Raw genomic sequence first — 71,390 nt, 5'->3', positions numbered from 1 at the left:
TTCAGATATAAGGATCAAACTTACAAGATCACATCGGACGCGCAGCTGACAGACTTTTTGTTCAACCATCAGGAGTTTCAGCAAGAAGAAAGTTCGAAGTCTGAAGGGGAAAGTGGGGGGGAGGAAAGAGCGGGCGCAGCTGCTCCAGCTGCGCAGAGAGAACTGAGACCAAGACGCAAGGGGGGAGGGGAGAAGTCCTGATCCTGAATATAATCTGTATTGTATAAAACCTACCAATCTGATAGCATATTAGAAAGTTAACTTTTAAGAAAAATTGCAGCAGGAAGGAAATACAAGACATGTAGCGTAGTGTTTGTTGTTTGTATGTTGATTTTCCCTTTTCCCAGTCCTCCCTTCCCTTTCCCCCCCTCCCCTTTATACTTTTGTAGTCTTTTGTAGTTTTTTATGTTAGATATTAAAAAATAATAAAAAAACTTTCAAAAAAAAACTGCAAGCATCTGTGTATGTTTGTGCATACCCATGCGCCTCAATCCGAATCAGGACTTGGGAGAACTGCTATTTCTATTTCTAAAAGAGTGGGAAGATCCAGCCAGAGATTCCCACAGATGTTGCCCAGCGATGATTCAGCTTTTACAGATAAAGACATTTCGACACTGAAAGCTGTGTTCACTGCGTATTTTCTCCAGATTGGCCCCTCATACAGTCACATTACAGATGAGTCTGCCATTTTAAACAAGCAGCATTTTTCAAGATGTTTTGCATCAGTTCAGACCTTGGCATCCAGCATGGCCGCTTCTTAACGTGTTTGTTCACCATTTACTGGCACGGTTGTCTTATACATGCCTCCGAGTCATCGTGGTAGGAACCATGAACCTCAAGTAAAGAATGAGAAATCAAGAAACGTTCTGGAGAGATGAAAACGGCTCCCCGTGGCTCCTCGCTCTGCCCTCATCCTCCGCGGGTGCCGCCTTAGAAGCTGTGCAGGGGGCCTCCCTGCCCACACTAAAAGAGCTGAGGATTCCCTGTCATCAGAAATCCACATTTTCAGGGTTCCTGATTATGTTGTGCGGTGTGTGTGGGTATATATTTGCATACAGTATAGTATCTCTGTACCCTTTTTGATGAAATGTACAGATTGAGGGTGGAGCTTCTGCTTTATTCAGTCTCCTCCAGAATATCATGGGAAAGTGTTAGTACCTTGAACACGGGGAGAGAGAAGGGGGGGGGCGTTTCCACACAGCTTACCTTTTGCCGGAACACAGCGTGTTCTCGCACGACATAGCACGATAACAGCGTGTTCTCGCACGAAATAGCACGATAACAGCATCTTCCTGGCATGATTTCGCGCATGAAGACGCTGTGTTCTGGCAAAAGGTAAGCCATGTGGAAACAGCCAGAGAGAGAGAGAGAGAGAGAGAGAGAGAGAGAGAGAGAGAGAGAGAGAGAGATCTACTCTTCCATGAGTGTGGCAATAATCAGTTGTGCATTATTACACAACATGAATGGGACCTACAGTACCTCATATTCTTGACGTATCTCAAGTCTTTGATGATTTTATATGCACTTTCCAAATGCTTGGGCTCCTTACAAAAAAAACATGCCTAAGCATGCCTACAGCCAAAACCAAAATAAAATTTAACATGTCAGTAGATAAGGTCTTTTTTGAGAAACTGTTGCCGAAAGAGAAATCCACTTAATCTATGTCAGAAACGACCTCTGTAATCTCTCTTGCCACTGAGATCTCATGTAACTATTCATCAGGATGGCACATGATTAAATTAGGAGTGAGTGGCAAGCTTTGGAACCTGCTGCCTACAGCGCAACAGCAGAATTGCCTTCCTTTCGCCAAGCATTTGGAACAATGTTGCCTGCAGCACTAACCGCGCACTTGCCTTTCCTCTTCTTTCGACATCAAGCAAACGCAGAAGGAACTTAAAACTTGCTTCAAAATTAGCTTTCTTAAAAAATATAAGAAAGGGGGAGCTGTGATCTAATTCTATTTTTTTCTATTAATTTATTTACATTATTTCGAGTCTTTCTCACCGAGGGCGAAGCTATAAGTGACGAATGACACTTGAACGGCAAGTGTATTTCTCCCTGTTCACTTGCGTTCCACTCAATCCACTTGCCGTTCAAGTGTCATTCATCACTTGTAGCTTGGCCCTGAGACTCAAGACAGATTGCAGAGTGTAAGTCAACATCATCAACGATGGGGACAGTCAGTAAACAATACAATAGGGTAAGGGTTATGGTTGCCAATTCTGCGGTGGAGGTGAGGGTCCCCTGTTCTCTGCCCTCCACCTGGCCACCTGGCCGGCAGGGGGAAAAGGCCCCGGGAAACCGCCTGGGATGCAGAAAACCTCCCGGGCCAGTGCACAGCAGGTGTGCTCCCGCTGGGTGCAATGATGTCACTTTTGGAAGTGATGTCATCACCACGCCTGCTTGGAGTGTCACAATCTTACAGGTAAGTGCCAGGTTCCCCCTCACACTGGGAGGGTAAGGGGACCTGGCAACCCTATAAAGGGTGGCAGAAATTTGAAAACAAAGCAGAAATCCAATCCAATTCCAGAGCCGGAAAAATAGCTGAAACAAAGCATAAACAGATTGACATGACATATTAATCTCCATGGGGCTACGCAGGAGCATACAGTGCACAGTCGTATACTTGCCCGTTTACCAGCGCAGATTTCTGAAACATTTCCGTGCTGCAGAGCTCTCTTACCTGTGTAAGGACGCCCTCCTGAATAATGCAGTTCGGCACAGTTTGTGGGAAACCGGGAGAGTTCGGGTTTTCCTGACCTCTTCAGGCAGGCCCTTTCCTGACGCGGGGGGGGGGGGAGGGCGTGTCACTGCGGAGAACACTCGTGTACAGACAACTGGATTGTGCCTGACTGCGGGGTGGGGCCTGCAGAAGGTTCCATTCAGATGAGCAAAGCTGCCACGGTGGAGCAAAGGGGAAGACGCAGTCCTGTCAATATGAAGGACTAAGGCCACGAAGAGCTTTGTATGTGACAGCCCAAACCTTTAACTGAGCTGGGAGTAATACGGGAGTAACACGTGTGCTTTCTCCAGCTCCTGATAATAATCTAGCTGCAGCATTCAGCACCAACTGGAGTCTCCAAGTTGACTTTGAAAGGAGACCTACGTGGAGTGCATTACAGTAGTCTAGTCTTGATGTTACTGTGGCATGGATCCAGGTAGCCAGGTTGGCTGTGTCGAGGTAGGGGCCATCTTCCCGGCTAGACTGAGGGCCAAGCTACACATGACGAATGACACTTGAACAGCAAGTGTATTTTTCCCTGTTCACTTGCCCTCCACTCAATCCACTTGCCGTTCAAGTGTCATTCGTCATGTGTAGCTTGGCCCTGAGTTTGTAGAAAGCATTTTTTTGCAGTTGCATCCTATGGGCTATGTGCTGGCTGGCCCCTGTCAAATGATACATAGACACATCTTGTTTGGTTGAAATGGCCACAACTTTATTGATTACATCCCTTTGAAGCATTGCCAAGGCATAGGGCAGCAGATCCCCAGCACTGAAAGACCATTTGCTGTCTGATGCATTGTTCCCCCAGCTGTTCTGCTGGCCACCGCGGGGTGGCAAGTGATTTTCTGCCACCAACAGTTGCTGGACAGCCCTTGCCACCCCCTTATACTGGGGTGGTGAGCCACCCATTATGCAATGTAGTGACCCCCCTTGGATCCAGCCCAATGCCTCAAAACCGCCAAACCCCCTAAAGTTGTGACCGGCCACCCCAACTGCCCAAAACTGAGGGTGGGCGGGCAGGGAAGCGTCCTGCTCCTGCCATTGCTGGTTGGAAATGGCATGTGTCTTCCTATGGAAGCAGGTCTCCTGGTAGGCGCCTCTTCTTCTGTAGCTGACCTTCGCCTAGCCCCAGCCTAGTCCATGGAGGCAACACAGCCTGTGGTGAGACTGCAAGCTTCCTTTGCATTAACTTGCTTTTCTAGCAGTATTGCTTGATCTTTTATAACCCATAGGCTCTTACCTGAGTCTGTAATGGTCAACTGAACCCCACTGAAAGTGAGTAGCACAATGTTCTTCAAGAACTCTGCCTTCTCAGCCAGCATTTCTTCCATCTTGTCTGGGTTCAGTTTCAATTTGCTTGTTTTCAGCTGAGTGAGCGCAGCTGCCAGGCAGCAACTGAGGGTCTCTACTGCATCACCAGGCGATTTGGATAGAGAGAATATCGAGTCGAGTGTCATCTGCATATTGATGATGCCCAGTTCCAAAACTACAATTGATTTTTCTTAAAGACTTTACATAGAGGTTGAATAACATAAGTGATAAGATTGCATCAGGTAGAAGCCTACAAAATAACTCTCACCTTGAAGATAGCTGGTCTCCCACAGTAACCCTTTGAGTCCATTCTACAATGAATGATTTAATCCAGTCCAAGGTACATCCCCAGATGTCCACCTGTGCCTCCAGACACATCAACAGGATGGCCTGGTCTACTGCATCAAAGGCTGCAGGTACAACCAGAAGGAGCAACGAAGAAGCATGGCCTCCGCCTACCTTCAGGTGGAGGTTGTCTGTTGAAACCAGCACAGCTGTCCCTGCTGGTCTGCTGGTGACACGAGACATCATCCTTCTGCAGTGAACTTCTCTAAACTGTTTGGGTAGGAAATGTAGGGTGACTATAAGGCAATGGTATGGGACAGGAAATTTTCCAGAACAGACACATTTCGAGAAAATTTTCCAACCTTATATTATTCCACGGGAAAATTGCTGCTTCGGGTATGTAACTATAGTCTCTGTCCCTCTATAGTTGTCAGGGCTGTTGTGCTGCATATCAATCCACGTTAGACGGACTACATTTTTTTCCAATTCAAATTTTCCTGGAAAACCCACATCACTGCTTTACACAATATCACCCATGGTGTGAAAGTATCACGCAAAATGCTGAAAGCAGAAGATCAGCTCATGAGAAACTCAAAGAAGTCCTTGTATCTACGTAGTGTCGAAGGCTGGCACTTGTCTCAGTTCAGAATCTTATAATCCAAGGCCAGGGTATAAACAAGTACTTCAGACATGCCCCAAACCTTCCTTGCCAGTCTAGTGGGGGGGTTTGACTTTTAGTTTGTTTGCAGTATCAGACTCCTATGCTATATCACAAACTCTAGTTTTGAAACGTCAGTCAGTTTCCAAAAATGGTTTGCTATGCAATGTGAGGGGTGGGGCTGATGTTTGAGCAACTGCAAATCCAAAGCCCCCCTTTGAGTATGTGGAGAAACAACGGTGCCATTCTTTGGATCCAAGCCAAACTATGTGTATCCGAAGAGAGGGAATTCATAGTCCACCATGGCCACCTTCTCATTGACCATTGAATTATAGGAGAAGGTTTATACAGAGAAGGTAAAGAAAACAGGCCTTTGCTGTCTTGGGATCTGGAAACTCTTCCTGCTTCAGGCAACAGAGCCACCGCCTGCAGTTCAGTGATAAGGAAGAAGCCGGCCGATAATAGTTCTTGTGACGTCCCTATCTCCACTAGAGCTCCATCTGTCTCAGTGGCCAATAGAAGTTCCCAGGGAACAGTAGTTGTCTAATCAGTGGATGATTAGAAAATTCAAGCATTGCCTAAAATGCCACCCATTATTATCAGCCATAGTTCCATGGGAAGATGAGCCACTGGAGAATCTCACCCAGCAGAAGTAGGCGACGCTTCCAGCATTTGGTAGCTTAAAGATCTACATCCTAGTGTAGATATGGAGAAATCAAGGCAGCATGCAAGAAACCTTTGGCTGCCTTCCTACTAAAGAGAACTTGCTATTGTGTAGAAACATATGACACAGTAAAAGTCAAGTATGTTGTTATCTGTTTGGTGAAAGAAAATAGCACCATGGTGAATTCCCACCAATCAATATATTTAATTATCAACATGGCCCCATTTGTGGATCCAGAATCACTAATGTGGACGTTAAAACAGCATTTAGTGGAATTATTTGTTCAGATGTAAAGCATTTGTCAACTGCGTTACTACCTGACAATCTGTCTCACTGAATATCTGTAGACAGAATTTTAAAAGGGACCGGCAGCCAAGCGTAGCCAACTGAAGAATAGTGCTGAAGTTTGTTTGGATGTCAGCAGAGGTGTAAGTGTGCGTCCGACCACTCGGCTCAGCAAAGTCCACAGTCTTATTTGTTTGTTTGTTTGTTTGTTTGTTTGTTTGTTTAATTCGGTTTATATCCTGCCCTCCCCACAGATGGGCCCAGGGCAGCTAACAACATTAAAAGATACATTAAAATCACAAAAACATAAAATCAATAATAATTTTTTAAAAATCATTAAAATAGTCCAGGAGCAGGCTATTTAAACATATATTGGAAGTCCGTATACAGGCACAGCAGATGGCCGAGGGCAGCCCCAGAAGAAGTGGTGGTCTTAGATGGAAGGAGGGCACCCACTGTCTTCCTCCAGCTCATTTAGCCTCTCTGTTCGCAGAAGAAATGTTGTGCTAACCTCAATGTACAAAGAAGTAGAATGGACGGGGACTTCGTAGCATGTTTTAGCTGACCCAAAACAAACCAGGAGAAGATCTGACAGTGCCATCAGGGACTTTCATTCCAGGAGGATTGTGTCTTAAAATCTTTTCTTTTAAAATGAACTTCCAGTTACAACAAGAAAAGAAAAGAAGCCAGGAAATATGGGTATACACGAGACAGGACACATGATAGGGTGCAAAGCCCCCCAAAACAAAAGATGACAAGAGGGGAACAACAGATGCAACACAACTGGACCAGGTTTTGCAACAGCAAGATGAGTGGACTGTGTGAAACGGAGCCAGAGGAAAGATGCCTTTACACCAGGATCAGCTTGACAAGCCTGAAAGGGAAGGTAACATAAACAATCAGAATCTCACTAAAGGGGTTTGGATTCCTGCCCAAAAGTTATATATAGATTTGCTTTTTGTTTTGATGTGTATCTGGGAGCCTTCGTGCTATGCTCAAAAAACAGGTTCATTTACAGACTGCAGCTCTGATCTGTAAAAACAGTCACAACTATTTCGTACTGGAGGAAAGGATGGGGTGAAGGGGAGCTTCAGAGCATTTTCGTGGTCTTTTTCAGGCCCTTTCCAAATGGACTCGGGCACCTGACTTGCCTCCAGACCTGACAAATTACGAAGCCAGTTCCTTCTTGCATTTTCCTGAGCAATCAAAATCTAGCCAGCCAGGACTGGCAGAGAAAGCATTTTAGTCAATGGCACAGTGGATTGAAAGGATGGACAACCATAAAGAATATTCAGCTTGGATTTTGATGTAAATTTGATTTAATAAACAGCTTGACGTTAGGCCATTTTATATCATATGTGATCCACGTTCACCTTCCACTGGGTTGCATGTATGACTCCCTTTAAACTCTGATTCCATGTGGAAAGTAAACACTCAGAAAGGCACCGTGAGCCAAGAAAAAAAGTGGGGAACCCAATATTTAAATAAATATATAAATAAAAATGGGCGTGGCCTTCACCAGTTAAATGGAACATCGAGGGTACAGTAGGATTTGAGTCCAGTGGCACCTTAGAGAGACCAACTAGACTTTCAGAGCATAAGCTTTGGAGAGTCAGAGCTCCCCTCTTCAGAAACAAGTAGGAACGGAGATCCCTGAGCTTTTATATCCCAGCCAAAGGTGGGCGGGGTGTTCCAAGCAAGGGCATCAGGATGTAGAAGTACAATGCAGCTTGAGAGATTGGAGAGGGGCAGCAAGGAAGGTGTCAGGATGTAAAGGCACAATGCAACTTGATTAGAGCCAAACTTACCATCTATAATGAGAGAAGAATCTCAAGTCTTTCTTTGGCCCCAGAAAGGCCCATTGCTCTGAATTTGTGAATGAACTCCATTTCACCCAACTCATGTTGTAATCTCTCCTTGAAGTTTCTCTGTTTGAACTAGACAGCCGCTTTGAGGTCAGCAATGGAATGTCCTGGAAGATTAAAATGTTCTACTGGATTTTGAGTGTAGTGATTTCTAATGTCAGATTTATGTCCATTTATTCTTTTGCATAGGGACTGACTTCTTTGTCCAATGTAGAGCGTAGAAGGGCAATTGCTGGCAGCATATATAATATTGGAAGATGAACAAGTGAATGAACCTGAAATGTTATAACTGTTGTTAGGTCCAATGGTTGTACTTTGGGAGTAAATATGGGGACAGAATTGGCATCTTGGATTGTTGCAGGCTCTGGTCCCAGAGTCCACGTCAGTGTTGGGAAGTACATTAGAGTGAGTGAGAAGTTGTTTAATGTTCTACAGTGTAAAAGGTGTACATGCTACTTCAATAACTTAACAAGCAACCTTCATTCCATTGCATCAATCATTAAATGTAAAACCATGGACGCCATGGTGTTCTCCAGTGTTTTTCCTGGCACCCCCCAACCTAAAAATGGGGGGGGGGAGGCTGCAGGGACCAGGAGGGGTAACAGCTACTTAGTTGTGTGTGTCTTCGTGGGCTGATTTTTACGGAATTGGTGCTGATGCGACTCGCTGTTTCCAGGTCGTGCTGGAAATGATACCGTTGGCTCAGCCTGCACCCCAGACCGCACCCCCATTCCCTTCTGCTCCCCCCTGCCAGCCTGGTGACCAGCCACGGGGGATGGCAGCTGTGTGGGGTGGGGTGGGGGGTGGGGGGCTGGCCATCCTGCCCAGAAAGCGTCTCTTCCTCAAAACAGAGAGCCAGTCCTGGATTTCTGTAGCTTCCTCAGTGGAGCAGAGGTTGCTGCAGAAGAATCTTGAAGGGAGAAACTATTTGTGATGCGACCCACCACCACCTCTTCTCAAAATTGAAAAAATATCACACAAGCTTGACATGGTCGGGGACCTTTGGACTATCAGCACAATCAAGTTGCGAAGCTTTCCCGTAACATACTTCCCCTGCAAGTATGTTTGAATTCTTGGGGGAGGGGGAGGGCTCTGTTATATATTCGAATGCATTGAACTGCATCTGCAGATACGTTTCGCTTAGTCGTTAGTTATGCTAAACCTGCTGTTCTGCTTTGAACGTTCCAGTTTTACTTTTGTGTATGGAATTTGCTTCATTATGGACTCAGGGCCGAGCTACACATGACGAATGACACTTGAACGGCAAGTGTATTTCTCCCTGTTCACTTGCCCTCCACTCAATCCACTTGCCGTTCAAGCGTCACTCGTCACGTGTAGCTCGGCCCTCAGTCTTGTGTGTGGATCTTCTACAGTTATGATTGACAGCAAATGCCTGAACGTTCTGTGTTGAGAAGAGTTAAGCCGAGCCTTCTTCCTGAATGTGTTGTTTTCCCTATGTCCACCCCCCCCGCCATATTTTCAAGCATTAAACCCCACCCACCCACCCACTGGCTGATATGGTGCAGTCCAGGAAAAGCGTTTTCACTTAATTCTGCGGACAGTATAAACAACAGACCCGCCTTCATGAACTCTGACGGTGGAGGTGGATATTTTGTCTGCTTTTCATAATGTGCCTTAAACATGTTAAAGTACAAGAGGGCAGCAAGGCTTGCCAACTGCAGAATGAGAAACTCCTGGCGATTGTGAGGGTGGCGTCTTGAGGGAATGATGCTTTGGGGAGGGGAGGGAGCTTAGCAGGAATGGGATGCCTTAGAGTCAGCCCCCCAAGCTGCCATTTTCTTCAGGGGAGCTGATCTTTGTGGTGTGGAGAAGATCAGCTGTGACTCCAGGAGATCCTCAGGACTAGAGGTGGGCACGATCCCCAAAAAATACCGATCAAGCTGATCGTGGATCGGCGCCAGCGACGATCCCGAATTAACGATCCACACCGATCATCTCCCGTTTCCAATCCGTGGATCGTGGATCGTGGAGGCAAAAGCGGAGGGGTGCCCCGCTGTTCCCAGTGATACAGGAACGGTGGCTGATACCGGCGGCATCTGTGTTTGTGTTTGGCTGTCTGTGTTTCGCCGTCAGAGCTGCCTATCAGGGTTTGCAGGGATGAGATTGGAGTGCCCATGGCTACAGAACACCCACTTCCCCCTCCCTCCCTTGGGTGTCTTCTCCCAGCTGGTGACTGCTTTGCTACTCTGTAGTTGGAAGGAAGCCCTGCTGATCAAGGCAAGCTGGGCTTCCATTTGCGTTTCCAGGGTGACAGAAGGAGGGCAAACACAGCTCAAGCATTCCCCTGGCTCCATTGCCAGGGCAATAGATTGCTGGCGCCTGAGTGTCTGGCTTCCCGATCCGAGCACGATCGGCCCAATCAAGCCCCAATCCAGCCCCCCTCCCGACTGCTGGATCGTTGGCCGTGCCTGAGCACGATCCGCTGGGTGGACCCACCTGTAGATCGACAACCGGTGGCCAGTCTGGTTTCTGAGGCAGCAACTGCTTTGGCTCAGCACTAAAAAAGAAAGACAAGCTCTATATCTCGCTATCCAGGTCCCCACAGGATGCAGCAGAAATCTTAGATCACTGCCTGACAGCCATAGTGAAATGGCTGAAAAATAATTGAACCCAAACAAGACCAAAGTGATGCTTGTTGGGAAGGCAGATATCTTGAAGGACATTGTACACCCCACTTTCGATGGAGTTAGTCTGACCCTTGCAGACTCAATTAAAAGCCTAGGGGTTATATTAGATCCAGCGCTACTACTAGAAAAACAAGTTAAGGCAGCTGCAAAAAATGCTTACTACAATCTCACCCTAGCCTGGAAGATGGCTTCTTATCTCAACCTGGCTGACCTGGCTGCCTGGATCCATGCTATGGTAACATCAAAACTTGACTACTGTAATGTACTATACATGGGTCTCCCATCTAAGTTAACTAGGAGGCTCCAGTTGGTGCAAAATGCTGCGGCTCGACTGTTGGCAGGAGCGAGCAGGAGCATGAACCTCACTCCCATCCTACAGTCAGTCCACTGGCTACATATCAGTAACTGTGCTCAATTCAAGGTATTGGTTATTACTTCACGGCCTTGGCCTGGCATACCTATGAGATTGCCTCACTCCTTATGTCCCTCCACGACAGCTTCGCTCTTCCAAACAGGGTCTCTTGCAGGTGCCAGGCTGCACATGGGTGAATTCAACAGCAGCCTGCACACGGGCTTTCTCTGTGGTGGCCCCTACCCTATGGAACGGTCTGCCCGAGGAGGCCAGGACTGAGCCCCCACTCGCCTGGCTTTCCACAAATGATGCAAAACCAAATTATTCAAAAAGGCTTTTTACACAGATAGGAGGGCAGTATTGTAGGGAGGGGGTCTCAAATGCTTCGCTAATGAGTTAGGGACCATAGCCTTCACCATTATGTTGCCTTGCATATTATCTTTTGCTCAAATATGTACTCCTATATACTACCTGTGCTTCATGTTATCTAATGTCATTCCTAGAACTGATTATGTTCTGTTTCAGCAGTTCTTCAACTCTGTATTGGATCTTTGCTAATGCTGTCTTTTTAAAATCCTATGACATTGTTTGAGGAAATGCCCTTAGCACTGTATGGAAATTTCCTTGATACTGTATGGAAATGTCCTCGATACTGATTGTACTAATCTCACACTATGTAATCCGCCTTGAGACTCAGTGAGAAAGGCAGACTATAAATGACATAAATAAAAAAATATAATACTAATTATTGTAGTGTCAGGTCTTACACATGAAAGAGGCCACACACTAGACTTAATATTTTGCACTGAGCCTTTAAGAGAAAACCTTGTTTCAGCATTGGCGGTTCGGCCTCAACCGTGGCCAGACCATCATCTGCTGAAGGCAAAAGTGAATATGGCCCCAACACCCCACAAAATAGGGGGTCCAGTTAAAATGATTCACCCACAAAGGCTCATAGACCCTTCCAGATTCCAAAATGCCTTGGGGGATCTTAGAATTCCAGACACATGCTCCACAGAAGTTGCGGTAGGAGCGTGGAATGCAAAGTTCTGTGAAGCTATCGACACCATTGCTCCTTGTTGACCCCTCCGGCCCTTGGGACGGAAGCCAGCACCATGGTTTACCATGGAGCTGGCTGACCTGAAGAGGGCTGGAAGACGTCTAGAAAGACGTTGGCGTAAAACACGCACAGAAACTGATAGAACTTGCTACAGAACACATTGGAGGATCTATGAAGTGGAAATGAAAGCGGCAAAGAAACGTTATTTCTCTGCAACCATTGCGTCAGCTAGTTCAGGACCTTCCCAATTGTTCAGGGTATCCAGACACCTTCTAACTTCTAAATCTGAACTTTTACAGTCCCATGAACAGAAAATTGGCTGTGAGGCCTTTGCTAATTTTTTTTGCTGATAAAATAGCACGAATACGCTCTGATCTAGATGCTAGCTGCAATACAAACAAGATAGAAGAAATGCTTAATACACCATCTGGCCTATATTTGGACTGCTTTGAAGCAATTACAATGACAGATCTTAACAGAATCCTGATGTCTATGAAAGCCACTATTTGTGCACTTGATCCTTGCCCATCCTGACTGTTAACATCAAGTAAGGACCGCATAAGTGAACCACTGAGGTCTATTGTAAATCAACTGCTCACCCAGGGCAGCTTTTCCTGGCCGCTCAAACAGGCAGTTATCCGTCCACTAATTAAAAAGCCATCTCTAGACAAAGCTGATGTGGCCAATTATCGCCCAGTCTTTAATCAGCCCTTTCTGGGCAAAGTGAATGAGAGAGCAGGAGCTGACCAATTCCAGCCCTTCTTGGGTAACTCTAGTGCTCTAGACCCTTTCCAGTCTGGATTCAGACCAGGGCATTGGACAGTGTCAGCATTAGTAGCATTAGGGGATGATTCTCGTCTGAATATAGACAAAGGCCACGCCTCCTCTTCATTGCTCCTCCTGGATCTGTCTGCAGCCTTTGACACAGTAGACCACGCCATCCTGTTGAGGCGTTTAGAAACAGAAGTGGGCATCAAAGGATGTGCCTTGGACTGGTTTAAATCGTTTCTCATGGAACGGACTCAAAGGGTTGCCGTTGGAGATTGGCTATCTCCAGAATGGGAATTATCTTGTGGGGTCACGCAGGGCGCAATCTTATCTCCCATGTTATTCAACCTGATTTTTGCTGTTGTTACCAGACTTATGGGATTGTTATCTTAATGGGTTTTTCTGGATTATGGATTTTTAAAAAAGAAAAGACTGTTGCTAACATGAAAGAACATAAAAACAGAAGAAATCCCTCCTGGATCAGACCCAAAGTCTGTCTAATCCAGCATCCTTTTTCCCACGTTGGTCAACCCAGATGTCGCCAGGAAACTGAAAAGCAGAGCAAGAAGGTTCCAGACCGCTGTTGCTATCAGTTCCTGTCCCCAAGCGACAGGAATTCAATTGCTTCTGGCTTCTGAACGTGGAGATTCCATTTAATTATCACGGCTAATTGCCATTCATAGACCTGCATTCCATGAATAGATCCCATTGCCTTTGAGCTAGTCCCTGTACGTTAGTCACGAGGATTAAACAACAAGTAAGAAGCCACTAAAGAGTACAAAACAGAGTCTCAAGACTAGGAGTTACGACTCCCCTTCCTGGAAGGGGAGTGATGTTTATTATTCCTTCTCCTCCATCTCACCTCAGGGGAGGAAGACTTCCCTCCAGAAAAGGGCTCAGAAAGATCAGGCTAGGCCTTAGCCACAGGCACTTGGGGCAGCTGCCACAGGCTGGGGAGGGCTATGGCCCACCCCTGATGGAGGGTTAAAAAAAGGAAGAGCCAGCCAGCACTCCTGCGTGCCTTGCACGGGCAAGGGCTACCCTTGGGGCGGCTCAGAATGTGCATCGGATGCCAATGGAGGCAGTGCCAGTGAGCGTGGGTCTCCATCCTGGACTTTGGCCCAAGGCCCCAGAATCTCTTAGACATTCAGGACTCAGACTTCTAATTCTGGCAGGATACAGTTCTAGCAGCACACAAAACGAGTTCAACTGACAGCTCCCCGGGGTCCCTCAGTCCCAGCAGTCCTCAGTCTTTCCCCTCCCTGATTATCCTACTGATCCTGCCACCCTGCCACCTGGGTCGGAGCTTGCAATGGCCCCACCCCGGTGCGTACCCTTCAGCTGCACCCCAGATCCCTTATGGGGACCCCTCAAAGGCAGAGTGAGCTGCCCATTCTGCACCACCCACCCCAGTGCCTCAAAAACTGCCAACTGCCTAAAGTTGGGACAAGCCACCCCCCTCACACCTGCAACCAGGAGAGGGTGGGCAGGAGAAGCATCCTGCTCCATCTGCTGCCACCTGGAAATGGTGGCGACCACGTGGGCCAACCGAAGGAGAAGCCTGCCCTGCCCGGTGCGCCTCCTCCACACTCTCCCATCTTCACCTCGCTCACCAGCCTGGCCTTCGGCTGCAGTCGTGCCCGCAGTGAGTCAGCAAGCTTCCTCCCTCCCTCCTCTTTGTTTGGGCCACACTCTACAGTCTCACTTCTGAAGAATGGCAACACTGTCAGCTGAACTGGGGAAACAGGGGCAATGATTTGCCAGGAGATGGCACCACTGGAGACCCCTTACAGAGCACTGGAATCGTCATCCCCACTCGGGCTGTGGTTGCCTGGCGCACTAAATCAATGTGCTGCTGACCCTCTGGAAATCTGCACTCAGAGGGCCAAACAACACCTTACAGTGTGAGCATGTGTAACGGTAGCCTGATGATATTGCCACTCCTGTTGCAAATAAGGTTGCCAACTTCCAGATGGGGCCCAGGGATCCCCTGGAATTACAATTTATCTCCAGACTAGTGAGATGAGGTCCCCGGAGAAAATGGCTGCTTTGGCAGGTGGACTTTATTGCATTAGACCCATCTGAGGGTTCTCCCCTTCCCCAGGCGCCACCCTCAAAGCTCTATGAATTTCTCCACGTGTGGTTGGCAACCCTCAAACCCAAGGAAGAGGGCACAAGGTTTTTCCCATGCAATAGTAAGAAGGGAGGGAGTACTACCTCGCTCTTCCCTTCTCATCGGCTTTTGCCGCCCAGTGTGCATAGCTCCAGAACACCGTGAGGGGTATAAGCAGCTGGGGAGGGGGGGGCTCCAGGGAGAAGGAGGCTGATGGGGGGGGGAGTTCAGTTCCTCACTGCAGAGCTCCTCTCCCCTGAGGGTACTTTGCAATGGGAAAAGAGCCACTGTGCCAACATTTCATGCACGTTCAGTGCAACATATAGGTTGGCCCTCAGTTGCAAACTAAAACCGGACTGTGTTGGCCAGAGTAAGATGCTCAGTTGAGTATTGCAGTACGCTGTAGCAATGTCTGTGGGAGACGGAAGCAGGTTTGTTTTAGCACGGCTTCCAAAGGAGGATCAGCAGAATCCCAAACTCAGGTTATTCTCTCCTCAGATATGAACAGAAGCCCGAGGGCTCCTCTAAAGCAAGTTGAAACAGGCAATGTGCTGCAAATACATATCTCACAGAAGCAGGCGTGTGAAGTTGCAGCCAGGATTAGCCGTGGGACTGTGCAGAAGGAAGACAGTGTAAGAGTGGGCTGTTGGGGGCAAGAATATCGAATATTTGTGACCCACAAGTTTCCCTGGAAGTGAGAGAGGGGGAGAAATGTGCACAGGGTAATTGTGGGAGGGTAAAGGAGGCTGCAGACTCCAAATCATTTGTAGGTAATAGAGCTACTCTGCAGCAAATGGATAAAAAAAAATGGGTGTCCCATCACGGGCAGCAGAAAGTGGCTATGAAGTGTCTATTCTAGGAGGAAAAGAATGCTTTAGGGAAAGGGTGGGTGGAGAAGTTCCCATGTTCTTTTCGCCTGAAGGATGTTATTTTGACCAGCCTCTCTGCATCTCCTCCTCCTTCGTGCCTTCAGCCACAACAGGAAAGGACAATTTGGCCTGTAATCTGAAATGAGCTTCCCTGTCAGACCCTGAGGAGTAGGAGAAAGAAAGGAAGAACTCAGCAGGAAACAGAAGTTTCACGAACGACAGTGTAAACATGAGAACTCCTTCACAGGTAGCTGGCTTTTGACTTTTGCTCATATACTTTCATCCAATTGCCCTCTTTTTGTGTATTTCTCCATCTGTCTCTAGGTGAGTTTTAGGTTGTGGTTTAGAACAGCCTTTGTCTGACATTTCTCAATGAGAGTACTTGCTGTGAATCTTGGAAAGAGAATTATGAATTTTTTTTCCACCCAAATTTTCCTCTTGGTCTCATGATGCGCAGGATTCTGGGCTTAATTTTGTGGGAATATTTTTTCTGTGCAAGCTCAGCTCCAGAACACATGAATTAATAATTAAGACAACAATCCATTGGGTCATGTACAGAACGGCATTTCCTAACCCCAGAGCAACAGCCAGGCTTTATGTCACTGGGGTTAGGAGGAACTATTGAGGGAGTGTCTTTCGGGTTGTAGGAGCTCACCTTTTTTAGAAATGAAGTACTGGGTTTCCCCTCCTTGCTCCAAAAGAAACACCCTGGGAGCTATTGTAAGCTGGTCTGCTAACAGGTATATTTTCTGCTACCTTCTCTTGGCAAAATTCTGTTCATTTTGCTTTTGTGGGGGGGGGGATGTTTGCAATGTTGTATACATTTTTCATTGATATGCACTAGCTTTCTACAGGTTTATGATGGCCCTTCCCCTGAATCTCTAGATGTGAAATCCTAAACAGTGCAGTGCAATCCTAAACAGAGTTCCCTGCAGGAAGTTTTAGAATTGCAGCCAATGTCAGTGACTTCTATTGCTCTCTGCCCTTTGAATTTGCTATTTATTAATACAAAGTTGTAGCCATAATAAAGTAGCCATATACGTCTTCTTGTGGTGCTAGTTTTCTTAGGATATGATTTGCAGACGTGGGGTTGGATCCAACCAGCATTTCTGCAGGTGAAAAAGAGAGGAGGAGGAGGAGGGGACCCCTTTGACCACCCAAAATAACTGCTCTGGGGATCGTGTGGTGGGGCCTGTAGTAAAGAGGAGAATTGGGAAGACTGGATTTAAAAGATGGCAGGATGCAGCCCAGGCACTGCTGCTATCCAAATGGAATATGTTTTCTGCTACTTGTCCTCTGGAAAACACTGTCCCTATTTTGCCTTTTGGGGAGGTTTCAGGATGCCATATACATTTTTCCTGTTGTGCACAAGAGTTCTCCAAGTTTCTACCCCTTCCCCTGGATCTCTAGAAGTTGATTCTTCAGCACAGTTACCCCTTCTAAACCCAGCAGACTTAGGAGGGGGTAGCCCTGTTTAGGATTGCAGTGGAAACCTCTGAAATAGGGTAGGGCGAACCGAGCCCAAATACATTTCAATGCAGGCTCGTTGCAATGCCGGTGAATTGCTCTTCGACCACACCCCCTGAACAGCTTATTCAGATAACATGTTCTCGCTTTTTTGGTTTTAACTATTCTGCAATGAGCACAACCCCAATATATTGTGAGATTCCAGCTCTACTTTTAAAAAACGATCTTGAGGCTCCTGTGCCAGGTATGCTGTGGTGGAGTACTCGAGTCTCATGAGATTCAGGGTGCTGCAGCGTTTGGAATTTTTGGGCCAGGAGCCCCAGGTTTGAGCCCTCACTCTTCCAGGGAAGTTCACTGGGCAAACCTGGACCAGTCTCAAACTCTCACCCTAACCTACCTCACAAGGTTGTTGTGAGGATAAAATGAAGGAAGGGAGGGTGATAATGTAAGCTGCTTTGGGCCCCTTTGGGGGAGAAAGGTGAGATATAAATGAAGAATTTAAAATAATAATAATAATAACCATCTACAGGCTGGAGAAAGCGTTCAGCAATGGTGTAATTGGGGAAGGGGATGAGATCGTTCAGGTGGCTGTCCTTGATGTGACAGAATGTTTCAGGCACAAAAGAATGTCCCTGTTTTCTTCTGTGAAATGTTGGGGGAAAAAAGCAGCAAACTTTAGTGCAATTTAACCTCCCAAAGAAATGGGAGTTATTTAGACCCTGGAAGTCATTGAAAAAACTGGTTTACCCAGTTAAAATTTTCTACAAACACCCAAATCCTGTTATGCCTTCACCGCAATGAATTTCAATGCCCTGAAGATCCTCTTTTCAAGTCTGAGGTTCATCAAAGTTGTGAAAGGGGTCATTCTGGCCCCAAATAGACTTGGCTTGAAAGTGAAAGTACTTTGCATAATTGTATTTTGGGGTTCTAGTGATCCCAACAAATATTGAAATATGATTTTAGCACTGTTTCCATGTATAAATAGATGGACCAGTACCTATTATCTCCATTGTATAGGAAGGTGGACCAAATAGTGAAAACATAAATTATGGAGAGAAATTTTAAACAATAGATATTTGTTGTGCAAAAATATCACACTTTTGGATCTTGGGTCTTACACAAGTTTTGGAATTGGGGATTGAAATGACCCCAAGGAAACCACTGTTTGCAACCTGAATTTTTGTGTCTATAGTAAGATCAGGTAAAAGCACTGTGTTTGAACATTCTCAAAGCTTCCCTCATGTCCATAGCCACATAGAAAAGCTCAAATTGAACTGCATTGCAGTTTTGGAAAATGGGGTCATTCTACCCCCCTGCAACCTTGGGCATGTTTGTAGGCATCCTGTGAACTTCTTCACATTTTCCAGACTTGAAAGAGCCATTCAGCCTGGAACTATATGACCCCCTAGCCATCTGTCCACAGAGCTGATTGTTTCCCTTTGTTATTCAGAGAGAGCTCTTAATTGTTAGGGTCCAACAGGTGAAGCCTGAGGACAGGTTACAAGAAGGCTAGCAGAAGGAATGCAGATATTTTCTCTTCTTTCTGTTAACCCTTTAACTGGCAGGAATGGTATGCTCCTTTCCATCGCAAGGGTCTGTTATAGGCCTACTTTTTTCCTTTTCCTCAAGAATAACTTGACAAAAATGCCCGCTACTGCCACCAGGTGTGAGTTGCCCACATGGTTGCAGTGGTGGAAAACTCACACATGGTGGTAATGGTGGGCAAGTCACACAGGGTGGCAACTACAGGCAACTTGCACGTGGCGGCAGCGGCTTGAAACTCACGCATGGCAATGGCGGGCAAGTCACACATGGTGGCAACTTGTGCCCTGGCAGTGAGGCTTCACTTGCACATCCTTTTGGAATTTTGCCTTTTGACATCAGCAGGTGACTGGCAGCCTCCCTGGGGATCCAAGCAGACTTGCCAGAACCCACCACAACTATGATTCAGAAGTGATGTCATCACACCAGGGGTGATTCGCTAGCATTTGCCCCAAGTTTTGGGCAAATGGTAGACTGTCAGCCTCCCACTGTTAGTTGTCCTTGCCCACCCCTGCTCTATATGGCAGTGGGAGAGATTTTTTAAACAAACGGTGTTCTATAAGCTCCTATGTCATTTCTGGGACGTAGAGTAGCTCTATGTTTCCCCAGAAGTGACAGAGTGGCACCCATGATGTTGCGCCCTGCCTGTGTTCCTGCCCTCAAACCTCCCATTGGCTGCTAGGCATAGCTAGGCAACCCTATGATGTGATGATGTCAGTTCTGGGTCAGCTGGAAGTAGCATCCACGTGCCTGCAATGCAGATGGCCCCTCACATTTCTCCAAGCAACTTCGTCCTGCTGCTCCCACTATACCGGGAGACCCCTCTCAGTTGTCACAGGCCTCTGGCCTTCTATGTTGTTCGTTATTCCTAGTCTCTATGATATAACATAAAATATGCCCTTCGAAGCTGCCATTTCTTCCAGAGGAACTGATATCTATAGTCTGAAGATGTCTATAATTGTGGCAGAAATCCAGGCACCACTTTAAGGATACCAACCCTAATAATCTTCCCTGTGGCTGCAATTAGAAAAAATGTCTAGGAAAATAATAACAGAACAACAAGTAATATGTAGTTCTGTCCTGAGGAGATAAGTGTTGACATATGATATCATTTCCATGTGGGCTCATTTCAACGAAATGACTTCCTATGTGAAAACTGAGGTGGTACCGGCCTGAGAGAGGATGGTACTATCTCAGCCAGTTAATGTTTGAGTCAGCCCTAAGCCTCCCAGTCATGGAACAGAAGAATATCACGTGTCAACCACAGCCAGTTATCAAGAGCAGCAGATGCTGTGGGATGTTTGAGACTGTTGCTCGCCATTCATTCACCAGATTTGAACAATATTTCTGCATAATGAATTTGATTCCTTGCCAAACATTGCTTATGTTCACAAATGGAGTACAAGAGAATATTGTGCCTAGGTAACATATTTATCTATCTATCTCTTCCTGACTGATCAGGGAAAAACTGATGTATGATACTTTCCTGGGAGTAAGCCCCATTGATTACCGTGGGCTTTATTAAGCAAGTATATACCTGCTTAGAATTGCCTCTCCACCTTGGGAAATTCATAGAATCATAGAGTTGGAAGGGGCCATACAGACCATCTAGTCCAACCCCCTGCCCAGTGCAGGATCACTGGGCAAATCCTGGGGATTTGGAGACAATGCCCAAGAAATGTGGAGTTTAGGGAGGGGAGGAAAGACAGAACGGATGTGATGCCAGAGGGCCCACTCTGCCAAGGCCCCATTTCCTGAGGGGAACTGATCTCTGCCATCTGGAAATCCGTTGTAATCCTGGAGAACTCCAGCCCCACCTGAAGCTTGACAACGTACTCTGCCCTTTTGCTCAATTATTGTGGGTATTGTAAAATCTTGACTGTTTCATTCTTGCTTCTTTAATGCAGTTCACTTTGGTTTTTTATTTTCATTTTGTTTTCATCTGTTTTTTCATTTTCATCTTTTTTTATTTCCCTACCTGTGGAAAACATGGGGCCAGTTTAGAAATACATACTTGATGATTTTTGATGGTTCTAAATGAATGTGTAAATGGCTCGACATATGCCAGATACTGGAGGCATACTGGAGTCCTTTACAGACATTCGATTCTGACACCAGCCACACACGATGGGAGCATGTACGTTTTCATGCAGTGTTGAAATATGCAAACAAAGCACCAACAGCAGCGGCGCCAGGGTTTTTGGCGCCTGTGGCCAGCCAGCGGCCAGGTGCCCGCTCACCCGTGCACGCACACGCACCGGCCCGCATGATGACATCGCATGTGCGCGCAACTGCGCCCCCCCCCCGCCAGCCCAATTGCTGTAGCGGGTGGCTGGGAAGGTGCGCGGGTGGCCTCCGAGCTCTCCTGCTTGGTTCCCCTGTGCTGCCGCAGACGCCTGCCCACGGCTGCTGAGCGCAGTTGGGGGCGTGTGCGGGTGGCGGTGGCGGCTCGAGGCGGGAGGGCTAGGAGGCTGCAGGTCGGTGGCATGTGCTCCCGCCCCCCGTGCCTCCTCCAGTGCCCCCTCCAGCACCCTGTGCCCTGAGGCCACCTCCTACCTGGCCTCAATGGGCGCCCCGGCCCTGAGCACCAATATGCATTTTCATGCACTGAAGGGATACCTGTGTGGAAAAATAGCACTGCTGCCCTCTTCACACAGAATAACAACTGTGCATATTGGGAGGATTGTGGGTGGCATGCACTCCCGTTGTGTGTGGATGGTGTGCCAAAATTTAGTATCTGGAAAGGGCTTTGATCTTGTGCAGATTATACTTAACTTGTGTCACCTGCGGCCATTTTGAAGTCTAAATATGAAGGGACAGTCTTTGATTCCCACAAGCACCTAGATTACTTCAGAAGATAAGTATACGAATCGAATACCTTTATTGGCATAACAGGACATCAGAAGATAAGTGGTTTTTTTGTTTTCATGTACTTTATCCTCTCCAGTTCCAGACCTACGAGGAGGCCTCAGGAAGGGACTTGAAGAAGAGATGCCACAGAAGAAAAATCTTGCTCCTTCTTGTCTTGCTGTTCAGTGCGGTCCTTGGACTTGTGCTTCTCATTTTCTTCATCATTTTTACGTGTGGCATAGGTACTGGGACTTTCCCTCCCGTCGACTGACACCTTTTCCTTGCCCGTTTGAGGGGTCTTCCCTGTCCCCTGTCCTCTCTCTTTCAAACGGAGGCAATCACTAATGCAGACACTTCCATGGACCAAATAGGCCCAAAGAATGTTCCTTTTCTGTTGGAAGGCGGGGCTCCTTGGTGCCTGCTGGTGATGGGCAAACTTGTCCATCTGACTCCTTGCCCGCTGATCTGCCAGCAATTGGCGGGAGGTGGCAAGCCCCCCAGAGGTCACCCGTCACTGGCAGGCACCCCTGGAGTGCTCACAGAGCATGCGCTCCTGTGTGTGTGTGTGAGAGAGAGAGACAATGTCACTTCCGGGAGTGATGTTGTCATGCTGACTGTGTGAACACTGCCACACTTTGTTTTGGGCCAATTTTGGCCCCAAATGGGCCAAATTGGCCCCATATGGAGCGCGGGAGTGCTCACGTGTCCGGCGTGATGACATTGTCACTGGAAATGATGTTATCGTGCAGCATTTGAAGGGGTTGGGAAATATTTCAGGAACCTGCAAAAAAAAACCCCCCGCTATTTTAGGGCCAAGTTTCCAAACTGGATCAGGTGGTGTGAATGTATGTGTGTGTGAGAGAGACAGTGAGACAGACGGAGAGGTGCTGGCTAGGGAGCCCAAAAATACAACTGATCTCCAGGTGACAGAGATCAGTTCTCTTAGAGAAAACAGCTTCTTTGGAGGGTGAACTCGATGGCATTATACCCCTCCCTAAACCTGCTCTCCCCAGGCTCTATCCCCAAACGTGCAGGAATTTCCCAGCCCGGAGTCGGCTGCCCTCATGCTGGCACTCGAAGTTATCTGTTATTGGAGGAATCTGTGTGTGTTTCCCCCACGCAAAGCCCCATGCAAGGACTCAGGAACCAATTACTGATGGAAGGACTCTCTGTCTTCCTTTCGGTCAGGCCAATGATAAAAAATGGGCAGATGGGCCCACTTGCTAGACAAACTAGTGGAGACGGGGAAATGGAAGTTGTAGTCAGGAAACCTTTCATATTCAGGCTGCCTTTCCCAATCCATAGATGCTTATCTATAGCAGAAGAATGTGATAATCCTCATATACTCCACAAATAAACAGCTGGTGCCAAGCTTCTGGTGTCTGAAAACAGAACAAGGGAACGTAGGGTTGCCAGCTTCCAGGTGGGCCTCGGAGTTCCCTCGGGATTACAACTGATCTCCAGGTGACAGAGATCAGTCCCCTTGGAGAAAAAGGGCTGCTTGCAGGGGCAATTCTACGGCTACATGTCCCTGGAAAGCTCCCTCCCCAGGCTCAGCCCTCAAATCTCCAGCCATTTCCTAACCCAAAGTTGGCAACCCTAAGGTTAGTTAGAACAACTTGCTTCTGAAAACAAGTCTGGGTAGGTTTTATTTAATTAATTTAATTTAATTTATATTCCACTCTACCCGCAAATGGGCTCAGAGCGGATCACAACAATATAATAAACACAATAATATAAAGATAGCAGAATAAAATATAATATCATGAGGCAATAATACAGTACTTTAAAACAGCTGTGCACATATTGTGCCGCCCATCAAGTATTAAACAAACCTTGGGTTAGGGTGGCCAGCTACCTGATGGACATAGAAATGGGGGGACACCCCCCCCACCCATGGCAGGATGCCAGCAGGATGGCCCATTCGCCTCAACCGCCATATGCCTTGTGGAACATCTCTGTCTTGTAGGCCCGACGGAAGGAGAGCAAATCCAAATGGAACCAGGTTTCCACAGACAGAGAATTGCACCGAGGGAATACATATAAACGAGGCCTTCAAGTGGGTAGTAGATGCATCACAATTCCTTTTTTGCTCTGTCGGGAATCCACTGAGACAAAAATCCACTCAGATTTGCTGTGCGGTGTTTCCCTCGATTGTTTTGAGTGCCAAAGGTCGTACACAGTTACAAACAGGTCCCAAGATTTTTGTCTTGTAGTCAGTTATAATCAGTTAATGAGTCAGCATTCTACAACAAAAACAAGATTTGTAGCATATCCTTTACTGTTCTTACTGTTCCAGTTGCAGTCGTTGTCTGTGCCCTGCTAATTGCCGTTTCCATGTTTGCTCAGAAACCTGCAACACTGCAGCGTGTTTGGCACTCCTGGCAAAGCTGCAGAAAGCTCTCAATGGCACCGTCGACCCTTGTGAGGATTTCTTCAGCCACACTTGCGGCAACTGGGGAAGCAACCACACTCAAGGGAAGGATGGGCTGCTGGGGAATGTCTTTGACGTACTCTTGAAAGAAAACCAGCTGATCATGAAGAGGCTCTTGGGTAAGGATATTGCTACGCCCAGAAACTTCTGCGGAAAAGAAGCCTTTACAGCATGACGATTAAGTTTGTTAAGACCGGCCTCTGTCATAGAGAGGAGCCCACAAGCATCAATGATATTTGCAAGCATCAATGCGACAGCTTACGCATATCCACAGAAATCATTTCAAGGCCAATGCTGATGTTCATTTCCGGTGTGTACACCAGATGACTTTTCCTTCTCATTAGGACTGCGAACCTTTCTCCTGAGTATACCTGAATGGGGGGAAAGCAAAGGACCTGCGCTTCTGGATGCCCCTGGCCCATCCCTCCTGTTCCTCCTCTTCTGCCTTCCCCTGCCCTGCCTTGGTTCCCCCCTTGCCCTGCCACCAATGTTAAATTTAGACTGTACGTTCCTTGTGGCACGGAGCTGCTGTTTTTGCTTATGCCTCATACATTGATGATGCTGTAGAAGTGAATAACCAGGAGCAGCAGCTGCAGCACTGTGTGTAGTTAGTTCTAATCAGTGTGTAAAATTCAGCCCGTTAACTGCTTCCTTGAGTAGGCAAATAGGGTTGCCAGGGGTCCAGTTTTGGCCCAGACAGTCTGGTATTTTGGGAGGTCGTCTGGAAAAACAGTCCCCCAAATACAGGACACCTGGCCCGGGCCCCTCGCCTCTGCCTGTCGATTGCCTGACCTGGCTGCCTAGTCCCCTGCAGCTGAGCTGGGCTGGGGAAGTAGCCTGCCTCCTTGGGCTCATGCGCATAGTTTTTCCGTAAGGAGACCCATAGTTAGTAGTCAAGCAAATCTAGGCAGCCGTTCTCCTTGGGCGCTCAGGCAGCCCCCCACACCTGTGCCACCCAGGAGTGGCGCCCAGAAGTGGGGAGGGTGGCTGGATGATGTCACCTTCTGTCCCCCCCAAGTCTCCCCAGGGTCCAGAATGAGGCCAGATCCTGCCTGGAAACTCTGTCGGCAGCCCTAGTCCTGACTGAACCCACAGTGCAGCAGCACTCTCCTTCCCTCCCCACACGTGCCTTTTCAAGGGCTGAAACACCAGTGGGGGGCGGGGGGGGGACCTCTCTCAGCACTTGATAAGGTTCAGGAGGAGGCAGCTTCAGCCTGTCATCTGTGGGCCTGGCCAGGACTGGGCCCCCACAGCATTTAACACTTTGGAACAGAAACAGCGTCTCCATGGTTACCCCAAGGGTGCCATTGTGCCTAGTTTGGCCCCTTGTCAGAGGGCTTCCTGCCACTTCCCTCCTTTAAGTCTCGATTTATGCTCTTTACTTTGCAATACAAAATAGATTAAGTACAATAATAAATAAACAAATATCTTTTTATCCAGGGTGATCTTTAATTCTTAGTGGATCTTTCTGAGATTGTTTATACCAGCGTCTCTCCATATTTAATTGGCCTGTTCCTGCAGCTAGTATGATTTCATGCATTGTACAGAGCCAATGACATTTTCCTGGATATCTCCACTTTTCCCTCAAGGGCTTGAATGTGATCTGGTATGCCAGACATTGTCAAGATTTCAGTAACTGCAGCATCTTCCTGAGCTACACAACAGCTCAACTTAATTTTACAATGTTAAGCGAGAAAACGCGGCCCAATATTCCCAAATATGCCCCAATTTAGTATGGGAGATCTATGCATAGATACCCGTCATGGCAGTACTCCAATTCCAAAAACCTTTATTGACATAGTATACACATCGAAAATAAGATAAAATGGCAGTACAGCGCAATTTGCTCGCTTCAGCAGCACATATACTATAATTGGAACGATACGGAGAAGATTAGTGTGGCTCCTGCGCAAGGATGACACGCAAATTCATGAAGCGTTCCGTGGCAGTACTCTCTGGACCCATTTGATGTTTCTAATGTGGGTATCCCTGTGCGGGGACTATGGAGTGCAAGAAGCCATTCCGAGATTTAGCTCAAGTTCAGAATCTAGTTATGATTCGGTCTCGAGTTCCAGATGAATGTAGATGACGCTTCACTGTGTATCTTGTCTTTTATATCCCCCAAATCATTTGGGTTGTATAGAAAGTTTTTTAACTCGTCCCAACTATTTTTGCTTTATGTTGCCTTCTTCTCCTTCTCCAGAGGAGCCACCACTTGGGGCCAGCAGTTCAGCAAAGGAGAAAGCCATACGGTTTTACAACTCATGCATGGATACAGAACGGATTGAAGCTCGAGGCGCTCAGCCCTTGAAGGAGCTCATAAACGAGGTGATCGCTGCGCACAAAAGTGCCTGCATAGCCCTGCCCGTGTCCAGACAGATGGTGTGTTAACACCTAGACTAACCCCCTTCAGAAACAAGATCGTAGCATGATCAATGATGGGGAGGAGAATGAGATAATATAAGTGTGTTAATTTTCTTCACCAGCAATGGTGCTGCATCACCCACCATTGCTGCTGACAGTTTTCTGGGCTGAACCCCAGAACACTTACCTGTTACCTACTTACCTGGAAGTGCGCAGCAGCAGGCTATTATTGTGTGGCCCTCCTGGCCTCTTGTTCCGTGGTGCAATAAGAGAAGCAAGATTCACAGGAGAAGCGGCTTCCCTAAGGAACGATGCCGAGTACAGCTGTCCATGTAGAGATTTTGTGTCAGTTGGACAAGGGAAGGATTGCATTAGGAACACATACTCCCATTAGAGTACATAATGAAAGTTGTTCTTGTAATACTGTTATGCATCTACTGAATATTGTGTGCCACTTTATTTAATATTTAATATTTATTGCCTATATATTTAACTGATATTAATTTTAGGGGTAAGCTTTATTGTTATGATATTTAGGAGTGTATATGAAATTCACTTTTGAGCACTTTGCACTTTATAAATTATAAATTGTCTAATATACAGTAATTGTTTACATTTAATTGACTGATAGCCCACAGGAGACTTGCGTCCCTTTAGTCTTCATGTCTGTACCTGCGGTGGCCTCTCTTGGTGATTAGCCTCCAGGTGGTAGCTGGAGATCTCCTGGAATTACATCTGATCTCCAGGCAACAGAGACCAGTTCCCCTGGAGAAAATGGCAGCTCTGAAGGTTGAACTCTGTGGCACTGAGGCACCTCCCCTCCCCAAATCCTGCCCACTCCCGAAATCTCCAGGAATTTCCCAACTTGCACCTGGCAACCCTACCTGCATGATGATGTCACTTCCTGGAAGTGATGTCATCGTGCAGCCTGAAAGCACACATGCTTTGCACACGAAGACATCCGCAAAGGAGCGTGCCAGGTCTCCCGTCTCCCGGCCAGAGGGTGAGGGAGCTATGCAGATTCAATCTGAGACAGTGGTTAAGGGGCATCATGAACTGCCTCTTTAAGAGGATCTCCAGTCGGCCTCAGTGCAAGGCAGAGGGTGGGAGGGACACGGTTTCCCTCTCCCTGCTCAACTCCTGCCAGGGTCTGGGGCCTCCCAAGAGGTCTCCAGAATCAGGCCAGGGCAGCCCTGGGCCTCGTGGACAAGGAACTGCCTTTAGTGAAGTATTCTGATATCTTTTCTTCCAAGCCAAGTTACCTGCCATACAGTTACGGTTAATAAAGAAACCTTCAAGTTTAAGGAACTGGGAGTTTTGTTGTCTGTTGCACTACACAAAAGGCTGCCAATTCCCCAGTGGGGGCAGGAGATGCCCGGCTCCCAGTCTCCACCTCCTACCACTGCTTATCTGGTTGGTGGGGGCTAAAGGCCCGGGGGGCAAGGCAGGCAAGTGCGTAGCGGGTGCACTCCCAGAGGGTGCAATGACATCAGTTCCTGAAGTGATGCCATCCTGTGTCGAAATCCTTGTTTTTCGCTTGGGGCAATACGGAGCAGCGAGAGGACAGTGACTTCCTTGTCCTTGGCTGAAGCTAGGCTTGAACTGGACCTTCCCAGCTCAGAGGGCACATTCTTAGCCGTGACGCTGCACCTGCTCTCCGCAACCTGGTCTCTTGTTTGCTTTATTCAGGTCGGTGGCTGGAGCATCACAGGCTCCTGGAGAAAGACAGATTTCAACCGAACTCTTCAGACCCTCATGAGAAGGTACAACACATTCCCATTCTTTAAAGCCTACGTGGGGCCCAGCGCCTCTGATCCCAGCACCAGCATTATCCAGGTAAGAACACCCCAAGGCAACACGGGTCGACGGATTAGGGAAGGCAACAGCAGTGGACCGGAGTTAAAAACTCTTATTTTAGCAGCCAGGGCCTGTTCCAGACGTTGGAGGGCTTCAGGCAGAGAGTGCCCAGGGGTCCCCTCTGCCCCCACAACCCCCCTCATGCCTTCTCCCCAGCCCACTCCCATCCCCACCTGCCCGTGTGTCCTTCCTGGCCCTGCCCGTTTGTGAGCCTCCCCACTGTCATTTTCTCAACAGTGCTGGGTAGTGTGTGCAGATGGGAAGACTACCACTATGCCTGCCAGGAGTGGTGCCATTGTGCACCACCACCAGGCACATCCCTCCCTGGCAATGTGTGGTTGCCAGTGGGCCCTGCCAGAAACCCTGGGCCCTGGCAGATGCCCCGTCTCAGGGTATGCTGGTGCCGGCCCTGAGCAGTGCACGAGACTGAAAGAGCTGTCTTAGGGAAGCTGGCAGAGTGCCCATGCAACAGTCAAGACACTGAACTGGTAAGTAAAGAGTCCAGAAGCTTCAGACTAACTCGTCTAACTCCTCTGGATCTATGAACTGGTAAGAGGAACAAAATTGTTACTAGAACCAACAAGCTGGATAGGAAATAAATCTAGCTGCCTTGAGAGTTGAGAGAGTTCTAGAAGAAGCATTCTGCAGACAGACAAGAAGAAAACCCCTTATTATGAAGGAGGGACAACCCTTACCATCCTACCAAACTAGAATTTGCCACCCCTGCCAGCTCTTCACTGTACACAAGGCGTTGCAACACTCCAACAATGAAGAGTCGGGCCAACGAACTGCTGGGTCTAGCGCCATCCCACTGTCTGCATTGGCCGGCAAGCAGCCGTTTGCGCAGATCCCTGGAAGTAGAGCATCTGGACTGAGCACTGGGGCGGACTCTGGGCAAAGGAGCAGATGCCCCAAAGAAGGCTTTGGGCACAGAGTTGCCCACACAGGACACAGGAGAGGCCACCTGGAGTCAGAGTCTATATGCTCTGTCCAAAGGAGGCTGCAAGCAGGAGGCAAGGAGAAAGGCGGAAAAGGAAAGCGCCAGGCGGGCGAGGGAGACCATCAGGGATCACAAAGTTTGGACCTGAAATCAAACAAGAACAAAACTATTCTCCTATGCCTCTGCAACATGATCTGTATATTTGTAAGAATCTGCCAAGTGACTCTCAAAAAGACTTCACTGCACGAGTTAAAGAACTTTATTGATAAGCTGCCAGTGTCAGGATCTTACTCCAGTTTCGACAGGAATGACGTTTCTCTACCAGCACAGGATGTATATCGGATGCTAAGCGCGGGGACTGAACTCCCAAATCCCCACCCCCTCAGGTAACGGTCAGCTAAGTTCAAAAGGAAGCATCTAGGCAGGAAAGAGCAGAGTTAATGTGTGCCAAGCCTCAAGGTTGGGAGTGTCCGCACAAGCACCTCTTCCCAGGCTAAGGAGAGGGGAGTCTAGGAGAGCGTACAGATAGCAGTAGAGGCAGACCCTCCCTTGCATACTTTCACAGCACCGTCAGGGAATCTCTTCAGCCTTTAGTTACACCCATAGCATTAGAGTGCAACCATGACACAGGCTCTTGTTGGGTATGACAGGTGATGCACCTGGCAATGTTATGAGTACACAGGGGCACGTGCTTGAGACCCAGCATAGTGCAGCAGTTAGAGGTCAGGTGAGGATCTGGGAGACCCGGGTTCAAATCCCCACTCTGCCGTGGAAGCTTGCTGGGTGACCTCGGGCAATTCATATCATCTTAGCCTAACAACAGGGCTGTTGTAGTAGAAAAGAGCAAGAGACCAGCAGCACCTATAGGGCTAACAAAATCTAGTGTAGGGTATGCGCTTTCATGAGGCACAGCTCACTTCTTCAGCTCGCGGGTGTGGCTCAGTTTACCTTGCTCTTCCTTTCTCAGGTTGACCATCCAGAATTTGAGTTGCCACCAGAAAGTCACTTCAAGAAAACAGTGAATTATCTCGAGGTAAGCTGAACCATCAAGCCATAGATGAATTATTGAATGAATCCACTCTTAATTAATCAATTAATTGAGAAATGTTGGATTTCCTTTGGGAATCCAAAACAGCCACCAACAGAAAGAGACTGGGTTAAGCCTGTACGTACAGAAGTTAAGCCTGTATAACTTCGGCTTAACTTTCAGTAGTAATAAACTAGAGGCAGAAAGAATACACAGCTTGTGTGAGGAATGCTCTTGCAATTCCTGTTCTGGCTTGCCTGGGAGCTCAGAAAAGGCCCACTGCAGTCCCGAGACTCTGCCCAGCTTGCCTCACCAAGGAGGGGACCCAGGACAGCAGCAGGACTTGCCCAAGCTCCTGGCCAAGCGGGAACAAGGCTTGCAAAGACTGTCCCTTCAGGTGTGGTAGCAGAAGTTTATGTAGAGGGCTGTGTTGTTGACCCCCTTGGTAGGAATGTGTGTGTGCGTGTGTGTGTGTGTGTGTGTGTGTGAGAGAGAGAATTTCAAGGGAAATGTAGGCAGGGGAGTATGTGGAAGTGACTGAATCCACAGCACTAGGTGGGAAGGATGACTAACTATTTGCTGGTGGACTGCTCTTTTGTGCACCAAATTGCCACCAGCACTTTCAGTTGCCTTCCCACTTATAAGACATGAAAAAACTCAAGCGGAAAACAACCATGCAAGATTTTGATTGCAAAAATGGCCAAGCAGGAAAGGGCGACTCAACATGGCTGCTGTGATCAACTTTGTAGCCCGCTAAAGACCACAGATCCAAAACAACAAATAAACACCAGCGATCCGTTACGGCTCTCCTGGCATCGTGTGCAGATTGAACCTGGTTGCCGTACCAAAGAGCAGTGACAGCGCTGTAGATAATTCCAAACAATAATGCATTGTGCAATGTTCACACACCACTTTAGCAGCTCCTCCCCACGGCCATACGAGGTCTTAACACGGGAACACCCTGGGCACGCTCTCATCGGACAGACAACGTTAACTGCAAAATAGAAAAGAGTCCAGTAGCACCTTTAAGACTAACCGACTTTACTGTAGCATAAGTTGGTTCGTCTTAAAGGTGCTACTGGACTTTTTTTCTATTTTGCTACTACAGACTAACACGGCTCACTCCTCTGGATGTTAACTGTGAACTTCATTACAGGGCTGTTGTAAGCTGCTCTCTCACAGCCACAACCCTCTTAACCTGTGATATGTGGACAACAACTTTGGAGTTTGCTGCATTTGCAATGGCAGGACAATTGCTTTTAAATGTACAGAAAATCTACATTATTCACATGAAATAACACCCAACATAGACAGACCATGAACTCTTTGCTTTTGTCATGTTGAGATCAGAGTAGGATGGCACTGCTGCCGAATCCCACAGTTACGCCAATATCCTGGATTTCTCCAGAGTCTCCTATAGAGTCCCCGTAGGAGATGGTGGGGAAATGCGGGCATCAAAAGTGACCAGGAAATCCCATCTCCAGTTACTGGTCTGTTAATAATAATAACATAATAATAACATTTGACTTCTATACCGCTCTTCAGGACAACTTCACGCCCACTCAGAGCGGTTTATAAAGTATGTTATTATTATCCCCACAACAAAGCACCCTGTGAGGTGGGTGGGGCTGAGAGAGCTCTAGGAGAGCTGTGACTGACCCAAGGTCACCCAGCTGGCTTCAAGCAGAGGAGTGAGAAATCAAACCCGGTTCTCCAGATTAGAGTCCTGCTGCTCTTAACCACTACACCAAACTGGCTCTTGGTAGCATAGAAGAGTCCTGGATTCTCCTTCCAGAATTCTTTTTCCAGAGCAAAGGGGCCTTGCACTAAATCACCTCCCAGTGTCTGAGCTTATGCCAGTTAATGTGGCCAAAGAAATCAACATTACATTTAACAAAGCTGATCCTTCGATATTAGTTAGGGATAAAATTTGTATAAGCACAAAGTGAAAGATCTGAGAGATATTAATGGGTGGAGGCCTCTTCAGAGATTTATATTGTTGTGAACTTCTCCCCCAAACGGTCAGAAATGTCATGGGCAGAGTGACTACCAGGTTTGATTTATTTGGGATGAGAAAGAACCCTGCTGGCTTCATAGCACTTACTTTGTTTACAACTATATCCGTAGAACCGGGGGGGGGGGGGGAGGCCTCAAAGGCAGCGGATCTCCCTGTCAGAATATGAGAGAGAGAGAGAGAGAGAGAGAGAGAGAGAGAGAGAGACTCTGCGGGCTCAGAGTGCTTCTCTTTCTGCCAAGTCACAGCTTGTTCTCCCTGTCGCCAAACTCCAAAAATGCTGTTTCTTCCCAAACGCTCCTGCCCCTCTCCCAGCACAGGAAAGGTCTGCTTCTTTGAGCTGTCCTTCAAGAATGGAGCTCATGAGACTATTTCCCAACCACTTAGTTCCCATTGAAGAAACATGTCCAGTCAGGACTGCTGAAGGCCACAGGGGGCCCCATCCGAGATTCCTGCTGGGTACACCTTACCCCACCCCGTTCATACCCAAACTTTGAATGAAAACAAACGGTCTGTCTTGCCTGCTTTCATGGGCCCCAGGGTGGCAGGGCCCCTGAAATTTTGTCCCCAGGTGTCTTTTTTTGTTTTTCAGAGTATAGAACTCTTTATTGAGGCCTTTCCTGTGTGGCTTTGGTTTCTGTCCAATAAAATCAGCTGAAGTGGCTGTGGAGGCCAGACCCCCGAAGAGCCACGGGTCACCCAGACTGCTACCTCCAGTCTGAGGAGGTGCTGCTAAAAGCAGGCAGGCTGTTTAGGGTGAATTAGGATGAGCCAAAAGAAGAGAAAGCAGAAGGGCCTTCAGAAGTTCTCTGTTTACGTTTCTCTCTCTCCTATTTAAATTGTAGTGATTATATGTGCATTTGCATCTATGAGTATAAATGAGCAGGAGCAAATATTGTCCTTTTTTGGACATTTAATTGATGGAGATATTTATGCCCTGCTTTTCTTCCCAAAGCAGATGACAAGGTCATTCTCTCCTTTCATTTATATAATCACAGTAACCCTGTAAGGTAGGTTAGGCTGAGTATGTGGGGACTGGCCCAAGGTCACCTGACAAGCTTCCATGGCAGAGTGGGCACTCATACCTGGATTGCCCAGATTCTAATCCAACATTGTAGCCCAGACCTCTCCCCACCCCCCACCCCGCTCCTGCTCCCGCTCCCCACTCTGTAGCAGTTAAGGATCATTAGTAGACATGGGCACGAACAGAAAAAACAAACAAACATGGTGTTTGTTGTTTGTTGCCATCCATGAACAACGAACAACAAACATTGACAAACATGATCCTGTTCATGAACATGTTCGTTGTTCGTGGGGGCCAGCAGGCTCTCCTCCAGCCATCAAGATCCCTACTGCACCACTCCCAGAAACCCTACCTGAGCAGGCAGCAGGAAATGCTAAATAATAAATAATAGCTTGGCCCAGAGCCTGGCAGCAGCCCTGGAACCTGAAGGGATAGATCCCTATCCAACCGCACACAAAGAAAATTCAAGCTCCAATGGACTCTCCCTGTCTCTCTCTCAAAATGCCAACAGCAACTGTCTCTCCCTCACTGTCTGCAAAACCAGAGCTGGGAGCTCCCCTCCCCCCTGCTCTTTGCTTCCTTGTAACAAATTTGGAGCTCCACACTTGAAAGGAAGACCTGCCTATCAAGCTAAATTGGGTTTAGATTGGGGTTTCCAGGGCACCAGCAGGAGTTCAGACAGAGTTCAGGCAGTCCCTGCCTCTGGTTGCCAAGGGAATTGATTGCAGGTGCCAGATTGTCTGGCTTGACGAACAGCAAGGAACAGCAACGAACGAGGCTTGCAACGACCACCTTTTTGTTTAGAATGGGGCCTCAAGAACAGCTTGTTCACGAACAGCAAATTGGGCTGTTTGTGGCTTTTTTTTAGTTGGTATTGCTGTTCGTGCCCATCTCTAATCATTCGCAATCCTTTGTCCTCTGCCTTGACTCTCATGATCAGAATCATTCTCAATCAGAGGGTCCTCTTGTTACCAGAACTGCTCTTTATTATAATGGGGAATTAGCTATAGCAGTCTGTAACTTAAAATTAGCGCGGATCTTAACCTATGTCTACGGAGGTCCCGATTCCAGACACTCTAGTGAAAAAGAGGCAGACTACAAATAGGTTCCAAACACGTGTATTTGCTAACAATGTGGCGTAAGCCTAAACTTGCACAAGCATACAAGAGAACACACAAGATCTAAGAAATACAGAGTAGGAAATACAGAGACTTTCGCATTAGCTGGTTCCCAACGATGGTGGGGAATACTCACAATCCTGGAGCGAAGCACAGACACAACAGCGAGGTGGCCCAATGCCAGCACTGGGACCACAGACGGACAGCAAGGGGTTCTGGATAGGATGGCACGAGCCACGGACAGCAAGGGGGGGGGGGTCTGGATAGGAATGGCCTAAGCCACGGACAGCAAGGGGGGGGGGGTCTGGATAGGAATGGCCTAAGCACCGTGTGGTCTGGGAGACCAGCTTAAATACCCCAAAACGTACCCTGGGGCAGGTGCTGTACTTGGTGGTTCTCACAGTTTAAAACAAAGGTTCTAATGGGTTACTGAATGGCTTGGATGGGCCACTTTGGTAATCAGATTGTGATAAGTGACACCTCAGGAAGAGGGGACAAAAGAGGGGGGGGAAATCCGAGTGGGCTGAAAGGATGTTCCAGCGGACAGGGCTTGTCCTGATGTCATCAGCTCTGGAATGCGGAGGTTTCTTTGAGATGCATTCTCTAAGTGCTTGGGATGGTCGGCACTTAGTTCCTTCTCCGGGGCGGCTCCTAAGATATGCAGAGCGGGGCGAGGTACTCTCGCTGCGGACGTGGTGTGCCCGCTTCGCCGAAATGGCTTCTCAAAGCAGTCTTCTTCCCTGGGTCTTCTGGCTGCCTGGGAACATGGATGCCGGCTGGGCATAGCTGGGGCTGGATAGCAGGCTGCCCGGTAGCGAGGGCAAGCTCGGGGACCGGCCCGCGGGAGGCTCCAGGCGGGAACTGACCAGGGAGCGCCTAGCCAGGCTCGCTGGAGGTTTCCCCGGCATGCGCCCGGCTGCTAGCAGCGGCTTGGGCCCATATGAGGCAGGCTTCCATGGAGGCAGGGGGAATAGTACTTAAAACACAGTCCAAGGCAGGGAACAGGCACGGTCCGTGGCAGATGGCAATGCAGGCACGGGGCACACTTGTAACAGAGTCCAAAGCTCACACTGGGAGATCCAGATACAGGTCAGGGCAGGGCTGCCCAGAAAGAGAGTCCTTTGTGCAGTTAACCACACATGGAGTCAGTAAACTGCACAGTCTATTGCAGCAGCAAGGCAATTGACACGCAGACAGGAAACTGGCACGTGTACTAGAGCACACATGTGCAAAGCAGTCTTTGGTGCAGCAGTGCAACAGCAACGCAGGAAACTTTAACACAGTTCATGGCAGGCCTTAAAGCAGGGGAGGGGGCCTGCTTGGCAACACTCTTACCTCAATCCTTTGGTCTGATCGAAAGATGGCTCAGAATAGCTTCAAACAGGATATGTGTTTGAACACTCCTGACAGCTGAGTTTTGTTTTACAGGTTGTACGCCTATATCTCTCATACCTGCTGAAGCTGGCAGCCCTGACAGGAGGGCACAAAAATGTGACTACCAGCTACATCTCCCCGGCACTGTCTTTCATTTCCAACCTCCAGAAGGCAGTCACCCCACTCAAGGAGAGACAAGAAAAAAGAATGCTGTTCTACCGCACCACCATCAGAGAGCTACAGGTCTCTGGAATTATAGTCACGGACAGGGTAACAAATATGCTGGGCAAACAGTTAAAGCAGACAGACCTCTTGAGGTCTGGACCAGTCAGCCTCAAAGGGAAAAGAAAATGGAGGAGAGCAAGATTGTCTGGCATCCTAAGCTCTCTGAAGGAAAGAGAGGATAAAAATTAGATAGAAAGAAGACAAAAAGCTGTTGTGAGGGAGGGGCTGAAAAGTCAATAGGATGAGGGAAACAGGTTAGTGAAGAATGGTTAGAAGAGGGGGTTGGCCAGAGAGCTCCTGTCTAAAGAGGCGGGAAACATAGACAGAAAACAGAGGCATACATGAACAGGAGTGGCACAGGTGAAAGGTGATGTTTACATATGGACCTGAAAGAAACAGTCACAGCTCAGGCTGCAAAGCTATAGTTGTACTTAATATAGGACCATTTTTTAAAAAATTGCAGGGCAGGTTAGCTGATTAGTTGGGCTCCAATCCCTAAAACTTATGCTAGAATAAAAACTCGTTAGGTCTTTATGGAATCATTATTACACTTGGTCATTTGTCCTTCCGTGTTTCCGTGATCGTGGTGGGACCTCCCCCCCCCCGACCTCTGCCCTTGACACTTCCAATGTCCAAAGCGTCCTGCTTTGAGTCCTGGTCCCGATGTGCAATTGGGGGGGGGGGTGTCTGCAGGAAAGAGCTCCCTCCCTGCCACTTCGCTAGGAAGCTTTTTCCAATACTGGACATCTCTTGGGTGATTTTTCTTGACAACCTGAAATCTGTGTTCCAGAAGCTTCTCTTTCAACTATCACATCATCTCATCTCAACAGAAGAAGTCAGGCACAGATTAGGTTAGAGAAACAGGCAACCAAAACGATTGAAGGGTTAGAGGATCTTCCCTACAAGTAATACCTATGTCCAATGTGATGTTCTTATTTTGGTTGAAAACAAAGCCCTGTCTTTCTCTTTGCCACCCTGGGAGAGAAGCAAGACTATACAAGAGAAAGGCCCATGAAAGGGAAAACTGTGTACACTTTGTTGAACTCCTTGGAAGAAGGGTAGTAAAAAAAAATCTCACAGATGAAATTAAGGATTTTCCTATATGCAGAAGTTACCTCTGAATGTATAATTCTGAATAACTCTTGATTTGGAACTTGCATTGGGGAGAAAAATGAAAACTTAATAACACAGCTATCCATCACATGCTAATTCTAACGAGATAATTTAGACAGCCATCTTTAAACAGCCATAATTAATTTATCTCCTCAACTAGAACTGCAAGCCAGTACAGATTTATAAGGTAGTAGAGCCCTTTAAACTTCCCTATGAAACCCCGATTAGGATCGGGCTGTTCCTGTTGTTGCCTGTTCCTGTGCATGCGATTTCTCAGTGATGCCCCGCCCCCCCGCCCCCCCGCAGTCACTTATGATGTGTGAGCCCCCCCCCCCGCTGCTTCTTCCTGAGAGGTATTTTGTAATTGTGGGGATTTTCCCCCCCAATGATTTCATTTTGTTTGCTTTTAATGTTAGGAGGAGGCTCCTGCTATTGACTGGCTGGCATGTCTCCAGGCAGCTTTCTATCCGGTGCAGCTGAACACGTCTCAGCCAATTGTAGTGCATGACATGAACTATTTGCGAGGCATGTCACATCTGATTGGAGAGTGGCAGAACAGGAGGTGGGTGCTGGGGGGGCATGTTAGGGTCTGTCTTCTGTGGCTAAGTATGCTGACCTGTGTGAACAGACCATGTCTGTGGAAGAAGCGTAAGACAGAGGTTAAATCATATCTCACATATCACACACATCAAATCATTCAGTGATTTCCAAACTTGTCCCAGAAAGTCCACAGAGTAAATAGAGAACAAAATTAGCTCATTGGGTTTGGTCCTGTATTGCCAGCCCTCTTCTTTTAACACCACCCCTCCCACCTTTGGCAGGGGATCTTGGAAGAAACAGGTTACGAAGCGCCAAAATATCCAACTATCTTATTATATTTCTGTTATTTACCCAGTATCAGGCAGCCCAAACCACTGAGCCAGACGTTCTTAGAATGAAGGAGGAAGGATTCCTGGCTGGGCAGATGCCACAACATACAAGGAGGGGTGGCATTCTCATATCATCCAAGAGTGCGTGTTGGGTTAAGAATAGATCACCGCTTGGGAACCCATACAATCTACATTGTTTAATTAGATAGGTCATGACAGTGACATGGACATTAAAAACAGCAGCAACAACAATGGTCACACAAAACATTTTGTTACTAAAAGCATAAAATAAAATAAAAACTTTATAAATGGGAAACATGGGGAAAAGTAACAATTGAATGTGATAGAGGCCCCCTGATGTCACGACCTCACTTCTGGTTTTCACGGGAAGTGATAGCATGTGCCAGCTCAGTTGGGGGGGGGATGCACCCACCAATTTGCTGCCGTTTTCTCCTGTTGGCTTTTCAGGTGCTGGCAGACAAAATCGAGGTTTGCTGGGAGGCCTCCCACTATAGTTATAGTTATAGCCCTATGGGAGACCTGGCAAACCTTGCACCCCCACAAAAGGGCTGCCACTGAATCTGGGTCACAAAACATTAGGAGTCCCCACAAACTGTGAAGAGGATCACCTGAGCCACGCGTGTTCCTGTGGTGGAAGCAGCTGCTTCCACGTGGCTGCTCACTACAGACATAAAGACAATTCCTCCTGGGCTGTTCTGAAGAACCTCCTGTGAGGTAGAAGTTTACTTTGGAAAAGAGATGCTTTGGAGAAGAAAGAAACTGGCAGCAAGAAACCCTTTAGAGGGTGCTGTGCTGCCCATGGGCACCACGTTGAAGAGTCACTGGCTTAAGCAAATGCAAAAACAAATATCTTCAAGGAGACTCATCGATTCTCCTTGATTATGACGAGTATATATCATGATCTGAGGACAGGGAGGGGAGGGGCAGAATTCAATGCTGCAGGATTCAAACCACGTTCTGTGGTAAAACTGAGTCCTAAAGTGTCGTGGGGTATTTGTCAGAACTGACATTATGTACGCAGCTGCGTTAGTCTGCAGTAGAAAAGGGGATTTGGGGATATAAGGCTCAGGAATGATCAACTCCTCCCTTTACCTGAAGAAAGGAGTTCTGACTCTCAAAAGCTTCTACCCTGAAAATCTTCTTCGTCTCTAAGGAGCTACTGGGCTCCAGTCATGCCGTTGGTGCAACACCATTTGGGGGCAATTTCCCCCTTGCTGCCCCAGCAAGAGGGGCAGCAAGAGGGAAGCTGAAGCAAGAGACCTGGCCTCACTAGATGTGGCGACAGAAACAGGGCCTTTATTGTCTCTATGAAACGGTGATACTTCTTTTGCGTTTGGATCAAGTCTCTTGGGGCAACCTGGGACTTGTTCTCCATAACATTTTTCTAAAAACAAACACCCGTTTCTTCTTTTTTCCTTGTTATTGCAAACTAAAAACACCGCTGTGGTGAAATTAATTCCATGTTTTATCTTTCTGGCAGGGATATCCTACAGATCTACATGATACTTTGCCTGGTTGGGAATATGTCCCCTGCCTTGGACAGACGGTTCCAAGAAACTCGTCAAGAACTGGCAGATAAGCTAAGTGGCAGGGCTGCAGAAGCCGAGATGGTGAGCCCCACTTCCCTTGAGCAACCGCATTTTACATTCCCCTTTTCATGTTGTGGGGAAGAACTCTGGGTTGAGAAAGTCCCTGAGATTTGAGGGCAGAGTTTGGGGAGGGGAGGGAGCTTAGCAGAAATGGGATGCCTTAGAGATGGCCCTTCAGAGCTGCCACCTTCTCCAGGGGAACTGATCTCTGTAGTCTGGAGATCAGCTGTGATTCCAGGAGAACTCCAGGCCTTGCCTGGAGGTTGGCAACTTTACTCACACACCTGCACTTGCTTCTTTGGGCCAAGGCATTGCAAGGTGGTGTCCTATGGGAACTGGTCTTAGCCAAGGTTGGATTGGCCAGCAAAGCTGCCACGCTCTTGGCAAGAGGTGGGAGAGGAGACTTACGGTTGGGGGGCATCCGTGTCCTCAGGGCAATGGCAGCATTCTTGATGCAACCTGGATGAGACAGTCACAGCAGGGATGCAGATTCCTACCCACCCCCCACCCCTAATTTCACCAGGGCATTTCTTCCTACTGCCCGGCTGAGTGTGAGGGGGGAGAGGGTCACACTCTCCTGGGACACCCGGCAACCCTATCGCCAGGACCAACATGGGGGCGCTGTTTGTGCCAGCATCCCAAACACTGCAATGCCCTTCTTTAGGTGGCACCATCTCTATCCAGCCTTCCAGGCTGGGTTAAAAACCTTCCCACTCCGGACACCTTCCATACAAGGTTGGGGTGGCGATGCCTCTTTGTTCAATATCCATAGGGGTTTTATGATCGTTGCAGGTCTCTGAGCGGCTTTCTTTGGTTGCTTTATGGGTTGAGATTTTATGACTTTTATATATAATGTGGAGGGGGGTGGGGTGGGTGATATGTGTACTCCACTCTGAATAGCCATTTACAGTGAAGTCCTAAGCAGAGTTACTCCAGACTAAGCCCATTGATTTCAATAGACTTAGACTGGAGTAACTCTGCTTAGGATTTCACTGTTAAGGAAAGAGTGGATAATAAATATATTCCTTCATTCAATTCGTTGATCGATTGGTCCTTGTTCAGGACAACGTCCCTCTGAATTGTGCCTGGTGTAACTTCTTTTCCTTCCTTCCTTCCTTCCTTCCCAGGTTAGACATGAACGTTGGGAAAAATGCCTGAGTGAGACCGGTACCTTCTTTGGTCCTGTTCTCGGAGAGATGATTGTGCAAGAGATTTTCCCCCAGAAGGCCAAGGATCTCGTAGGTATTCAGTGATACCAGACACAAACTCACTTCTCTTTCTCTCCCCCTTTGTCCTCCTCATTACAGATGATTTAACCGGAGGCCAAACTTTACACTGGTGCCTGCATTTGAGACTCGTTAATAAGATTATGGGCAAATCCACACTCACTCATCTTCTGCTTATCTTGCGCTGTCGTGGCAGTCGCCTTTATTCCGCTACCAGGCTGTGCATCCTCACATCCACCCTTCCGGTGTGTCTTCATGGCCCAATCAGTTCTCCACATGCCACCGAGTAAAGTGTTATCGTGGGCGGTTCCATCCTCTGCCGTCAGAATTGATGGCGCATGTCACTTCCCTTTTTTTTTTTAAAAAAAGGGGTCAATTATCCGTTATACCAATATCTTGAATTTTGAGAAGTGGCAATGTACCCTCCCCCTTATCTTTGATTGGCTCATTTTTTCTCGTCCAGAACACTTTATTACAATTGGCTGGTTTGTATCCCGGGCAAATTTCCCGCGCAAACCACTGCTCACTACGGTTGGTTTACCGGTATACCAACCATTATGCACTGTTTTAAAAAAAGGGAAGAAAATGGATTTCCGCGAATATCATGTGGTTTGGAGGGAAGGTGCAATAGTGGCGTGGTGATGGCGGGGAACACGCGGCATGGGAAAGCGTGACTAACTGCATGAATAGCGCACCAATTGTGAAAAAGCCGTGGAAACAAATAGGTAGTGTGGATTCGGCCTATGTTTTTACCAATATTTCTGCCTCACAAGTAAAAACTGCTTTTCTTGCAGTTCCTATTTATTTCTAGCAAACTGTCTTTTCATCCAAAAGTGATGGTAACCATCAGTTATAATTAATAGATTATTAAATTTTGTCTACATTTATGTAATTATTCATCTGCAACTTATTACGATGAGAAAAGAGTCCTTTTTATTATGTTATTTTTACTGACTAGTAAATCTAAGTTTGGACTCTGTTTAGAGTTCTCAGCTTCCAGGTGGGGTCTTGCGATCTCCATAGGGAATTACAATGGATCAGACAACAGAGATCAGTTCCTCTGGAGAAAATCAAAGAGTCCAGTAGCACCTTTTAAGATTAACCAACTTTATTGTAGCATAAGCTTTCGAGAATCACAGTTCTCTTCGTCAGATGCATGGAGGGCACGAAGAGAACGTGATTCTTGAAAGCTTATGCTACAATAAAGTTGGTTAGTCTTAAAGGTGCTACTGGACTCTTTTTGATTTTGCTACTACAGACTAACACGGCTCACTCCTCTGGATCTGGAGAAAATGGCTCCTCGGAAGAGCGTACTCGATGGCATTATTCTTTACTGAGGTCCCTCCCTTCCCCAAACCCCTCCCTCCACAGACTCCACCTCCAAATCTCCAAGAATTTCTCAAGCCAGAGTTGGCAACCCTAGCCGTATCACTTCTGGCTAAAATTAGGGTCTGACGTGATAGGATATGCCTCTATTCTAGAATATGCGATCACATGGCGGGAGGGCATGGCTGCCCAGAGCTTTCCCTGCCGGGAGAGACAACATAGCTTTGATTCTAGATTATTGCTTCCTGAGTAGAAAACAAGGCTGTTCTTTAGGATTTGAGTCCAGCGGCACCTTAGAGACCAACAAAACAAGAAGAAGGGAGCTCTGACTCTCAAAAGCTTACACTTTGACAATCTTGTTGGTCTCTGAGGCACCACTGGACTCAAAATCCTGCTGTTCTACTGCAGACCAACATGGCTACCCACTTTGGATCTTGGATCTTTAACCCAGGCCTTGTGTTTTGTGGTCCTGAATGAGCCAGGCCAGCAGATCTACGACTAGCCCAGGATTGTTCATTTGTTTGTTTATTAACATTGTATTTTTTTTTTGTCAGCTAGTTTGGGTTCCTACTGTGAAAAAAGCAGGGCAAAAATACTCAAATAAACAGAACCCATTAGACCAACAAAATTATCTTTCTATGAGGATATCTGGTTGGACTAAATTTTCCGCTAACGGAAGGGGTTGGGTGATTTCCAGCAATTCCTTCTCCCTCCTGCAGACGCCTGATTTTCATCTCACGCTGTTCCTAAAGGTCCCTTCCCTCACAAGCACCATTTTGGGGAGACCAGTGGGCTGTGGCGGGAATGAGTATGGAGGCAATAGTGTCTGGCACGAGCAAAAAAATTAGTCTGGGTCCAACCCACTGGATAACAGGTAGAGTTCATGACTGAATGAATCCTCCTCATGGAGCAAATAATCTTGGGCTGGCTTGCGAGAAGTAGAATGAAGCTATACTCATACATGGACTGAATGGGTGTGCTGGAGCACAATAAACCACAGCACACTTCTCTTTTCTTCTTGCCAGGTGTCATACCATTTCCATGGAAGTGACCATGCATTTCTTTTAAAGCTTCTGCCTTGAGTTTCAGAAAGACTGGCTAATGTTGAGGATCTCTCTCTTTTTCCTTTCCAGGCTGGGCAGATGTTCTCTGAGATCCAAGATTCCATCCTCAGCCGACTGGATCAAGTGGAATGGATGGACCACCAGTCTCGGCAAGAGGCCAAGGAGAAAGTATGCATCCTGTATAGGAGTGAGGTTGTCAGTGCCAGGTCTAAGGATGAACAATGGGAACTAAATGTATACCCAGAGAACGTATTTTCCAGTTCAGCATCTTTGCCTTGACTGCGGCTGGTACTGGCGGGTTCCACTGGTATAGCTCATTGACCTCAGTGGCCAAAGAGGGATGTACCCTCTAAAGGCCGGCTTAGGAGAGAGATTGGGGGGGGGGGGTTGTATAGGAGTGGTGGAGCGGAGTAGGAGTTGTTGGAGGTTGGATGGCAAGGAGGAGTATGAGCTAGCAAGGAGGGAAAGGAAGGTCGGTGAAGGAGTGGAAGGAGGAAGCAGGAGCGGGGTCAGGTTGAGCGGGCCTGCGAGTGGACTGAGAGGGAGTAAGGGTATACCTCCCCTCCTTCCACAAAGTGGGACCCCCCAGTATCCCTGAAAACACCCCAGAGTCAGAGTCAGGCACCCCGGCGTCTGGCACAGCAACGCCTGGGACGACTCCTGACATGGCGGTCTACATACAAGAAAGCTTCTATTAACCACTTAATGGGAAAATATGGAATGTGTCTACTGTTTCCTGTTCTGAATGATTACTGTGCATATGCATCTGACGAGGTAATGTTGTTAATATCTTACTCACCAATAATTTAAGTTATTCATTGATTTGTTTGTTTGTTCCTCCATTTTCAGATCTATGGGCTCAGAGTGGAGATAGGCAATCCAGCGAGCATCCATGAAACAAATGGACTGGACCATGAGTATAAGGAGGTGAGCTGATTCAACACTTTATATGACTGTGTTCTGGAAAGACAATTATTCCAATATGGGGGGGGGGATGCTTATCCCTCCATTGCAACTCCATCCCATGCCGTTCCAATAACACCTTGAATCCAACTTGCGTTGTCCCCCCCCCACACACACACACCTTTTCAAACGTTCCCAAGCCAAGGAGGTGGGGGGGGGAGAGACCCAACTTTGGGTACATGGAACTGTGTGTTAGGGAAAGCTGAACTGTTTGTCCAGTCAGGATGATTCTCTCGTAGACCACATGAGAGGGATCCCCTGAGAGTAAACAAGCGGCAGCATTCTGCACCAACTGAAGCCTCCGGGCTGGCTTTGAGGGGGAGCCTGTGTGTAGCGCATCACAATAGTGTAGCCTCGATATTATGGTGCCATGAATCCAGGCGGCCAGATGGGCTGTGCCAAGGTGTCAAGGCCACCTCCCAGGCTAGTCTGAGTGGTGGGAAGGCCTTTTTTTTGCAGCTGCATTTGCTTGCTTCTCTAGCAGCAGCAGAGGGTCTGATATAACCCCTAGGCTCTTAACTGAGTTGGCCAGGGTGAGGGTCAACTGAACCCCATCAGAGGTCGGAAGCAAAATATCCTTCACGATCTCTGCTTTTCCATCCAGCATCATTTCCATCTTCTCTGGGATCAGTTTCAGTTTGTTTGCTTTCAGCCAACTGACCACAGCTGTCAAGCAGCGACTCAGTACCTCTGCAGCATCACCAGGGATTTGGATAACGGGATATCAAGCTGGGTATCATCTGCCTATTGATGGCAGTTCCATAGCTATGAATGAGTTCTCCTAAAGGCTTTACATAGAGGTTGAATAACATGGGGGATAAGACTGCTCCTTGTGGAACCTCACAAGATAATTCCCACTCTAACAACTGCTGGTCTCCAATGAGCCCGTCCCATGAGGAACAATTGAAACCAGTCCGAGGCACATTCCCTGACTCCCACTTCTGCCTCCAAATGCCTCAGCAGGAGGGCAGGGTCTCCTGTGTTGCTGCAGACAGATCGAGAAAGAGCAGCCGTGAAGCATGGCCTTTGTCTACATTCAGGCAGAGGTCATCAACTACAGGCACCAGAACTGTCTCCGCCCTGCAGCCTGGTCTAAAACCTGACTAAAAAGGATCTAAAGCACCAGGCTTGTCCAAGAAGGCTCGGAGCTGGTCAGCTACTTCCCTCTCAGCCACTCTGCCCAGAAAGGGCAAATTAGAGACTGGGTGATAATTGGGTACATTGTTTTTGTCTAAGGATGGCTTTTTAAGTAGTGGGAGGATGCCCGCCTCTTTGAGATGCTGAGGGAAGATGTGTCGTGTGAGTGGCTGTTTTATGATGCACATCAAGGACTCGTTTATGTGGTCTTTGCAAGATTTTAGTGGCCAGAATGGGCAAGCACCCAGAGTACAAGTAGGCCATGCTTGGCAACCGGCAGGAAGGTTATGGGCGGGGTCATGAACCATGTGGTCTCTTGTGCACCAGAATGTCACTTCCAGGGGAAACTCAGAAGTGACATCAAAGTGCACACACTACTGGTAGGGTTTTTTTTTAAAATTCTTCCGCCAACACTCAAATTATTGATGGGCAAAGAGGGCAGCCCTAATCCTAATTCTTCAATGGCCTGAGATAGCTTTAGAAGTGCCATTCCCCCGTCCGGGGTGGGAGATCCCCTGCTCCCACCCTTCCCTTCCCCATGCCCACTTACTTGGCCGACGGGGGGCACACTCCCTGGGGCACCCCCAGGTGGCACGGAGTGCCCCCAGGCAGTGCGGCATGCTCCCGTGCCCACAGTGGTCCAATTTGGGCTGAAATGAGCCCCGCAGTGGTCCCATTTCAGGCTGAATCATGCCCTGCAGCAGGCTGATCCAGCCCACAGGACTGTTCCAGCCGCCCTTTGACCCCACGTGATGACATCACTTCCTGGAAGTGACGCCATTGCGCAAGGACCCAGGGCACGGTAAGGTAGGTACCAGGCTCCCAATCCCCCACCAGGGGAGTCAAGGGACCTGGCAATCCTAGATAGTTTACAGATAAATTTAAAATCTGTAAAACTATTTTTAATAAAAATTAAAGGAGAGAAACTCATTAATTAAATGTTGATACAATAATTAAAACCTAAACAGCTGGTAAAAAGTCCACCAAACAGCAGCTTCCAAATCACCTGCCCAGTTCTTTTTGTAAGGTTGTAAATGTTGGTTGCTGGTAGAAGCTAGGAAACTTGCAGGAGCGGCAATACGGATAAAAGAAGTGCAGGCGAACCCTCCGCTTTTCCCCTTGGGGCCAAGCTAGAAGTGTCTCATCATTACACTTGAACGGCAAGTGAACAGATGACTTCCCCCTGTTCCCTTGAGCTCCACTTGCGTTCCATGCAATGGTGCGCAAGTGAACAGGGAGGAGGAATATATGCGGGTCTGTTCACTCGCCATTCAAGTGTAATGCGTCACTTCTAGCTTGGCCCTTTGACAGCCCTTTAGCAGGACGAAGGCCTAACCTTTGAAGTGAACAGCCAAAGGCAAAGTTTGCTGACCAGACCAAGATGCCCCGTTTGGAGTCTCTATCGATCCACTGCCCCCTCACCCCACTCCTTATTCCTACGCTCACAGCTTGCTCCTTTCTTCAGGTGGAAATGCTGGAAGATAACTTTTTCCATAATGTGGTTGCCTGCCTGGCATTTCTGAGGAAGAGGCTCTCGCAGGGACTTGTCATTCCCGGTCTGAAAGATAAGTACGTTTGGCTTATAAGGCAAAGGAGACCCAATCTGTTGCATGACAGAACGTCTCAGAGGAGGAGCAGGGCATCAACAATCTCATTCATGCCCATAAGAGCATGGAGCGTGTTTAGCCCATTCCAACCATAGGGGAAGTTGTCATTTACACTTTCAGTTGTTCGGAGCTCGTTGAAGGCGCCTCTTGTTCCCTCCCTCCCCCCTTTTCCCCTCTAGGATGTCCTAGGGCTCCCAGGTGCCTGCCGAACTCCTGGGGATTTGCCCCCTTGTCCACCAATCACCTAGTGATCAGCAGGAGGTGGCAAGATCCCAGAGGTTGCCCGCCACCGGGAGGCACCTCAGGAACACAGGCCGTGCATGCACTCCCAACAGGCACGCGCTGGATGTGGGGACATTCCTGTGCTTCATTTGGGGTTGATTTGGGCCCCAAACGGGCTGAATCAGCCCCGTGCAGAGCGGAGGAGTGCTCGTGCGGCTGGTGTGGTGACATCCCTTCCAGAAGTGACGTCATCGTGCCAGCCCTGGGGCGCACGCACACAAGATCCTCATGGACGGCATGAGGTGAGTGCCAGGTGTCCCTACCCTCCCAGCAGGAGGTGAGAGGGGCCTGGCAACCCCACCTCTGCCTGTAAGTCGTATCACCTGGAGGAGTCTCTGCTGCTGAGTGGCCAACTGTCAGGGTGCCTTTAGACAATGCTCTCATTTTAATGTGCTCTCAGCAGCTGTGGGGAACTGCTTCTAAAAAAGATAAGAAAAGAGCCAGTTCCCCTGAAGGAAATGGCTGCTTTGGAGGGTAGACTCCTTGGCGTTATGCCTTGCTGCGATGCCTCCTCTCCCGAAATTTCACCGCTCCCCGATTCCACCCCCAAATCACCAGGAATATCATAAGCTGGAGTTACCAGCCCCAACTGGATCACTTGGTAACTCAATGATGATCAGGAACTGACTGTGGAATCTCGGCATCGGTAGCAACCTCAAGTTACGGGCAGCCTCTGCAGCATTAGTTCTGTGATCGTAGCTCATTCACACATACAGCTCATCTCTTGGTCTTCCATTTACAACACAACAATCATGCATTTGTGAACAAATCCTTTGTATTACCACAAAGGTCAGGCCAGTTAGGTTGGATGAAAATATTGGCCCGGAGAACTCCTTCCTTTGCAATCACCATCTTTTTAAAAACTTCCATTCCAGTTGGGAAGTGGCACCATCGTGGTCTGTGCATTCGTATTACTCACTGAGACGCCATGCTGTTGTCTTCCCTGCCGGAATGTTCCGCCCCCCTTTCTTCCACCCTGAATTTCCCAGGTAAGCAAGGTAGCTAAGGCTGCCAAAACTTTTATCACTTCTTCCTTGCACTATATACTGCCAAAAACATTTTTTAAAAGCCACTCAAACTGCTTGGCTAGAGAGACAAATGGAGGGAAAAAATGGGTGTGCACATTGTACGCAACAATGGCCTCTGATGACATCACTTTCAAGACTGAAAAAACCACCCCCTTGCTCCAGCCTTAGCTCAAATATTGTAGGCCTTCCTCACAGATAACTGGGAACAACGATGCCATCAAGAGTCACAACAGGCAGGTCAGAAATGGAAACTCGGGGCTCTTTTCAGCCTCCTTAAAGCCCATTGTGGAGCAACATCTATCCATTTTTCTCCTTCTGTGTTTCTTTAAATCCCAAATCGACCCAGCCAGCTTAAAAGTTGGGGCATGGTTTGTTTAACCATTTTTGATTATTTTTTCCCAACTGCTTAAAATTAAAATTGCCCTCTCTGAACTACTTTTTCACCTGCATGAAAAAAAGAGATGATGTCCCCCTGTATCTTTCTTCCAGCCATCGAAGAAAAGCATTTGGGGGAGGACTCTTGGGAAGTGAAAAATGCCCGGAGGAGAAAAGGTTAAGCAGCCCTCCCCCCCTTCCTTCATGTGATTTTTTACAGCCTGCCTGGGTGGATTTTGGTTTTCAAGAGTCATGGAAGGAAGAAACCATGTTTGAACCTAAAGCTAGGAGCACACACTCAGCAAGACTGGACCGATGATAAACTGGGGCCGGAGAAGCTTGCCCCTCACTACTCCCAACTAGTCTACAGGCCCTAGAAATCATTCAGCCCTTGTGTTGTGTGTTTTTCAGTGCTGTGAACTTTGGCGCAATGGGGTTCTTCATGGCGCATGAGCTGCTACACTCCTTCTACAATCATGGTGTGTACTGTGAAGCCTTGTGGTGACTTGTTCGGACTTCCAGCTCTGGACCTTCCTCTCTGTCTCAAAGGCCAGAACTAACGTATAATGCTGCATAGTTCGAAAGCAGCGGGTTGATAATGCAGATTTCCCCTGTTCATAATACTCATTTTGTTTTGAGTTGAGCCCCTTTGTCCTAAAATTTATTCCATTAGCAATGAAGAGCATGGTGTATTTCTCATGCCTGTTGTTCTTATGTGGGTTTGGAACCCTAGTGAGAGATGAGCAGCTTTCTTTCCCCAGCAGCTTCTTTGCTGCAAACTGCCGCCCATCTGATACTGCCATGCTGGCGAGAAGAAATGACGGGGGTTTCAGTACATGAAGGAGTGGGGGGGGGGAGTTCCAGCCTGGGAGCATGAAACATGGACCGCTAGCAGTGGCTCACCTGGTAGGCCTAGGGCTGTCCAAGCTGCCTTTGCATATGCTGGGAGATTTTGAGGGTTGTGGCTAGGCAGGGTGGAATTGGGGGAGGGGGGACATTGCACCGGGGTGAGGCTCTAGGAGTTTTGCCATTTCTATGGTCCAGACTAGGGGTGTGCAGTTTGCTTCAGAATTCAGATTAAAATACCAAATTTTGGTTGATTCAGTAAAATCCGGGTGTTCTGAATCAAAAAACAGGAATCCTGAATTTTTACCGAATTTTCAGTAAAAATTTGGCAAAATTTGGCTATTATTTTCTATGGGAAAATCACTCTGGGGGCTATCTGGTGGGCTGGGAGAGACATTTTTCCAGGGTAAACCTCCACCCTTAGCCCCAATTCCCTGCCCTTCAGAAATTAAGGGATAAGAGAGGAAAAAAGGCCAGGAAGTGCTCTTCATATTGATGCTCTAGGAATTTTCCCAATGCCTCTATGATCTTTACTAGGGGTGCGCAGCAAAAAAAAATTAAGTAAATCTGAATTTTTGTACCAAATCTGAGAAAAAAATTGGAATTCCTGGAATTCCAAATTGATTCTCTAATTTGGTTTGGGTATTTCTGAAAAATTGGGCCATTGTTTTCTATGGGGAAATGACTCTGGGGGCTCTGACTGTGAAGTGAGGCTTCAGTTTGCTTCTGTTGGGGGTTAAACTGCAAAAGTGTCCCTTGCTTCAGCTTGGTTTGAGTGAAATGGGTGTGATTCTCTGGTGTGATGTTGGTCCCCTTGTTTCATCTGGTTCTATTCCCGTGCTTCATTTTGTTTCCTTTGGGCTTTTTCTGCGACGGGCTTAGCTTGCATTTGGGAGTCCTCCTTGACCCAGTGGATTTCTGCAATGGGAGTCAACTTTGTCTTTTTCCCCATTGGAAACAATGGAGTGTCTGGGGCACCTTGTTCAGGGGCCCATAGAATTGACCCCCAAGGCCCAATATCCCTGAAACTTGGGGGGGGGGGTCTTTGGAGGACAGTTAGGAGCAGGCACCCTGCAAATTTGGCAGAGTTTGCTTGACCAATGCCACCCCTATCACCCCAGATACCTCCCACATATGTTTTCCATAGGGAATAATTGAGAGGGGGGGCACCTTCTTCGGAGGCCAATCTTCACGAAATGTGGGGGCTCTTTAGCGGACAGTCATAAGTAGATTACTCCCCAAATTGGTGGAGTTTGGTTGAAAAATGACTCCCCCAGCACATTGGATAGCCCCCAGAGCCACTTTCCCATAGAAAACAGTGACCACATTTTTCGGAACAGCCTGAACTGAATTAGAAAATCAATTCAGAATTTGGAGAATTCCAATTTTTTTCTCAGAATTGGGAAATAAAATTATTTATCTTTTTTTTTTTTTTTTAGTGCACACTCCTAGTAAAGATTATAGAGAGATGGGAAAATTCCTAGAGCATCAATATGAAGGGCATTTCCCGGCCTTTTTTTCTTTTGTTCCTTAATTTCTCAAGGGCATGGAATTGGGACCAAGCGCAGGGGTTTACCTGCTGCAAGAAGGGAAATGGAAAAGCTGGGTGGAGCATAGGGAGCATTCTCGTGCCCCCCAAGTGAGCCGCTGCTGCAAACCTCTAAGACGATAACACCCAGTGGTTAGATCAATTATTGCTGAGGCTTTTGAGAGTTGGTTTCTGTAAGGAGAACCATGGTGGGGGGAGCATGGGTAGACCTGGAAAGTGTCCTCCTGGCCTCCTTCCTTTCCATCTTCCCTGACGGATAACACCAATGAGGTCCTTCCCCGCCCTAAATCCCACCCTTCCCAAGTTCCACCACAAATCTCCAGGAATTTCCCAACCCCTTGTGGGTGTGGCCTAGCCCTCACAGCCACAGCTCAACTCGGCCCGTCTTTCCCCAGGGAGAGGCTGCCAGGGGAGGGAAGGAGGGGGAGCTGGAGATAAAGGTGGGCTGGCTGGTGGTTGGGAAGGGGAGAAGGAAGCAGGACAAGGATTATTGGGGGTTTCAGGGAAGGGAAAGAAGAAAGAGGGGGATACAGGAGGGGGATATGGGGGGAATGAGACGCCCTCTGCAAGTCCTTGAAGTCCCCCTACCTGTATTTTATAATAACAAACATAGTTAATATGTGTAAGATGCTTCTGTATACTCACAATATACTTCTTGTACGCTGGTGAGGAACTCTTCCTGGATAAGCGTGAGTGTTCTCCTACTGCAGCGCAGTGCTGAGGGAGACTGGCGGTGCTGGAGTCACCTGGGGGCATTCAGGGGAGAGAGGAGGAGATGGACCATCTTGCCATGCACTGCCCCAGCTCTGAGGCCAAGGAGAAAGGAGGGTCCGACACACATTTTCTCCTTTTTTCTTTCAGACATCATTCTTTCTTTGACATGTGGCAGCGATCATAGGTAGTTTGTTGTGCTCAATTAAATCATCCTTTGTTGCTCACCTTCCCGATTTTCTATGTTTTATCCTCCAGTGTGGCCTGAGAGCTGTTCAGCCTGTGACATGCAAGCCCTGGTACAAGGTACCGACTGCCTTGTGAAACAGTATGAGAGGTACTCCTTGAGAGGCCAGCACATCAATGGCTCCTTCACCCTTCTAGAGAACGCAGCTGACACTGCGGGACTTGCCATTGCTTACCAGGTATCTCCCTGCATGCTGAGGTCCTCGTCTGAACTGGGCCCACGAGTAACAGGGAACTACGTTCTGATCATGCAGTTGCCAGTGGGCACCTGTTCAGCAGGAGATGTAGGGGACACGAGGCTTTGTAACAAACACGTGAACTGGCACAAATTGCCCTGACTCCTACGTGACTGCTTCCAGTGGGGCTCTGGCTTTTTTTTTTTTTTTTGGCTTAAAGATTGTCATGCAAAGACCCCTTTCACCAGCTCAGAGCTGGGTCTTTCTTAGCATTTCTTCAAATACAGGTGCCCCATAGATTTCTTCTAGCCACTGAAAATCCAGGTTGGGAAGAACTCTGGAGTTGACAAATTAACAGAAGAGAAAAGACAAACCACCCTCCCCTTCCATGCCCCTTGCCCCCTCCAGCGTGACTTGCAGTCTGCCTAGATTATGCCTTATGCAAAAAAATACAAAGGAAAAAAAGCGGCACCCCGTGCATTGCTGTATCATGAAGGTCTGTGATGTTTTTCATAGTTTTTTCTTTTACAAATTGCATCTGCTGGATGTGCAGTTTAAAAGGGAAGACTGATGTGTGAAAGGGAGAGGGGTCTTTTTATCCTTTCCACACATTCCCCTTTCCTGCAGAAAATTGCCCTCCTGATTTTAGGGTTGCCAATTCTGAGGTGGGAAATTCCTGGATATTTGGGGGTGCAGACAGGGGAGGGCAGGGTTTGGTGACAGGAAGGACCCTGCCATGCTAAACCGCAGCCTCTGTGGTTGCAATCTGTAAAAAGGGGGGGAAAGCCCATGACAGAATGAGATCATTTGCTCTCTCTCTCTCTCTTCGGCTGCAATCCAAACGACTGTTTGATGGGAATAGCAAACCTGCGAAGTATTGGGCTGCATATTAAGCTTTACTGCTGAGTAAATATGCATAAGATTAACAGTGGAATCCTAAACAGAGTTACACCCTTCTAAGCTTATTATCCCTGGATTTAGAAAAGTGTAATTCTATTTATATTTGTAATCTAGTCTATACAATACCTTCCTGTACTCTCAGATATTATTTGACTCAGAACCAATTGATCCAGAGGAGTTAGCCATGTTAGTCTGTAGCAGCAAAATCAAAAAGAGTCCAGTAGCACCTTTAAGACAAACCAATTTTAATGTAGCATAAGCTTTCGAGAATCACAGTTCTCTTCATCAGATGCATGGAGGGCAGAAAGAAACTGGTCAAATATAGGGGAGGGGAGGGGAGGGGAGGGGAGGGGAGGGATGTAAACAACTCCTTTGATATGGAGATGCAAACAGCTCCCACATCAAAAGGATATAGATATAGATCTCTTTAGCTTTTTAATTTCTTCTTCATTCAAAAATTCAGGTCGATATCTTTCCAGTTCTGTTGCCAGTCAAGTGAGAAACAGGGCAGGGCAGGGCTGGCTTTGAATTGGGGCATCGTCCTTGCTGGAGTCACGGAGCATTGTCACTCACTCAGCTGGGGAGGGCACCTTTCCGATCAGGGGGTGGGAGATCATCGCCAATGCTGTGCAATTTTGGGACCATCTCCCATTTCCAGGTGAAAGGGGCATCTAGTAGCCAGGATAGAGAAAAAGCCGATGCTTTCTTGGACCACCTGGCTTTTTTTATTCGGCTATTGTCCTTCACCCTAGCCTAGTCTAGGACAGTGGTAAAGTCCCAGTTTCTATAGGAGGGGATTGTGGGGAACTGGAAGGACCAGGGAAAGAACAGGGAGGAGGGAAAGGTGTTGCCCTGTTGCTTGATCCATCACACTTTTTCTGTATCAGCTTGACAATGAGTGGGAACTAAACTTCTTATAGGAAGTTGTTCTTAGAAAGTCATGCGTAAAATCATGGGATGTAATTTAAGGTGTGCAATTTTTATGTTCCTTTCTCTTTTGCTGGCAGGCCTATAAGAACTGGCTGGCAAAGCGCAGGTGGGTGAAGGACTTACCTTGGCCTGGTGTTTCACATCATCAACTCTTCTTCATCAGCTTTGCCCATGTAAGGCACTTAAGGTTTTTTTTTCTGGTTTCTTCCATTTGCTCTGGCTAGTTTTTGGAAGAATCAGTCCCTCTTTGCCTCTGCAGTTTCCCATCCTCCCACTCTGTCTTCCTTTATGTTTTCTTGGGAGTGGGATAAGCTAACATTCTTGCAGAGCAAATATATTCCAGGTCAGCTGCGAATCTCTTAGCCAAGGAATATATTCTATTAAACTTGAATTGTCATATATATTAGATTTTGATTCATGAGGGCTGCTTTGGAACTCAATTTTGGGTGAAAAGCTAGATCCCAATATATAACAGTTAAGGGCCAGCCCCTGTGCACATAATGGGTCAGCAACTGCTACAATTTAAGATTCTGCAAAATTAATTTTTTTAATTAAAAATTAATTTGGGGGCAAACTGTCTTTTTCATATCTGTGAATACACGGATGTTGCTGTTAGGTTTTTAGCACCATCATGTTATATGGGAAGGAAAGACAGCCCAGTAGAGCCCCATCTTGTCACATCTCAGAAGCTAAATAGGGTTGGTACTTGGAGGGGGCCCCACCAAGAAAATGCTGCGGAGGAAGGCAATGGCAAACTCTCTCTATTTCTCACTTGCTAGTTGGGGTGGGCCATAAGTTGGCTGCGACTCAGGGTCAAACCACACGAGGCAAAATACACTTGAATTACAAAATACACTCGAATTACCCGTGTAATTTGTGTGTATTTTATCTTGTGTGGTGAGATCCTCAATGTCAAGTACGTACAAAATATTACATGAACTTTGGGGGTGAGTCAAAGAAGCTGGGGGTGGGGACAGCTGGAGGGGGAGAAGAACAAGAGCCGAGAGGGAGCCCCACGTGCAGGGGTGACGGACGGTGGCAGTGTGAGGGGAAGGCACGAGAGCTCCTGCTTAACTTTGTGAGGTATCTTTAAACACTCTGTGTTCTCACTCTGTGGCACCTGAGCAGATTCATATTTAACACAATGAATTCCAAGGTTTTGAATCGGTCTCATGGCTGTCACTCACGATGGATAAATGGCTCAAGGCGAGCGCCTCGGCTTCCAAATTCTTGAACAGGTTAGGGGCTAAATACACTTGGCACAACAGTGCTTTTTTAAAATAGAAAAACATTTTAGAGAGAGGAAATTGAAAGTCGCAGTGAGGGAGGTCGCACTCCAGTCCTTCCCCGCTTTCCATTCCTCCCCAGTCCAAATGGCCCTTCTCCAAGCAGCATCCCCCCCCCACCCCCCGGCAAGCTTCAAAAGGCAAAAAGAATGCATCTATTTTGTTTGCAGAGTCCCTGTTTTGCTTGCTGTCCAGTCTGAGCACCCAAACAAGAAGGTCTCCATAGGGTTTGAAGGACTGCGGGGGGAAAGGGCTCGCCCATTTCAACGGTCAGGCATTTATAGGCTTGTCTTCCCACAGGCAATGTGTGGGCACCAGAGCCTCGAGGGACTGCAGAACTTCTTACACAGTGATCTGCACAGCCCCCCACCACTCCGTGTCCTCGGCTCTTTAAGCAACAGCCCGGATTTCTCCACGCACTTCCACTGTCCTAGTAAGTCACCCATGAGTCCAGCTCTTAAGTGTCACATCTGGTAAAACTGCCTGAAGAGCTCACAGGATCAAGATGGAGAAGGGACGGTGTGGCATCCCACCAGCCGGGAGATATTAGCAGCGGACGCATCCCATCTCTGCCCTTGGGCGTTGCCTTTCCTTTCTCTCCTACTGGCAGCTTTCAGGCCAAGGTGGAAGAAGGTTCTCATCTGGTCACCGGAGGGAAGAGAATGCACAGCAGAGTCTGCACTGCAGAAAGGCTCTATCACTTTTTAAAAAATCTCCTAACCTGCCTTAGGCAAGACTTGCTCTTGAGAATGAGGAACTGAAGATGAGTGGACGAGTCTCTGGTGACTCTGTGTTTCGTGGCTCAGTCTCATCAAAAACACAAGTGACACATTGATTTCGCGACTGTTCTAAGCATCATATCAAAGTATGGTTCATGATAACAAGTTTGGAGCCCCACTTGCGGTCCAGCTCTGGCTGAGGAGTAAACCTATTCTTGGACTACTTCACTTCATACTGCAAGTGAGGACTGAATATAATTTAACATTCCTTCATATAAAACCCTTTTCCATATAAGAAACTGGATGTCAGGGAGAAGGAACCGGCCAAACTACAAAATGCTACAGAATACAATTTTTGATGAGTCAAATCCAGGTTGCCTGGACCTGTCTCACTTTTTCCACGGACAGGGGCGGAGGCTGGGGAGGGTGGGCTTTGGGAAGGGGAGGGATTTCACCTCCAGGGCAGGCATTATCTCTGTAGTCTGGAGATTGCTCAACTTTGGGAGGTCTCCATTCCCCTCCTGGAGGTTGGCAACCCTGTTCCACAGCCACACAGCAGCTGCCAGGAATGTCATTTTTAGAGCCGGTGGGAGTCCAATTTGGCTCAGGACTGGGGGGCATGGGGGGGGGAGGAGGAGGATATCCCGCCCCCCTTCCCTAGGTAGTTCAGAACCCCAACCTGACTTGTCATTCAGCCTCCATCCCCTGAGACAAGCGAATTTTCTCTGTACAGGGATTTTGGCTGAGGAGCCAAAAGTGTCAAGGAGATCTTGATACTTTTAAATCTTACAAAAAAAATCTCCCTTTTAAACTTTAAGATTGGACACTGAGAGATCTCTGTCTTTTGGTGCTACGCCTCTGAAGATGCCAGCCACAGCTGCTGGCGAAACGTCAGGAACTACAATGCCAAGACCACGGCAATACAGCCCGGAAAACCCACAACAGCCATTTAAGATTTTCCTTCAAAACTGATTTAGCCCTGCGTGCAATTTGGTAATTCTGCAATTCTGCTATTTTTTGATGCATGTCTATTAGATGTATGACAGGTATTTCATAAAATTGCTGTTGTCTTGCTCTCTCATGCATATTATGGATATAGGGACAGAACCACAACTAATATGTCTGGAAATACATTCTTTTCTTAATCTTGTAAACAACAAATGTGCTCCAGCTAAGCTCCGGGACTGTTGTTCACTCTTGATGCAAAGCCTTGCCTTCATAGCTATTTAGACAACATATTGCACGAAAATGCATGCACCATATTGAGACAGAAGCTTCCTCACTTGTAGATATCATATCTGATGAGCAGATTGGTCTGAGAACAAAGCAGACTTCTTTTTGGAAGAAAGGACAAAGCAAATCCACAGGTAGGAAGAGTGGCTCTCTGGCTTAGGGGCCAGAAGGTGTTCAGGAGAGAGATGAGCCTAAGCTCAGAGGGCATCTTCTGGCCTCCACTTCAGAGGCGGGCTGGCTGAAGCCTCTCAGCTGTCCCCCCTCCCCTCCAAGGGCTTGACTGCTCCTCTCTCTGACTACAGGGTACTATTGGCCTTCCCCAGGTGGTGATGAAGGAGCAGACATTAGCATCAGGCTGTGATGGAAGTTGCACGCTTGACACTTAGGGTTGCCAGCCACACTCTTCACTCCAGTGGGAGCAAAACTGATAGGCAAAATGATAGGCACACCATGTCTCCACGTCACTTCTAGTTGCATCCAGAAGTGATGTCATGAGATTCTTGGACTCCCCCAATTTCTGCAGTAAAAACTATAGATATATGGGGAATTCCTAGAGTATTGTGTCATGTTGCACAATGTTGCTTCCTATCCCCCCCCCCCTTTTGTTCCTGCTGCAGTGAAAAGCATCAGCAGGAGCAGAGGGTGGGAAATGGCCAGGGCAGGCAATCCGGCAAAGCTCCTGGCCATCCCGATCTGAACGTGGGCTCGGAGCGAAGGCCTGGAGAAGGCAGGGTGCTCAGGCTGCAGAGGAGCAGGAAACGGAGAGTGCTGCACCCGGCCTTCTCCAGGCCTTCGCTCCGAGCCCACGTTCAGATCGGGATGGCCAGGAGCTTTGCCAGCTGTATTTTCTCAAACACTTTGCCCATCTGCCCCCAGTCTGAAACCAACTCTCTGTTCCAGAGCCCGCGTCTCCTGCCTTGGGTCGACCACCTGCTTGGTGGGTAGAAAAAGTGTTCTGCATACAGCAGGATGTGTGCCACATGCCACTGTGGACTGGCACAAATGGGCATTCAAAACTGTTGCAGTGGCAGTGCAAGATCTGCTGCATTGGCTCCCACCTTATTGCTTAACAAAAAGGGCCAGTTTTCAGACTGCATACTTACCTGGACTTGTTCCCATGTGGCACTTTCTTCCAAGTAAGCAGACACAAGATTTGGCGGCATGGCCTCCCCCCCCCCCCACACACACTTATGTAACTGGGAATGAGTAGCTGGTGCAGGGGCAGAGGTGAAGGAAGACTGGGAGGCAGGGATTTGACTGTTGCACCAGGAAGTGATAGGAAGAACAGGGAGCTGAGCGGAACTAAGCAAGTTTGTATTTTGGCGAGCAAAGCATTGGGGAGGGTTTGTGACTTGGCATTGCTGAAACCAGAAGCTGCAATGGGGCCTTCCGCCAGTGGCTGAATGCTGGTGAAGGAGACCGTGCTGCAGCTTCGTTCTCTCAGGTGGCTCTCAGAGCCCCAATATTCAGGGGGCCTTGCAAGGAAGGTTGCCGGTGTGCAGGAGGGGCTTGGAGATCTTCCAGAATTGCAACTGCTCTACAAACTACAAGGATCAGTTCCCTGGAAGGAAACGGCAGTTTTGGCGGGTGGATCCTCCGCCCACAAATCTCCCAAGTATTTCCTAACCTAGAGTTGGCCACCCGTCTTGTAGGCAGCTGCCTTCTGCTGTTCTGACCTATGATATGAAGACCCTTTGAATTCTCTTAATTGCACGATAAATGAAAATTTCAGGTCCCTCGCTCAACCCTTCCTATATCCTCAATGGTTTCAAGAGGAGGAGAGACCAAGAAAGATAGTCAGTAAATGCATTTATCAGCCCAAAGGCTTTAGGTGGAGAATAGAAAATGATCCGGCTCTGAATGCTGAAGCCAAAGAATTCACCCCAAATATCAGGTCCAGCCTTGTACTCAGGGTTATGGGCCCGTGGGGTTTGGGCTGTGATGGGGCACGTGGGTCTCACGCTCCTATGATCTTGACATAGTTCTGGGTGGAACATTAATTGATACTCTCCGAGTCCAGACCCTGCGACGTGTGTCGCTTCCACATGAATGCAAACCACCAGAAAGTTCTTTCGCTCACTGAAACAGACGAGAACGCCACAACAGTTCATAGCAGTGGCCGTGGCTGACGGCGAGGTCTCTTATTCCCTTACAAATGTGACCCTAACTTGTGCAAAGAGAGTCCACACACACACACACACACACACACACACACACACACACACACACACACACACACACACACACACACACACACAGCTTTATTTGTGAAACTTGTACTATTTTTTAAAAATTCCTCTTTGAACAGATGCAGATAATTTATGTAGTTTATTAGTACGGTGTTATTGAATAACATGATCAATAAAGTGGCTACTTTTGAATTTCGAAGCATGGATCCCTGCGGCGACACCAGCGTTGCCCTTATAATGGCAGGGTTGCGAACAACAGGTTGCTGAAGTAAGAAAGCAGTGTGTGGGTTGGCTTTGCATGAGGATTACAGTCCCTGAGCCCATTTGTGGGGAGGGCGGGGTATAAATCGAATAAAATAAATAATAAATAAATAAAATCTAAATTTGTTCTTCTTAGGGCTATTTTTTCTGGGAAGAGAGGTGGTGGAACTCACTGGGCACGCTCTGGGACCATGTGAGGATGACACTTCTGGGAAGTGATGTCATCAATCAGGCCGTGGCTGCCCCAGGAGTGCTCCCGCGCTCTACAGGGGGCCTGATTCAGGCCCAAATCAGCCTGGAATGCGCCGCTGCCAGTGCTGTTCCATGGAAGAGTAACGAGGCCCGTGTCACCATATGCTGAGGTGGGGGAGATGCCACCCAGGTCTTCCAGTGGGGCCCACTGCCACTGCCCCCTACCCACTTGTCTCCCCTGCTTCTTGGGAGCCTTCCCACCTCCCACACTCCAGGCAATGCATGCTTCCCAGCACTGGCAGGGGAGGGGCCACACACAGGGTGCAAAGCAGCAGGGTTCTCAGTTGCATGAACTGCCTAGCATCACCCGGGAAGGACATGCAAGCACTGGAAAAGCTGGCGAGTGAGTGGGTGGGCAGGGGAAGGATGCACTGGTGGGCACTGTGGGAGGGCCATTTGTCAGGTGGTGTGGCAGTGGGGAGCAGTGGGGAGGGGCACATTGGCACTCTCTGTCCAGGGCTCACCAAAACCTAGAACCAGCCCTGAGAGTGATGCTTGTGCAGTGTGCTAAATAGGCCATAAGGGGAACCACATAAGCAAAAGCTTTTATGCTTTTACGCAGACCCAGACTGGTGTGGCAGGGACCACAGCAATGGCAGCAGCCACACCTACCAAGAGGGTCCGTGACTGGTACGGCCCGTATGAAAAATGGCCCTGGGTCTGACGGCTCACGCTTTTGAAGGTTCCTTCCCCACCACTGAAGAGAACTAGGCAGGCTGACATCCGAGAAGATGCTGCTGGCCTGAGGGCCTGGCTCCTCTGCTGTTCCTAGTTATGTCATCCATCTAATTCCTCCTGATGGTTGGGAAGGGGCAGAGCAAGGGAAATAGGCTACACTCACTACATAGAAATGGAAAGCCGGCTGGGCCAATGGCATCTTCTTCCCTTCAAAATGGGTGAGCCAGACTCTGGCTGATGCACCTGTAGCGCATGGAAGGTGTAGCCAAATCTTTAGACTCTCTTTAGAAGAGGCAAACATGCTATAACTGCTCCTGAATTCAATTCAGATTGTAGCCACAGTTGCTCCAATGCCATTTTTTAAATCCTATATGTGGGGAGCTAAAATATCAGTGAGAAGACTAAGCTAAACCACTTCATCCTAAAACGGAGTATATTCTGTGTAGCAAGTTTATTTTTCAATTAGTGAGGGAGACTCAGTCACACAGCCCCCTCCCTGCGGTCAGAAAGTGATATGGTCCAGGAACATTTATGAGGGATAATCCTCTAAAGCCCCCAAACATTCCAGTCCTACTCTGTGGAAAGATTTGGATCAAAGGGTAGGGTTGTGGCTTAGGACAGACTACAAGTTTTGGTCAGAGGGTTTATTGCTCTTCTCAGGGGGCCATGGTGCGGAAGTCCCTGCTGCTTGACAGAGTTCCAGAATTCCCTGGGCACGCATGATGGAGGCCGCAGCTACTTCTTAATAGGCAATCATGAAGCACAGGTAGATGTTCAGGTGCTCTTCATCCATGATCATTGCTAAGACTTCAGGCTCTATGTCACGCATAAAAAAAAAAGCATGACACTGGCTGTGTTCAGGGAGATGGCCAAGTCCAGCAAGACGTCCTTCACCGCGGCGTTCCCCGGGCGTTGGATGTCCTCAGCACGGGCCATGTCGATCACCTCCATGCCTTCCCCTGTTGATGAAGCCACAAATGTTTCCTCCATCTTCCCCCCTTAAACACAAAGTGGGAGTCAAAAATCTCCCTCAATTTTTGCTCCCTCAGTCAATCATCTTGTCTGCTCCAGTCCTCTCTTTTCCTTCCCTTTTTACCTTCCCTTCATTCCTTTCCCCTCCTGACAGCATCTTTATTCCACTTACTCACTTTATAACTTCCTGCTCCTAAGGGACCCTTGTGTATGGACTTGATTGCTGAACATTTCAGGTGGGCAGCCGTGTTTGTCTGCAGCAGAACAGCAAGATTCAAGTCCAGGAGTACCCTAAAGACCAGCGACATTTTCAGGTCTGAGCTTTCAAAGGAAGCTTTGACTCCTGAAAGCTTATAACCTGAAATCTTGTTGGCCTTTAAAACACCCCTGGACTCACATCTTGGTTGCTAAAGAAACCCAGTGTGCCTCAGTTAATTCTGGGATATATTCGAGGTTGTCAGTTCAGAAAGGGCTGTGGTTCAGGCTGCCCCGCTTGAACTGATACTGTAAAGTAGAACCCACCCGACACCTTTGCAGCTCTGTGTTACTGTGGAACATCAGCAGAACTGCATAGCCAAGGACAAGAGCACAACATTTTCAGGGCCCAGGTTGCTCTGGGGGCCTGAGAAAACAGCTCTTCCCACTCAAAATCAAGTTGCAAAACTTACTTTACAGAGCACCTGGCAGGCCACAGGAAACACTAGGTGGGCAGGTTCAGAGGGCGCTACTTGAGCACCTCTGTTCGGGAAGTCCCAGCAGCCCACCCCTCCGTTCCGAGACACTGTTTGGTGAGCGAGCCTTTGACCCGGGCTCACGGACTCTGGCCTGGGAAGTCCCCGGAGGTTGCAAGTGGAGCCTGGGGAGCAGGGTTGCCAACTCCGGGATTTGGGGGTGGAGCTTGCGGAGGGCAGCTTTGAGAGGGCTGGGAGCTCAGCAGGATGTGACGCCACAGAGGCCCCCCTCCAAGTCCAAAGGTGCCACTTCCTCCAAGGGGACGGGTCTGTGTAGTCTGGAGATCCGTGGTAATGCGGGGCGGACACCCGGCCCCATTCGGAAAGCAGCAACCCTAATTTGACAGAGGCGGCAAAAAATGCCCCCAAGGCCCGCTTTCCTAGACCAACTGGTATCTAAATAATACCCGTTCCAGAGAGGCTAGTATGCCTGCTTTCAGAAAGGAAGGGACACAAATGGCAGGCCTGCTCAGCATAATGTGTGCTGTTGATGGCCAGTACACAAAACCACAGTGACGAGTCCGGTGATGCCTTCTGTGGCACGTCCTAAGTGGCACGTGTGTGCAAGCACTCCGCTGTTTAAGAGGACAACAGAGGCCTGTGGCCAGTTAGTTAAGGAGATTAGTGCTTCCCGCTTTCTGCTTGGTGCCTGCTGCTCATGTAGCTAAAGTTCTTAACCCTCTCACTCTCTCTACTAGTGTAACCTTCCAGGAACTAAGGTCGCCAACTCCAGGTTGGGAAATTTTTGGAGATTCGGAGGTGGGGTTTGGGGAGGGAGGGAATCTCAGCAGGGTATAATGCCATAGAGTCCACTAGGGGTCCCGTTCCGGTTGCCCCGTTCCTGTTGCCCACCGCCATTCAGAGTGGTGGTGGGAGAAAAAATGTAAGAGCCCTCAGCATTGTGCGCTGCAATTAAAAAACTGGAGGTGACACAGGGCAGCTTTAGGAATCACTCGAAACTCCGGTTTTGGATGATTTCTAGAGCTAACCGATGTCACTTCTAGGGTGTTTTTTTTTTTAAACCAGAAGTGACATAATAATACCACAGCCGGCCCTTCCATATCCGTCTCCGTATCCATATCCGTATCCATAGCCCTTCTGCTGCAGCCCTCCCTCCAAAACAGCCATTTTCACCAGTGGAACTGATCTCCATTGTCTGGAGAGAAGTTGCAGTTCTTGGAGCTCTCCAGGTCCAACTGGACCACCCTACCAAGAACTAAGAGGTTCTTATGTTCTCTTCAACTGCAAAACACCTACAAAACACACCTGTTTTGTATATTGATTTTAGTATTGTTGTTTTCTTGTTTTTATTGATTTTAAACTGTTCACCACCCAGAGCCCCTGGGGATGGGTGGTATATAAATTGAAATATAAATAAATAAATAAATAAATAAATAAATAAATAAATAAATAAATAAATAAATAAATAATACACTTTTCTTTATGAACAAGGAAAAACTTCAAATTTGCCAACATTGAGCTAGGTGGTAGTCCAATACTCCTTGAGATAGCAGCATACCTTACCAAGAAGGACAACTATTTTAGGTCCCAAACCTGCAATTTACAGGAAATGTGGGGTCTTGGCTTGAATCCTGATACACCAGGGTGTTTGGTCCTTAGTGGAAACCAGTGTTTGCCCTGTTTTGCAAGGACATCAGCTTCTGTCTGATAGTAATCCACCGAGATCTGGATTAAGCGTATTGTTCTGGAGGGAAACTCATTTGCGTGAAGGGGGTGGTGGTGCTAACTGGCCTTAACCAACTTTTCAAATCTATCATTCAACTCTGTATAACCAACCCATTAGGTCTACTCCAAACAGAATTCAAAAAGGCTTCCCAGATCCCATTTGGAACGGGCAGTTGCCTGGACTGGATCTGGGATCTATTTCTCAGTGCTCCAAAACCAACACGTGATGGGAGAGCTGTGAGGAGAGATCCTGTGCCTTCTTGGACTTGATACGAAAGTGTCTCCAGAGTGAGGAGCTCTCATACTTTAGAAAGCCACTCTTTCACTAATGGGATTTTATCAGGCTTGAAAAAATAAGCGAGAGTCTAGTGGCACCTTGAAGACTAACACAATTTTATTCCAATGTTAAGTTTTTGTGATCCACAAAAGGTTACGCTGGAATAAAAAAACATTAGTCTTTAAAATGCCAGCAGATTCTGGTTTAATTTTCCCTGCAATACGTCTAACATAGCTTCTCCCCCAACCTGCAAATTCTCTTTTTGCTAGTTTAAGAAAGAATGACAATTATGGCCATGTAACTGAATTGAGCAGTGATCCTTGGGGGCTACTTAGAACCTGATCAATTATTGCTGGCCGTGTGTTGCGTCAAACTGGCTAAGCACCTGGAGGTGTCTTCATCTGAGACCGACAATTGACCAGCAAGCGTTGTCTACGATGACTGGCCGCAGCTCTCCAGGACGTCAGGCAGAGGTCCTTCACATCACCTTCTTTAACCAGAGATGCCAAGGACTGGACCTGGCACTTTGTGCAGATGCTCTACCAATAAGCCATGGAAGAGCACCCGGTGACCCCTGGTGGGGTTTTCATGGCAAGAGACTAAGAGAGGTGGTTTGCCATTGCCTGCCTCTGCAACCCTGGTCTTTGTTGGAGGTCTCCCATCCAAGTACTAACCAAGGACAACCCTGCTTAGCTTCTGAGATCTGACAAGATCAAGCTCACCTGGGCAATGCAGGTCAGGGCACCACTAAGCCATGGCCCCTCCCTGTACTGTGTCTTAGTACAGAATTTCTCCTGAGCGGTGGCTTTGAGATGGCTTACCCATTACCACTCACATTTCACTGCCTTTCAGGTCCACATGGTTGTGAAATTCTTTGTTGCTGCTGGCAACTACAATCCACATTTGATATCACAACGTAATGGCCCCACTGGCCAATGGCACTTTACAATAAGGCATGGTGAGGGATTCTTAGCAGTATGTAACGTGCCATGGGGATGACTGTCCCCGTTGCCAGGGTAACAATCCTACATGGTCCCTAAATGGCATTTTCTCACCCCTTTCATCTCTCAGTAGTTTGGTCCTTAACCCATCACATTGAATTTTCAAGAAGGACTGCTTGCCCTCATTCCTTACCTTCATTTCTCAGGATGTCACATTCTGTACCTAGTCCCACACCTCTTACCTTCTTTGTCTTTCTGGTCAGTGGTTTGGCTAAGGAAGGCATCGGAGAAAAAAACAAAGTGGCTTGTGTAGAGCACAGCCCACAGGCAGATGATGTGCCTCAGGGACACCATTGGGACCAGATCCCCCCTTCTCCACCTCTCCTGCTCAACAGGCAGCCCCCTTCCTCATGGCCCCCTGGAGTTCATCAAGGTCTGGTCCAGGTTTCTCACTCCTGAAGTAGGTCCGTGACATGGCTAGGCCTTTATGACATCACCCTCCATTCTACATCTCATTAACAAAACAGGATCCCAGTAGAAAGAGACAAACAAGAGTGATGAGGAAGATACCTTTCAACAGAAAAGTATTAAAATTAAGGGGGGGGACTGGATCAAAGAAGACATTTTATTGCTCTTCATTGGTTACTACTTTTGAATGAGGAGGGATTGTGGCTCAGTGTAAGAGACTCTGCTTGGCGTGCAGAAGGTCTCGGGTTCAATCCCTGGCATTTCCAGTTAAAAGAATCAAGTACGAGGTGATGTGAAAGATCCTGGTCCCTTGGGGGTCCCTTGGGGAGAGCCGCTGCCAGTCTGAGTAGACAATATTGGCCTTGATGGACCAATGCTTTGATTCAGTCTAAGTCATCTTCATCTGTGAATACTGTTTCCAACAGTGCAGAAGAATGGAAAATGGCTTAAAAGTGTAGGATTTCGAGGACTGTTCAAGACTTCCTGGAAATAAGGAACATCAGCCGTGAACGTTCAGCGGGTTCAGCTCCTGAAACCTGCCTTTTTTCTAGGAAACTCAACACACACAGTTCAGTTTTTCATGCTCAGAACTTACTTTGCCACAATAACAACTTCACCACCTGCAAAAATGAAGAGGTTGAGATAGTATGGGAGGACAGAGAAATGTCCTGGTGGGCCGCTTCCCTTAGGGGGCTGCTGGTGACCAGGAGGACCAAGGCAGAGCCACAGGCCAGCAACTCTGCCAGCCCCTTCTCTCGACTCCTTTAGCTGAACCCTTCAGTGGCAGCGAGGACCCATCCCAGCCTCCTGATCTGCTGCCAGTTTGTTGCACTGAAGGGCCCTGGCACTGCTGACTTGTGGCGGCTTCTGAGCTCGGCTTGCTCCTGGTTCATTCGAACTTGCCGTTCAGCTCTGGGGTGGAGAAGGAGAAGAGGCAGAAACGATGAGGATGGAGGAGGAGGAAGAAATGGGTGCCACCTCAAGGGTGATCTATACGAGGAGCCTGAGATAGGGGCAAACGGATGTGCCCTTGCCTGTTTCCACTCTGGAAAATAGCACAGGAGGGAAGACAGAAGCCCCCACTCCCCTCGCACGTTGCGCGAAGCTGCACTGAGCAAAAAAAGCTCTTTCTCAGTCCCCCAATGGTAAGGATGTCTGCAAGCTGGGCTAGGGATGCCAAGCCCTCAGTCTAGGAGGCTGAGGGCGGCAGGGGGGGGGATATACGGTTTTCCCCAGAAGTGATCTAACCGCAGGTGCAACACTGTCTTTTGTTCTTTTATTTTTTTACTTTACTTATTTTTTTCCCTTGACAGGGGGACTGAAAAGGCTAAGTCTTCACCAGAGAAACTCAGCTCAACCTTCTAACACCAGCCACCCCTGAATACCTTCACACACAAACCAGATAAAAGGGTCGGATCCAGAATAAATTTTCCATTCGCTGAATGTCACTTTCCTGCCTCCCACTGTAGCCCACTGACATCTACAAAGCGCTGCTCCCAGGGCTTTAAAGACCCTGAGGAACGACATGGTGGGTGGAGCGGGGGGAGGGGTGTTCTGCAGTAGGAAGGGAGAATCAGTGGGAATGGCCTATTTAGTCTGGATCTAACCCCAAACCTTTTTCACACAAGTGAAACACAGGCGTTTTGGACATGCAGAGAAGAGACGCCTACTGCGAAAACTTCTACATGTACACAGAAAGTAAATAAAGAAATATCACCACCGCCCAACATGTTGGTGATCCCAGTTCCTGTGCCTTTTGCCTAAGATTGATCCACAGACATCTATCTTGAAGCAATGAAAAGGTTTGCCTGCTGAGTTTTGTCAATCAAGCTGCTTTTCAAAACACAAGAACAGACTTAGCCAGCTGTTTTCTGATCTCTTGGCAACCTTAACTGGAAGAATGACTGCAACTCCTTGTATAAATGGTCATGTTTGAGGAAATCCCAGAAGGAAGAACAATCTGAACTGAACATATGAAAATGGAGTGGATGTCAAAACTAGAGATGGGCACGATCAGCATTACGATAGAAAAATACCCACGATAATGGCGTTCGTGCGATCGGGACCCAGTGGATCGGTGCCGTCCACGGCGGCCGATCCAGCGTTCAGGGGGGGGCCTTCATCGGGGCTTGATTCGGGCCATCAGGATCTGATCGGGGATGCAGACAATCCGGTGCCAGTAATCTATTCTCGGGGCAACGGAGCCAGGGGAATGCCTGAGCTGTGTTTGCCCTCCTTCTGTCGCTCTGGAAACCCGAATGGAAGCCCAGCTTTCCTTGATCAGCAGGGCTTCCTTCCAACCACGGAGCAGCCAGCAACGCATCACCATTTGGGAGAAGAGAGGGGAGGGAGGGGGAAGGGGGTGTTCTGTAGCCAATGGCACTCCAAATGTTTTTTGCTTTTTAAAAAAATGGGACTTTGTAGGAGGAATGGCTGTTTTTCTGTCTGTCACTCCCTGTTTTTAACTTGCTTTGAAAACACTGTATTTTGTGGGAAAACCTCATTCACAGTTCTGTGTGTGTGTTTAAAATATGCTTTTGGAAGACTGGCTGCTTGCTTTTAAAATTGGGTGGGGAAGAATGGAGGATTCTGTCCCTGCTTTTTTTAAAAAGCTGGCTGAAACATGTTGATGGGGTGTCTCTCTCTCTCTATTTGGAGAGGCAGGGACAGGTTAAAAACTCCCCCCCCCCGCTCTAAGTCTGTGTACGTGTGTGAACATCCCCTCCCTGAGGGGAGGCAGCTCATCACTGGGTTAAAAACTCCCCCCCTACTCTGTGTGTGTGTCTGTGTGTGTGAACATCCCCTCCCTGAGGGGAGGCGGCTCATTGCAGCCTCCCCGTGCCCGCCGGGCCCGGTGGTCACCGCCATCACCCACCTTCCCACATAGCTGGGAACAGCGGGGCGCCCCTCCACTTTGGCCTCCCCGATCCGATCCACTGATCGGAACCGGGAGTTGATCGGAGTGGATCGGTGATTTGGGTTCGTCGCTGGCACGGATCCATGATCAGATTGATCGGTAATTTTTTTTGGATTGTGCCCACCTCTAGTCAAAACACTTGGGCAGAATCCATCCATCATCCATCATTAAGTTCCCCTGCATAAACTTGCCGTGAAGTGAAAAGGTTGTAGCTCCTATTTTTTCATGGAAGAAAACTGCTCTGTGTGTGTGTGTGTGTGTGTGTGTGTGTATCTGTGTGCAAAAAGAAACGTATGTTCTCTCAACGGCCTTCAGGTGGCAGTCCAGCACTGGCCTTACCAAATCCACAAACTGTAAGAAATATGTGTCATAAGTATTTAAATATTTAAATGCCTGCCTTTCCTCTGACCAGCTCAGAACCAAATAATGCCTCTTACTGGACTAACTAATCTTTCATATCTTGGCACCTTCCCACTGCCCCAATTTATTTAGAGCATTTTTTTTTAGCCCATCCTTTTCTAAAACCAGACTCAGAGCAGGTTACACTGATCATAGGAACAATATACATTTAAAAATTCATAAAAGCTAACCAATACATGTAATTAAAAGTTAAAATGACTGTGTCAAACGTCCTCCTAAATAGTTCTGCCTTGCACAATTCGCAGAATTTTAACAAAGTGGAAACCTTTTGAACAACTTCTAAAGGCTGTTTCATAAAATGGGAACAGCTGCTGAAGCACTAGATCTAGCAGTGACCGTCCTAACTACCCTAAGAAGAGAATAACTAACAGGTCTTGGTCAGAATACTGTTGCTCACACAGATTGATACTGGGAGAGGTGACCAGGATTGGCTTTAAAGGTGAGAACCAACACCTTGAATTAAAACAAATCAGCAACAAGTGCGGAAACTCAAAATAGATGTAATATGTGCCAGATGGCTGGCTCCAGCTAATAAGCGGACTGTTGCATTTTGCACGAGTTGATGTTTTTTAATTGTCTTCAAGGGTAGGCTCATGCAGAATGTTTTACAGCTCTCTAGCTTTGATGTTACTGTTGCATGGATCAACATGATCAGATTTCCTGGGTTGAAGAAGAGAGTCAGTCTCTGAACTAGATGTAGCTGATAGAAAGCATTTTTTGCTATCCCCCCAAAAGCATCCTTAACTGACTTTGAGACAGAAAAACTTACCCTTAATGTCAAGGGTGGCAGCACAACCCAATCTGAGGCTTCAGTTTTGCCAACCGCCATCACCCCCGCCTTGTCTGGATTAAGGTAGCTGGGGTTCTGTGTAGCTTGCTAGAGAGTGGTTCTGGTTAAGTTCTGTGTGGGGCTGTTGGGGGCTGAGTGAATTGCTGTGCTTTGCAGCTGGTTGCTGTTGCTCTTGGTTACAAGCCCCGCCCCCTGGTGTCCTGGGGCCCTGCTGGGCTGGGCAGGGACCTTTTGAAAGGCTCTTGGCCTGTGGCTCTTAGCCTGGGGATCTGCCGGGAGACCCGAAACTCTGCTGAGAGTACTCTGGGTATATATTTGGCAGCTGTAGCTGTATTATGATGTTTTCCTTGCACTAATTAATATTCAATTTCTTTATTTGTGTTTCATTGTGACTAGTTAGCATATCACGGTGCTCTGTAAGCTTTTCTTGCCTTGTTCTTCCGTGATTCTCTCTGTTTGTTTTTTTGTATATATTTGGAAGGCAATCATGTCTACTGAAGCCCCCTTTGCAGTCACCTGCATGGAGTGTGCCATGTTTGTTTTCCTCCCAGAAGAGAAGACAGAGTTCACTTGCCAGAAGTGTAAGCTGGTCAGACTTTTGGAAGAAAAGGTTCAGAGCCTGGAGGAGAGGATCACCACCCTTCAGGAGATCAAGGAGGGAGAGGATTTTCTTGACAACAGCCTGGGGGCTCCGCACAGCCAAGAAGAGGAAAGTCAAGGAGGAGGAGAAAGAGTCGATCTCCCTTCTGAGCCTCCTCTCAGATCTACAGTACAAACCCGAAGGCGCCAACAAAGAAGATGCTCTGGTCCACTTGAGCTCAAGAATCGCTTTGAAGTGCTAGAGATGGTAATGGACATGAGAGTGGAAGGAGAACTGCAAAGATCTGGAAGAGGGTGTGCAGAGGACATGGGGCCACACGGAAGTGGAAAAAAACAGAGGGTGGTAGTCATCGGGGACTCTCTGCTCAGGGGTATGGAACACCATGTCTCTGGGCCAGATCCCCTATTCCGAGAGATGTGTTGCTTGCCGGGGGCCAGAATTCAGGATATTACCAACCAACTGCCGAAACTCATCAAGCCTGCTGATAAGTACCCATTTGTGCTGATTCATGTGGGAACGAATGACACAGCTGCGAATACTGTCACAAGAATTAAAGGGGGTTATGAAGCTCTTGGAAGGCAGTTGAAGACATTGGGGGCTCAGGTGGTATTCTCTTCTATCCTCCCAGTCATAGGAAGAGGAACGCGCAGGGAGTGGACCATACTTGAGGTGAATTGTTGGCTGAGATGGTGGTGCCGGCAGGAGCGCTTTGAGTTCTGGGACCATGGGATAGGTTTTCTCAAACACGAGCTTTTGCAAGCTCAAGCCCTCACTATCCCAGCAAGACAGAAACATGGTAAGGGCTCCAAGAAACCGATGTGGATGTACAGAGAGCTCCAGAATAAGCTAAAGGAGAAAAAGGAAATGTTCAGGAAATGGAGAGAAGGACAGACCTCTAAAGAGGAGTATATGAGGGTTACTAGGTACTGCGGATCAGCCATCAGAGAGGCCAAAGCTCAGTACGAGCTGGGTCTGGCCAGGAGGGCTCGCTACAATCAGAAAAACTTCTACAGATATGTGAGAAGCAAACACAAGGTAAAAGAAGCAATTGGACCGCTGTTGGGAGTAGATGGAGAAACTCTGATGCAGGACAGAGAAAAAGCAGACAGGCTTAATGACTTTTTTGCCTCTGTTTTCCCCCTTAAGAACTCAGGCACATCTAGAGATAGTAG

The 71,390-nt window shown here is 47.9% G+C and overlaps 1 protein-coding gene and 1 non-coding gene across 2 annotated transcripts; both read left to right on the top strand.

Annotated features, from left to right (window-relative positions):
- Positions 1–15,310: 15,310 nt before the first annotated feature.
- Positions 15,311–57,706, top strand: KEL (Kell metallo-endopeptidase (Kell blood group)). Its single transcript, XM_055003065.1, has 19 exons — positions 15,311–15,366; positions 15,708–15,850; positions 21,560–21,704; positions 23,812–24,015; positions 26,100–26,224; positions 27,950–28,096; positions 30,025–30,090; positions 35,669–35,857; positions 37,369–37,514; positions 39,323–39,452; positions 40,559–40,669; positions 43,117–43,215; positions 43,897–43,974; positions 46,613–46,716; positions 47,912–48,025; positions 48,851–48,918; positions 51,804–51,970; positions 53,875–53,970; positions 55,384–57,706. Exons 2-19 carry the CDS (start codon positions 15,833–15,835, stop codon positions 55,558–55,560), a joined length of 2,184 nt encoding a protein of 727 aa, XP_054859040.1. The 5' UTR covers positions 15,311–15,366; positions 15,708–15,832; the 3' UTR covers positions 55,561–57,706.
- Positions 25,740–25,846, top strand: LOC129345866 (U6 spliceosomal RNA). The gene has a single exon (XR_008598627.1). It is a non-coding gene; the product is annotated as a U6 spliceosomal RNA (small nuclear RNA).
- Positions 57,707–71,390: the final 13,684 nt, after the last annotated feature.

The sequence above is a fragment of the Eublepharis macularius genome, chromosome 18, assembly GCF_028583425.1.
Source record: "Eublepharis macularius isolate TG4126 chromosome 18, MPM_Emac_v1.0, whole genome shotgun sequence".
Taxonomy (NCBI): Eukaryota; Metazoa; Chordata; class Lepidosauria; order Squamata; family Eublepharidae; genus Eublepharis; species Eublepharis macularius.
This window is presented reverse-complemented; position numbering and strand designations above follow the sequence as displayed.

Coding starts and splice junctions, on each gene's coding strand:
- KEL (XM_055003065.1), top strand. Junction 24,016..26,099: donor GATCATGAAGAGGCTCTTGG/GTAAGGATATTG, acceptor CTCCTTCTCCAG/AGGAGCCACCACTTGGGGCC. Junction 39,453..40,558: donor GGGCTGCAGAAGCCGAGATG/GTGAGCCCCACT, acceptor CTTCCTTCCCAG/GTTAGACATGAACGTTGGGA.